General features: G+C 36.6%; 1 protein-coding gene and 1 long non-coding RNA gene across 29 annotated transcripts; one reads left to right on the top strand and one right to left on the bottom strand.

Moving 5' to 3' along the window:
• Positions 1-2480: 2480 nt before the first annotated feature.
• LOC120607310 (uncharacterized) lies at positions 2481-6100 on the bottom strand. Its single transcript, XR_005654132.1, has 3 exons — positions 6003-6100; positions 2699-2954; positions 2481-2616 (listed from the first exon to the last, which is right to left on the bottom strand). It is a non-coding gene; the product is annotated as an uncharacterized LOC120607310 (long non-coding RNA).
• A 95-nt stretch (positions 6101-6195) lies between these two features.
• Positions 6196-52714, top strand: PARP11 (poly(ADP-ribose) polymerase family member 11). Of its 28 annotated transcripts, none has more exons than XM_039869095.1 (12): positions 6196-6411; positions 6922-6989; positions 30182-30250; positions 32548-32813; positions 34172-34300; positions 35133-35253; positions 37660-37735; positions 40780-40852; positions 40928-41058; positions 41200-41241; positions 48121-48272; positions 49773-52714. In XM_039869095.1, the coding sequence occupies exons 5-12, from the start codon at positions 34175-34177 to the stop codon at positions 50087-50089; spliced, it is 1038 nt and encodes a 345-aa protein (XP_039725029.1). In that variant the 5' UTR covers positions 6196-6411; positions 6922-6989; positions 30182-30250; positions 32548-32813; positions 34172-34174; the 3' UTR covers positions 50090-52714. The 28 variants fall into 28 exon arrangements, 27 of the variants coding, with proteins under 27 accessions (XP_039725029.1, XP_039725037.1, XP_039725024.1 ...); XM_039869110.1 differs by lacking the exons at positions 6196-6411; positions 49773-52714 and adding exons at positions 48696-48705; positions 49627-49705 and having other exon boundaries at positions 6486-6989; XM_039869114.1 differs by lacking the exon at positions 6196-6411 and adding an exon at positions 48696-48705 and having other exon boundaries at positions 6487-6989; positions 49773-49937.
• The last annotated feature ends 19375 nt before the right edge of the window (positions 52715-72089 follow it).

Here is a 72089-nt window from a genome sequence, read left to right on the forward strand (position 1 = left end):
ATATTGCCTTCTCATGCATGTGAATATTGCTTTCTACTCCATAATATATATGTATGTTTTAACATTAAAACATTAGTGTTGTTTTTTTTCTAATAAGGAAAATTGGTACTGAGGTATAATGGGAAAGAGTCATTTATTTTCCTTGGCATAATGCTGTAAGCCTCGGAGTCAAAACAAAGTTGTCGCTTTGGGTGGAGACCTTGGAGTCTAGGAACAGTGAACATCTTTCTGCGTGTGTTCCTGGGCTCCCTGAAGCTACGTGAAGGAGGAAAGAGATCAGAAGGAAAGTAGGCAGGAGTGGTAAAAGCCAAGGTCCTATCTATTTAAAAAATTAATTGTTTTAAGAGCTCTATTAAAATAAAATTCACATACCATACAATTCCTCCATTTAAAGTGTGTAATTCAACGGCTTTTAGTATAAGGGTTCTGTGTCGTGAGAGAACAGGACACAGAAGGCATGAGAAGAGCTAGTGACCATTGTGTTACAAATGTACCTCACACAGTGATTTTTGGAATAGAAGGAATGGCAACATCTAGTTCTTAAACACAAGTTATGCTCTGTCTTTCCTCCTAGTGATCTATAGGGCATTATTAATCCACGGACGCACCCTTCCATTGCCCCCCAACTTCCCCTCACAAGCTGAACCAAAGCTCCATCCATGGACATTTCCTTGGTTTTCTGGGCAGAAACAACTGACCCCAGTGATGAACTTGCAGAAAAGAGCAATTCTTGAATTGGTGGGAGAAGAAAGCAAAGGGCCATGGAAGGGTCATATGTAATAAAGCAGTGAGCAACACTTCCATTTTAAAAAGAACATGAATTTATCCTAGGAGAGTACTTGAATTCCAATTGCAGCTGGGTGACCAGGGCTGGTAATCAGAAGTAGACAGGTTGAAAGCACACTGAGAGACGGCATAGAGTAGTGATTAGGGGCTCGGGCTCCGAAGCCAGGCACCTAGGTTTGGATCTTTGGTCTTTGGCCAAGTTAATTGCTGAGCCTTAGTTTCCTTACATATAAAAGGGAGTAATAAGAGTACTTACTTTATAGGGTTGCTGTGAGAATTATATTTGTTTATATATATGTATACAAAGAGCTTATTACACTATCAGGCACATATTTAGTGCCATGTAAGTATTTGCCGATTGTTGTACCAGGCCCTGTTCAACCTACACATCTCCCCTGCTTCCCCCTCTCCAAATACACACACCCAAACACACAGACACTCCTTAAGAACTTTGCACCAGCTGTTCACTCTGCATGGAGTACTCTTTACCCAGATATCCATTAAGCTTGCTCCCTTACCTCCTCCACATTTTTCCTCATATGTTACCTTCTCAATGAGGATATTCTGACTACTCTCAGCATCCCTTACCCTGATCTATGTTTTTTTCTATAGTTCTTATTACTTTATACCATATTATACAATGCACTTAATTTGTTACATTACATTATCTGTTTTCCCCACTCCCAGCCCAAGGTCTGCCCACCTACCCGCCCCATCCCCAGCTTGTAAATTTCACAAGGGCAGGGATTTTTCTCTATTTTGTTCACTGATGTATCCTAAAAGGCTAGAGACAGTACCTGGAACATGGAGGGCACTTACTAAATATTTGCTGCAATGAAAAATGGAAGAATAATTCATGTTGGATAATCTGTTGTCATTTCTTGACCTCGTCGGATGTGCTCCAAAGGAAGAGGTGAAAGCCCCCAACATGCCTGTAAAGGCCTAAGTGCAGACAGTACACCTTCAGCCTGCCCTTACCATCATCTTAGGCTTTTACTTGCTTCTCTCTCTCTTAATTTTGAAAATGATTTCTTTTAGAAGTGTTTTCCTACTTTCTGCTTTTAACTTCAAAGCTTCTCACACTCTTTTCCAAGTCATTTCTGTTGTCCCTTTCCGGATCATTCCTATTAAGTCCTTTTTTTACAATGTGATGACCAAAACCCTAATATGGCATTCCTAGAAGGAAAACCTCAGCCAGGAATGTCACAGCTCCAGAGCCTTTTCAGAATTCTCCATCCTCTAATTAGGATGGCCACACATCTCAGCTGCTGCTTTTGACTGCTGCTGTGAGCTGAATGTTGATGCCCATCATTGTGCCTAGATAATTTCCCTGAGCAGCTAAAACTAATAATCAGTGGTATTTTCAATAGAGCCTTTCCATTTAGCGTGGGTGAGTTATTTAGCACTTCGTTTTTTTCGGTTGAATTTAATTTTTTGTCATATTTCCTGATTAGGAAAATTTACGGATTCATGTTGATTTTTTGAAAAATTCCTTCCCAGGAATGCTTATCTCGGCTTCATCAATTGTTTCATCTGCTGATTTCACCTCTTAATTCCCGCTGGGTTGTTAACGTGTCAGACTTCAGCAGTAGGGCTGATTCTGGGGCTGCCTCGTTGCTGGCTCTTTTTCAGAACTGAGGCTGGGTCTTTATATTCAAGGCTAATGGGCACAAATGCAGCTTTTTCTCCCTTACTCCAGTACCCTCTTGTGGCCCCTCATCTCTTATTTTGCGCCTTCTTCCAGTCTTCTACTCCTCTTTTCTGTCAAACCCAGCCTGTGTCTTCCATATGAATTCCCAGTGCTCCCCATTTCTGGCTGGGAAACGTGGCCTTTAAAAATTAAAAAAATATATATGAAAATAATATTAAAATAATAGGTAATGTGTACTCTATCCTGCATCTCACCACTTACTTGGTTCTCCTTTCTCCTTCTAATGTCTTTACAGGAGATTGATTTTGTTCCCTCACAAATTTACCTCGCAGCTCAACTACCTATTTACTGATCATTTCCATGCTTTCCAGTGATAGGTCTCCTCTGCTCCTCTTCTTCACCATCCTTTCTCCTGGGGCATTTCCTCCCGCCCCTTCTGGCATTCAAAGAGCTAATGAAATCCACCAGGTGGGAGGGGGGCTGCAATCACTCAGGGCTGGGTTTAAGACACGTCCCTCTGGAACACAAATAGAAAACATTAAAGATAAAGTAAAATGTCTTGCATTTGTTTGGTCTTCCTGTGAAAACTGCCACCGTGGTTCATATGCATAGTTTCTACTCTGTGGCACTTTGCCTGGGACTACGATGCAGAAGGAAGCATTCCTAGTGCCAGACTGTCACATTTCAGTCATTACATGCAGAGAGTAATCCGTTGAAAGACTGAGAGATTGAACCCCAATGATTGAGCCCGTACCCTTGAGAAAGGTATGGGAGAGTATAGTGAAGGTGTTCTCTATAAGGATATTTTAGAAGTTCCATATCCATTATATTTCCTTAGCAAAATACGAGGTGGTTTATACTTAGTACAAATGCAAATACCTCCAGGGCCCAGGTAGATCATTTAAATAAGGATGAGAGATATTGGTCAGGTAACTCAGGTAAACCTGAGAGCCCATTCTCAGTCTAAATGGGTCAGCAGGGTTTGGCCACTTGTTGGCATACGAGAATACAGTGTTGAAGGAAAGCTGAAGATCCACATTATTTAATGGAAAATGCCCCAGTTTTAAAATGTCATCCATTTATAAAAACTTTTAAAAACTCTGTGTGTGCTAAAGTTCATCAGTTTGTAACTCCAGGCCTAAATGAACATTAAGGCCCTTTCCCACACTTGCTTTCTAAGTAGTTATACATCAAGAATAATAATAATAATAAATTACTAAAACATGCACAACTATTTTCAGTTTATAAAATACATTTCCTCCATATTAGTTTGGGATATAGCAGTATATTTTAAAAATTTATCTACCTCATACATATATTCAAACTGGTTCTCCCTAACCCCTCCTCTGACCACCAGCTCAGGCAAACAAAAAGCTTCAAAGAAATGACCTATAGGCCCAACTCCACAAAAGGTTGAGGACTTGGTCCTAATCTTCCCAGTTAACTTGCTTTGTAAAATCCATTCCACCTTTGATGAAGAGCTTATTCCTAAATTACTTAAACTGCTACTGTCCACTTAACAAAACTTGCTAAAGATAATCACAATAAAACACCATTAAAATGGACCAATTTCATTAATTATAGTAAATTTTAATCCTAAATGAAAGATTAACAAATTGAACTCAGAAGTGTTTTCGAAAAACAATGAATACACGATGAAGCAGAGTTGCTTCAAAAATGTAAGTATGGGTGGAATATTAGGAAACTTACTAGTTTCATTATACTCATAAGTCAGGGTTAAAAAATGAATATAGTAATAGAGTTTAAGAGACAGTTCATAAAATTTAACATCTTCTCCCAGTTAGAAGTTTATAGTAAACTAGGAATAGAAGAAATTTTTTAAAAGACGATAGTGTATTTAAAGAATATCTAGCACCAACTAGGGGCAAATGCGTGTCTTACTGCATTAAAGACTAAACTCCCTTTATCTTGTCCTGTATTCTTCAAAAATTTTCTGAGGTTTGGCCAATGCAACGAGAAGATAGAAAACTGCATTCTCTGTGTGTGATATGATTGTCGACATAAAAATCCAGAGATATCAGCTGAAAAGGTATTAGAACTAATAAGACATCCTCACAGTGTAGTAGGATATAATAAAAATATGCAAAAATCAATAGTTTTGCTAACTTAGAGCAATAAAAAATACAACAAAAACTATAAACTAGGAACAAACATCACAAGAATTGTGCAAATCTATGTGAATTTATTTGTGTGTATTTAAAGATATAAAGGACATGAAGAGATGTGTTTCTAAATAAGACTCAATGATTTAGAAAATTTTAAAAGAATTAGGACTTGCTTTATGAGAGAGCAAATATATTACAAAGTTATAATATTTATAAGTGTGGCATAGCGTAGGAATAAGCAGATAGATAATAGAATAGACAAGAGTATTCAAAAACAGATACACACAAATTTAGTTTTTGATTAATGGTAGCACTTTAACGTAGTGGGGAAAGAATGAATTATTCAGTAAGTGGCAACTGGTTAACCACTGGCAAAAAGTAAAGTGAAAAAAAGTGAGGATCCCTACTTCAAACCTTTTGTCAAGATAAATTTTAGAGATTGCAAATTTACACCCTGTTTTTGAGTGTAGTTTGGCAATATGTATCAAAATTTGAAATTTCCATAATCTCTTATTGAAAAATTCCATTTCTTAGAACTAATTCCAAAGAGGTAAATGGGCAAATATACAGAAATGTCAGTACAAGAATGTTTATTGCTGTAATTTTTGGAATAGTAAAAACTGAAAATGACTTAAATGTCTATCACAATGGATTTTTTCAAATGTATGTGTAACATACAAACCAAGAAATGTTGAGTCTGTAAAATGATGACTTTAAAATGATGAAATAAATTTATATTTGAAATAAAGAACGACCACATCATATTAAGTGAAAATATCAGGTTTTAAACATGTAGGTATTCTTTCGTCAATTTTTCTTTTAATGTGTGAAGGTATAGAAAATCCCAGAAGGATCTATAGCAAACTATTTCTTTTTTGTTTCCCATGGGTAGCTTCTACTTCTCTTCGTCGAAGATTCTTCCCCTCTCTTAGCTCTCTTTACCCAGGTAACTTCATTAGAAGAATATCCTTGTGGTCTTAGCTTAGACTTCTTGTGGGAGAAGGGAAGCAGCAGAAACCTGTCCCGGGTAAGCGTGCTTTCATAGAACCCTGTACTTGCTGTAATACCTATAAGCCATTCTGCACTTTTTTAGTTATCTACTCACTTTTCGCTTTTTTCTTTAGACTCTAACCTCCACGGGGGCATGGACTGCATGTGGATCAATCTTGTTCACTTCAGAACCTAGCAGTGTCTGGCAAGTAACTGTTATTTATTAGCTCTTATTGTATGCCAAATACTATGCTAGGTGCTTTAAATGATGTCACTACACCCTTACGTAGATATTATTATCATCTCCATTTTAAAGATGAGGAACCAGTCAGATTGTGAAGCTTGTCCCAAATGCCACTGGTTGTGCTGGGATCAACTCCCAGGCCTGTCTCCTGGCCACTACACAAACGATATGGTGATCAATAAATATTGAAGGAAATACAACTAACCGTGGCTTGAGGATCACTTGGTGGGGATGTTACAGTGGGGTTTAGCACTGGAAGGGTCGTTTGAACTAGAAGTCGTTTAAAGTCCATTACAATCCAGATACTCCCAAGCCCCGCCCACTACAACCCACCCGCAGAGCCTGGGAGAGGCAGGGGCGGGGCGCGTTTCCGGGGGCGGGGCGGGGCCAGCGCTGGTTGGCTGGCTTCGGGCGGAAGTCGGGAGGTTCGGTGGTCCGAAGACGCTGGCTTGTGACTGGGAGGGGGAGAAGGAAGGCCTGAGTAAAGGTTGCCTCTCCATCCTTTCCTTCTCAGGCAGCCTTGGAAAAAACCCAACACCCCGGCCCCGCGGCTAGCCCTTTCCCCCAGGCTCTCTCCGCTCGATTTCGCCACCGTTATGTGGGAAGCGAATCCGGTGAGTTGCCGGGCGGGATGGGGCGGACCCAATGGGCGGGGTTGATGGGAGAGGGGCGGGAGTGGGTTCCCGGGAACTGCTCCCCGTCACCCGCTTCAGGCTGGTTGTTGAGTTCCGGGACCTCAGGATCCCGGCCCTTGCGACTTTTCCAGTCCCCTACCTTTTAGAGTGGTGGAGATGGTTCGATGAATTCTCCGACGTTGTATTGCTTTCCTCTTATTTTCTTTTGCTTGCTGTGGTTTCTCCGCCTTCTTTCCCTCACCTTTTAAAACTTAGTGTTTTGCTTTCTAACTGGAGTTACTGGGCTTCGTACCTGTTACTCCTTTGCCTTAAGTGTACCTGCCAGTCCCACTCATCTAAAGCTATTCGACCCCTTTGCCTTGAATGGACCTAAGAAGAACCGTCAGTACTCCTTTTCCCTTCCTGGTGGACAGCCATTTAAAAAACTTGGGGAATAAGTCTATGTTCTAAGCCTCTAGATGGTGAAGTTCTTAGATGTTTCTTTTTCAGTGGACAGAACTGATGACCTGGAACATTCCAACAACTGCAAGTCTTGTCTCTCTCCTTGTCTGATTCTGGTATAAGCATTGTGTTTGCATGTATTTTTGTCTGTTTTGCTTTTATACATTTATTTAATGTGCAGCCCTCAACGAGTGGAATGTATTTGTCAAGCGTTTTTCATTAATCTCTTGTTGGAGTTGAAATCGGTTAGTAACAGAAAATGTACACTGTTTATACCTTATGAGTTGACTGAGAAAATGGCAGAGTCACATTTCAGCAAATTGTTGGACTAAATATGTGAAACTACCCCATCTGCTGAGATATCTGCCTGAATGTACTTTTTTTAACGCTGTTTGCATACTTGTAAAAACTCCTTTGATGTAATCAATACTTATTCCATTTCTGGAATATATTTCCAGATAAATTAGAGTTTATCGGTTAACTCCGTTAATTTTTAAAGTTTTTATCCAGTAGAAACTAGTCCGTTGGTATACATTTGTTGGTTGCACATGGTTCCATCCAGTTTATCATGTAACAGTGGTTATTATCTAAGATTTTTGGGGGTTCGTACCTATAATCTAATATTAGGCCACATCAGAGGAAAGTAATTACTGGTATTTGATTTTAGCAAAAATAATTTAGAATTATGAGAATGTGCTTTCTGCTTACATGTTCACTTTCACAGTTTATCAACAGCGTTCATTTTGTATTGTGTGTGTGTTCATTCAATTTTATTGGCAGTCTTTCTTGTCTCGATTTTCCCGTAACAAACCTTCTAGTCACACAAGTGCATGTCTTGGTCCAAGTCACATGTTTTAAATCCAATCCTTCACTATATTCTAAGCTCTATATGGGCGGAGATTCTTGTCTGCTTTGTTTACTATGGTGTCCTCAGACTACTGGTACACATAGTAGGCACTCAGTAAATGTTCGTTGAATTAACAAAAGTGGATTAGTCCTAGAGAGAGTCTTTTGCTCTCACTGTTTATTCTCCTTCCTCCATCACATATACATCAGCATTTGCTATTGGATCATTTGTATGTTTGTGAGGATTATAAAGGATTAATGAATGTCTCATAAATTTGGTTTGTTATATCATTATCTCATTTCTTCGTAAGAAATGCTGTTTTCCCTGAAATCACCCTAATGATTCTGCTTGATTTCAGTAGACTAACTTTCATTAATAGTAGTGAACCTTCCGCTTATAATCTCACTTCTCCTTTCAACCCTTATCATACCACCTTAATATGTCTTAATGCTACTGTTTTTACTTACTTACCAATACTGTTTTTCTTCCTATGAGCATATGACAGCTGTCAATGAAGACAGTTCAGTCTTTAAAAAGACAGCCAACATTTTGCATGTCGATTTCTCTAGTAATTTGTAGTTTCTTTTATTACAAAAGGCATGTGGATAGTCTGTCCAGCTGTGCTCATGGAATGAAAATTAATTTTAGTGTTACCCTAAGCCAAATACAATTGGGAAGATTTAAAAAACCCACAATGATCCTAAAGATAAATGCTGATGACTTTTACATTACCAATCAATTTAAATCACTATTTATCATTTCTTTTCATTGAATGAGAGAATAAATTCTGCTGTGTCAAGAAAGGTCACTGTAAACTGCTTTAATTAAAGACTTTTGCCTAGTTTCTCCCTGTATCTTTTTGTTGGCCTTAATATGCCACCTATGATCTGCAAAGATACCTTCTCTTGCAAATATACCTTCTGTGTGATACTATATTCCACTCACAAGTGTTTTGAGGAAATATTACACTGGGTTCTGGGTAGTTTCACCATAAACATTTTTGCCACAAGCATTTTTGTTGTGAGCATTTTCGCAGCAAATGTTTTCACCGCACAACTAAGCGGCAGTAAGACAATTTCGCCATGAAAGAAAATAACTGGTTGACAGTTTGGTTTCATTTCTCCATTGATGAGTCAAGTGCCTTCAGCAGACTTAGTATATTTAAGCTAGTTGTTAGTTTGGTTTCACTTCTTCATTGTTGACAGTTTGGTTTCATTTCTCCATTGATGAGTCACGTGCCTTCAGCAGACTTAATATATTTAAGCTAGTTGTTAGTTTGGTTTCATTTCTTCATTGACAGTTCTTGCAGTACTCTCATTTTTATATCGTATAAATCTTAGCCATATTGCCTACTATACTCGAATATGATAATGTAACAGTTTTGCAAATCTTTCAATGAGCACAGTCATTCCCTCCCTTCAAAACCAAGTTTACCAAGCTATGGCAAACATAAAAGAGGCAGCTACTATTGCACGACAGTCTTAGCATTAATTACCGATTTGTTAATTAGAAACTGATGCTTCTGTTAATGAAGGAAGGAATGGTAGTGCAAAAGAAAAGTGCAAGGCTGAACAAGGAGACAAATCAAGTAATTAAAATGTATACTATGAATGAAAAACTTTGAAGACAATGTGTTTTCATTTTTTGCAATAAAATCTTTGATTTTGTTATTTTTCATGTTTCATTATGCCCTTTTTAATACCCCTCTTTTATTTTTCTTTTATCTTTTACGGTGAAATTGCCTTACGGTCAATTCATTGTGTGGCAAAAATGCTTGTGGCAAAGATGTTTACAACAAAACTATCGAATGTGTTTATACTGACCCTGGCCATGGTAACATTCAGGGACAGCCACCCCTTCCAGGTGAAAAGTCTGCATGACATGATTTGAGTGGTAAATCACCACTGCGCTTGCAGCATTTTCTTAGGCATAAAAACCCAAAACACAATAACTAAGGAGCTACAAAAACTTTATTTAAGTACACAGTTTTCTTTTTTCAAGATAATCGTGAGGTCAGTGATGATTTTGCTGAAGCCTATTCACTGGCTAGGAACCTCGAAGTTAGCATAATGTCCCTGCCAAGACAGACCAGATTGACAGAAACAGCAGGCACACTCAGTTCTGGTATGAGCTCTTGGAAGTTCTCCATCCACCTGGGAGAGGTAGCCCTTGATTAATGTCCCCCAGTTTAGGAAAGTGACAGATTATATGTTAAAAGGAGTTGGAGAGGTTGCCATCACTGCTTTGACTCCATATACCCTGACTTTATCCTGCCTTCCTCTGTCTCTTTGTCATTGTCTTATCCTTTTTTGCTGGGATTGGAATAAGTAGATCAGTATTACATATGAGGGAGTTTCAGCTTCTCTCTGTCACACTGATGAGGGGAATTGAAAAATGACAAATATCAGTTCAAGATTACAAACCATCTATTACAATGATAAGACCTTTATAGAAAATGATAAGTTCCTCAAATTCCTCTGCACTTATTAACTCATACTATTAGAATAATCTGATAAGTTAGCCAAAGGAGGGAAAAATGATTTTCCCAAGACCATGCAGGTGAATAGACATCAGAATTAGATCAGTACTAACGTCCTTCTTCACCCATTCTGTTGCTTTGTGGTAACAACAGTGACAGTTGAGTGCTGGTGCCATGCTTTACCCACTGAGCCACCTTTTTCTCTGTTATTTTATATTCACAGCTTCTTCCAGACTCCCTTAGCATTATGATTCTATCTCCGTTTTCTTTCAAACTTCTTAAAAGAATAGTCTTATACTTTTGGTCATTGTTACTCGTAACTCAGCTTCTCCAGCCCTACTTCTGCCCCTAACATCTTACTTGCTAGGAGGGCACCAAAACCTTTCGAATCACCACATAGAGTGGCAGCCTTTGCATCTTCAACCTCTTCTGTCTTTTTGCAACAGCAATGCCTTTAGAGTGTTTCTCAGAGCTCTCTTTTTTGGTTTTCCTGAGACTACTCCTTTGGATTTGTTCTTTCTATGATTTATCATTGAATTATAATCTTGACTTAGCTGCATTGTCATCTTTTACCTCTGAAATGTTCTGACGTAGCTTTTTTTTTTTCTCTCAGCACATTTTGTTTTTGTGAGCTTCATAGCTTCAGATATCACTCTAGTGAATATTGCTGCCAAATGTACATCTTTAGTCCTGATCCCATTCTTGAGCTGGGTGATGGACAGCTCTACTGGTTGTCCCTCTGACAGTTCAAAGTTAGTATGTTTAAACCAGACTCACTGAGTCATTGATTTACCATTTCACTCAGTCAACAAATATTTAATAAAGTACTACATATAAAACACCATTCTAGACACTATGGAGTGGGTTACACACATGGATCAAATCAAAGCCTGCCCCTCAGGTGTCTTGCAATATACTTTGGGGGGAGAAAGTGATATCAGAGAGTACCTGGGGGACTAGGAAGGTTTATCGAAGTAAGTTAGAGTTGAGCTAGGTGTTCAAATTATAGAAGTGGTCTTACGGGAAGGTCAAAGGAAGCAAAATGACCATGGTCCACAAAAGTAAAAAAGAATGGCAAGTACAGTTTGGACAAAGTGGAGCGAAATGGAGAAGGTGCGTATCTGATGAGTAAAGTCTCAGTATGGGTATCCTCAGAGAATGAGGATGGAAGTGTTGTAGGCAGGGGGAGGATGGACGTAAGATGCATTTCTTGAAATGAAAGATCTATAGAGAACATAATATTCATGAAGACATGTTCCTAGGATCAACATAGAATCAGGGGCTCTTATACTATCTTTATCTTTTTGCCATTCTTTATAATTGTTCTAACCTTGGAGTTAGCTAAGCTTAGGGAATAGTGTGACATTTCAGTGTTTGGTGACTGGGGGCAGTACTAAACAAAGTATGCTACACTTAGGTTATATCTAATACTTCTGTGAGGTATGAATGAGTAAATTATTATCCTCATTCTTTTACTGATAATATTCAAAGACTCAACTTTTGCTGAACTTTCTTATTTATTTTATGGTGACATTGGTTAATGAAATCCAATAAATTTCAGCTGTACACTTTAACAGTAAGGCATATATATATTTACACTGTGTGTTCACCTACCATAGTTAGATGTCTTTCTGTCACCACATATTTGACCCTCTTAACCCTGTCTTCCTCCACTGAACTTTCTGAATAAAGACAGAGCCAGGTTTTAAGTTTAGAACTTTCTGGCTCCAGAACACATACTCTTTCCAGTCTTAACTTAGGATATAGGATTTAAAATGTCTAGAAAGGACCCATGAGGAAAGTCACAGGGAGTCAGAGATAAAGGAAGGATTCCCAAGCTGCAGAAAATCATAACCTTTTTGTGACACCAATTTCCATATTTTTAAAATTGTTTTCTAGTGGTGTAAAACCTGAGCAGGAGTAGAGAAATAATGTGGCCTTCCCGTGATTAGCATGGTGGATACAGCAGAAGGCCAAGGAAATTAGTCTAATAGTTTTTGGTTTCAGGGATAAGGCTAGAGGCACATGTTTGTAATGGAGATGAGATGGAGTGAGACAATATGTTGCATATGACCAACCTGGCCTAAAACTCTCAAGCAGAATGTTGAGGTCTTTGGCTTATGCAGCTCACCCTCTAAGAATTAGACCTGCTTCTGAAATAATGTATGATGGTCCTCATTTATTCATTGAGCACCTACTATAAGCCAGTCAATTCTAAGTCCCAGAGTTTACAGTGGTGAACAGAACAGACTAGACTCCAGCCCTCCTGGGTTTGCAGTGTGGTGCAGGGAGGCCGACTTTAAGCCAATAATTACACAAATAACATTTAAGTCCAATTGTAGTGAAAGCTCTAAGAGAAAGAGTTCACTGACAATGTATAATGGGAGGAGCTAGTACAAGACTTGGAGATCAGGTCAGGCCACCCTGTGCAAGTCACTTTTACAGAGATCTGAAGGGTTGAGCAAGAGTTAGCCAGGTAAAAGTTGGATGAGAGGCCAGGAGAGCTATTCAGACAACAGAAATAGTGGGAGCAAACACCCTGAGGCAGAAAGGAGCTAGATGTTTCAGGAACAGAGAGAAGCTGTGTGTGGCTGGAACACTGACCCAGGAGACAAGGACAATAGGTAGTAGGAACTAGGCCATGCATGGCTTTGTGGCACATATTTAAGATTTTGAACTTTATTCTTAGAGGAGTTGGAAGCCATTGAAGGATTTTAAATAGGAAGTAACATGAACATATTTGTGTTTTTAAACACAAATTATGTGGAAACAAAAGTAGTGTGGAAACACACAAGTTGTGTGGAAAATGAGTTGTGTTAGAGAGTGTGGTAGGGCAAATAATGACCTCCCAAAGATATCCATATCCTAATCCCCAGAAACTGTGAATATGTTATATTCACAGCAAAGGGAAATTAAGATTGCTAATCAACTGACTTATGATAGAATGATTAGTTTGGATTATCCAGGTAGGCCCAATGTAATCACAAGGGTCCTTAAAAGTGGAAGATAGAGACAGAAGAAATGAGTCAGAGGGAGATGTGACTATAGAAGAATAGTCAAAGGGATACAGTGTTGCTGGCTTCGGAGATAGTTAAGGGGGCACAAGGCAAGGAACATAGGTAGCTTGTGGAAGCTGGAAGAGCCAAGGAAATAGATTCCCCCATACATCCTCCAGAAAGGAATCAAGTCCTCGATTTTAGCCCAGTGGGTTCCATGGAAACTTGTACAGAACCATAAGATAATAAATTTGCGTTGTTTAAGTTTGTGGTAATTTGTTCCAGCAACGACTGAAAACATACAGAGGGACATCAGAAAGTGGTTAGAAAACCACGTTAGAAGGTATAGTGTAGTCCAGGGTAGAGATGAAGGTGATTTGAACTAAGTGGATGGTAGTGGAGAAAGAATGCTGAATGCTAGGTTTCTGGCACAGGCAGCCAGGAAAGAAATGTTTTCACTGAGATAGGGAGATTGGAAAAGGAGAGAGATGGTGGAGACCGAGAGTTTGGGGTCTTTTTTAGGTTTAATGGGCCAATGAGGCATTCAAGTAATAAAGTCAAATAGGCAATTGGATAGGGGAGTCTGGAGCTCAGGAGAAGGCTGGGCTAGAAATTGCAGTTTGGGCCTCAGCCCATAATAGATGGCTTTTAAATCATGAGAGTAGGTGAGATCCCTAGGACAGTGTTTCTCAAACTTCTATCATCCATTCAGACCATCAGTTTTAAAGAATAAAAATTAATGTTTGTATTTTCATTGAAAAGGATGAAATTTTTGCAGCCTCTTATAAAGTATGTAACTGGATGTAACTTGAGGATGTAGGTTAGATGTGCACTTTGATTTTTTTACCCTACAGTTCTACTAAATTAGGAAACCTGATGCTATAATTATAGATTGTCAAGATTTGCATCTGGTATTTGCTGGCTGTCAGATGTTATGAAATACCAAGATCAAATGCAAACTGAGAAATTATGGGAAGGTTTATCCCTGAAGACTATGCCTAGTGCTCTATCAGTTGCCAAATTGCACACTTATAATATTAAATAACTATAGGTATGAATCTTTCAACCAGCCTGAATGTTTGAAAGATAGGAGCAAATGGATTCTTAGTCATCGTTTGATTACTTCAGTCTCTGGAAAGTATCTGTTCGTGTTTTGTTGTAACACGTGGGTGTATTCTTTGTATATCCACAATAATAAAATTAGTTTCATTCTCTGATGAGTAAGAAAACCATCAGATTCTAGGAAGGAATCATACTCAGCCGTTGAACAATTTACAGAATAGTTTGATGACTGAAAAATCTGGTATCTTATAATCAGCTCGAGTATTTTGACTTTGAACTAGTAGATTCAGGTTATTTTGAGATGCTAATATATTTCAGCTATACACTTAAGCAGGCTTCTGGAAATCAAGAGTGACTTTTCTTGTGTTATTAGCATCATGAAGAAGTTTTTTTGTTGTTTTTTTGTTTTGTTTTTTATGGTGACATTGGTTAATGAAATCCAGTAAGTTTCAAGTGTACAATTCAACAGTAAGTCATATATATTTTGCATTGCATGTTCTGTCACCACATATTTGACCGCTTTTACCCCATCTACCTTCCCCCATCCCAACCTCTGGTAACCACTAGTCCATTGTCTATGTCAACGAGTCTCCGTTTGACATGCTTGTTTGTTGCTTTTAGGTTTATATCCCTCATATAAGTAATATCATGTGGTTTTCCACTTTTTCTGTTTGGTTTATTTCGCTTAACATGGTTATCTCAAGGTCCATCCATGTTGTTGCAAATGGCAGTATTTCATCTCTTCTTATAGTCAAGTAATATTCTATTGTATATATGTATTGCATCTTCTTTATCCAATCATCTATTGTAGGACACTTCAGTTGCTTCCATGTCCTGGCCACTGTGAATAATGCTGCTATGAACATCATTGTGCAAATATACTTTCAGATATGAGTTTTCAAGTCTTTGGGGTAAATACCCAGTAGAGGGATTATTGGATCGTATGGTAGAGCAATTCTTAGTTTTTTGAGGACCCTCCATACTGTTTTCCATAGTGGCTGTACCAATTTGCAGTCCCACCAACAGTGTATGAGGGTTCCCTTTTCTCCGCATCCTCTCCAACATTTGTTATTACTTGTCCTTTTGATAATAGCTATTCTAACAGGTGTGAAATGGTATCTCATTGTGGTTTTGATTTGCATTTTCCTAATAGCTCATGATATTTAGCATTCTTTCATATATTTGTTGGCCATTCGTATGTATAAATAAATGTTTTTCTCTTATCCCTCCTTTCAGAAACTTTTGTCAGCACATTTTTCCTTGACAGCCAATAAACTTGAGTGGGAAGAGTAATCTTAAAAAATACTGCCATTTTTTCCACAACATCTGCCAGCATATACTCTTGAGTAGTCAAGATTGCTGATATTCAATTTTAATTATTTCCTTCAACACTTAATTACATTTAGGAGGCATATTGTTGATTTATAATTCTTCCACATTTATAACAGTTTTTAGTTATAAGAGCAATACCTTTTTTACTATTTGTATAGCTTGTGTTCTGTCAGTTTTGAATGTATTTTACCTTTTCAGCCTCTGTCACAGCTCACAAAAGTATTATTGCTAAATGAAAACTATCATTCCCTACAATGAAAACTACTCTGAGTTTTCATTAATAAGCAGAAAAAAACATTATTGAGTACTTCTGTCTCATTACATATTATGTATATTACAAGAACTGATTCATATTTTCTCCATAAGTAGTTCAATTTTAAAACAATATATACTAAAACACTCATGTAATAATAATTATCCTTCCATATCATGTGCCATTGATATTATGTGAGTTCCAACAGAGTCATTTAATAAAGAAATTTTGTCAAGAGCTTGTTTTTTCTCAATTGGGCATTAAATTTGGATTGATAAGCTTCTTGGCAATATGAAGACTTATACCTGTTTTAGTTGAGGAATGCCTCTTTAGTTATAGTCTCTTCTCTATCCTTAGCAACAAAGCAAATTGATTGGGCTTTGTTTGAAACTGATGTGAAAGTTTACTTGGTTTTACTGAAGATACTAGCAGATATGAACTGATTAATACAGACTGAATATAATGAGATAGTATAGTGAGTTGTTAACTTCAAGGAAAATAACAATATTCATGAAAGTCATAATTTTATATTTCAACTTTGCAAATATATGTGAACCAAATTCTTTCACTAATTTTTCCTCTGAAAATGTCTATGAACTACTTCATAATTCTTGAGGACTGTGTTTTGAAGATGCTAGGAAAGACTAGAAGAGGGCCTATGACTGAGCCCAGGGAGTTCTAAAAATTACAGGCCGAATAAAAGTCAAGGTTCAAAGGAGATTGAGAATTCATGGCCAGATATCTAAGATGATCTGGAGAGTATGATTTTATGAAATCCAAGAAAAGAGTAATTCATGGCAGAAGGTAAATTATGTGGAGGAGAGGTTAAGTAAAATGAGGGCTGATAAAAAGTGCATAAAATTTAGCAATGTGAAGTTCACTGGAGATCCTAGCAAGTGCCTTTTTCTTTATTTTCCTCCTCCCTCCCTCCCTCCCTCCCTTCCCTCCCTCCTCCTCCCTCCTCCCTCCTTTCCTTCCCCCATCCCCCAGTGTGTGTGTGTGTGTGGAGAGAGAGAGAGAGAGAGAGAGAGAGAGAGAGAGAGAGAAAGAGAGAGCGCACGCGTGAGAACAAGAGCAAGAAGAATTAAGTATGGAGATGAGAGATATTAGGCCAGAAGTTAGAAAAGGTAAATTAGAGTGGATTTTAGAGTGCATGGAAAGTGGAGAGATAAACATAGTATATATAGACAGTTATAGTTAATAAGACACCAAAGAAGAGAAAATGGAATCCTAAAGGTATTCAATCCAAAAGAAGATAGAAAAAGATAAAAAAGGGAACAAAGAACAGGTGGGGCAAATAAAAAGCCAATAGTAAGATGATAAACCTAAGTATATCAATAATTAGGCCACAATATATACTCTAAACACTCCAGTTAGAAGGCAGATTGTCAAATTGTATTGAAAAGCAAAACTCAACTATAAGTTGTCTCCAAGAAACATACTTTGACTATAAAGACAAAATAGTATAAAAATAAATGGAAGGAGATATACAGTGCTAACACTAGTCAAGAGAAGGCTTGAATTGGTATATTCATGTTAAAGTAGATTTCAGAGATAATGGTATTATCGGGGTTAAAGAACATCATTTCCTAGTGATAAAGAGGTCAGTTAATCAGTAACATTCCTAAACATTTACACACCTAATCATAGAGCTTCAAAATACATGACTTAAAACTAACAGAACTGTAAGGAGCAATAGACAAATCCCATTACACTTGGATATTTTATTATCTCAATAATTGATAGAATAAGTAGTTAGAAATGAGCAATGATATAGTAGACTAGTAGACTAAAAACAACAGTATCGGCTAACTTGACTCAATTGACATTTATAGACCATTCCATCCAACAGCAACTTAAATACCCCTTTTTTTCAACTACACAGAGAAACTTTAACAAGATAGACCATATTTTGGGCCATAAAAGAAGTCTCAATAAATTTAAAAGAAACCAAGTCATATAAAGTGTACTATTTGATCAAAATGGAATTAAGTTAAAAATTAATAAAGGAAAGATCTGTAAAATTCCCAAGCACTTGGTAAATAAATAATATACTTTAAAATAACCCACTGGTCAAAGAGATAAAAAAGGGAAAATAGAAAATATGGAAACAACATGTCAAATTTGTGCTATGCTGCTGAGACAATACTTAAAGGGAAATTTATAAATAAATTAATGCCTGTATTGGAAAAGAAGAAATATCACAAATCATATCTTCCTCCTTAAGAATCCCCCCCAAAAAAAAAAAAAATTCAACAGGGGCAAGAAAATAAACTTTAGAGTGGAAATCACTGAAATGGAAAATTACAGAAAATCACTGAAACCAAAAGCTCTTTTGTGGGGGGAATATCAGTACAGTTAATAAACCTCTAGCTAGATAAATGAGGAGAAAAAGAATTACCAATTAAGAATGAGAGGTAACATCACTACATATTCTACAAACATTAAAGGATAATACGGGAATGTTTTGAACAACTTTATGTCAATATGACAACTTAGATGAAATGGACATACTGTATCTAAGACATAAACTACCAAGTTACCTCAAGAAGAAATGTTACATGAACAGCCCAATCTATTAAAGAATTTGAATTTGTAGAAAAAGCCTACCCCACAAAGAAAACTTTAGGCCAAGATGGTTTTACTGGTGAGTTGTAACAAACATTTAAGGGAGAAATAATACTAATTCTGCACAAACTTTCAGAAAATTGAAAAGAAGATAATAGTTCACAACTCATTCTATGAAGTTGTCTTTGCCCTGATGCCAAAACAAGTCAAAGACATTACAGGAAAAAACTACAGACTAATATCCCTATTGAACATAGATGCAAAAATTTTTTAAATTTTAGAATCAAGTATAACAATATATAAGAAGGTTAACGCATCATTATCAAATTGTGTTTATCCCCAAAATGCAAGGTTGCTTTAATGCTTGAACAGCAGTCAATGTAATTCACCATATAAACAAACTAAAATGAAAAACTGTATGATCATTCCAATGTATACAGAAAAACATTTGACAAAATCTGGTATCCATGATAAAAACTCTCGGCCATCTAGAAATGGAAGAGAACTTGCTCAACTCGATAAAGGATGTGTAGAAAAGGGTTAAACCCTGCACATTCTAAAGAAAGGCCTATTTCCATGACTGTTCTTTGCCTAGCTCCAGGGGACTGAGCTCTTAGAATCGATTGTCTAATGAGTGGATTTGCATGCCTGAGACCTTGAGCCATGCTATACCAGTTTGTCCAGATAGTTTATACTAACAGTGTGATTTATGGTGAATACCTGCTTTTTTCTCTGGAGGTCTAGAACTTTTGCAGCTGAGATTAGTCACACAGGTGCTATATGCTTCTCAGCAATATCATGACTAACTCCCAATACAAACCCTGCATACCTAGGTTCAGGTGAGCATCCCTGGTTGGCAACACTTTGCACTGGTTGTCATATATGGTTGCTGGAAGAATTAAGTATGTCTTGTGTAAATCTACTGGGAGGAGACACTTGGAAGCTTGTACATGTTTTCCTCCAACTTCACCCCATGTACTTTTTCTCTTTGCCTATTTCACTTCGTATGCTTTAATAAACTGTAACCATGAGTAGAACTTCTGAGTCCTGCGAGTCTTTCTCTTGTGAACCTGAGGGGTGATCTTGGGGACCTCTGACACAAGGGGCATCTACAAAAACCCTATATCTAACATCAAACTTAACAATGAAAGACTGAGTACTTTCTCCCTAATACTAGGAGCAAGGAAATGATGCCCATTCTTTAAGATTGTACTGGAGGTTATATCTAGTGCAATAGGAAGTAAAGTATATCTAGATCTAGATCTAGATATAGATGATCTAGATATAGATATATAGATTTCTATATAGAAAATCAGATGGAATGTCCAAAAATCTCATAGCACTCATAAGTGAGATTAGTAAGGTTGCTGGATACAGGATCCATATACAAAAATCAGTATATCTCTATGTACTACCAACATTCAGTCAGAAATTGAAATTTAAAATTAATTTTATTTACAATAGTACAAGGAATATGAAATATTTAGGCATGAATGATGTGTAAAATCACTAAGATTTTTAAAACATTACTGAAAAAACTTAAAGAAGACCTCTGTAAGTCAAGAGATATACCTCATTCATGGGTTGGAATACTCAATATTGTTAAGATGCCTCGAGACAGATCATTATGCAATCCCAATTAAAATTGAAAGGGCATAGAATAGCCAAAGCAATTCTGAGAACAAAGAACAAATTTGGAGTGCTAGTGCTACCTGATTTATTAGCTTCAAGGTAGAGAAAATGATTATTAGAACAGAATAGAGAGTCCAAAACTAGACCCACAAATGTATAGACAACTGATTTTTTATAAAAGTAAGATTCAGTGGAGAATAAACACTTGTTTCAACAAATGGTGGAATAATTGAATGTTCATAGGCAAGAAGAAAAAAAACAACTTTGATATATACTTTGTACCACATATATATGCAAATTAAAAAGGGATCATAGACCTAAATACAGCTATAAATTCTGTAAATTGCTGAAGAAAGCATAGGAGAAAACTATAAATTTTTAGACAAAAACAGGAGAAAAATCTTTGTAACATTGATTAGGCAATGATTTCTTAGATATGACCACAATCATGATCCATAAAAGAAACTGATAAATTGGACTTTATCAAAATTAAAAACTTTTGCTGTGTAAAACAGTGAGGAGAATGAAAAGCTAAGGCAAACTGGAGAAAATTTTTGTAAAGCATATATCTGAAAAAGGACTTGTACCTAGATATAATAAGAAACAGATCTTTTACCTCCTTAGTTAATTTCATTCCCAGGTCTTGTATTGTTTTCGATATAATTGTAAATGGGATTGTTTTCTTAATTTCTCTTTCTGAAAGTTCATCATTGGTGTATAAAAATGCAACTGACTTCTCAATATTAATTTTGTATCCTGCTACTTTACTGAATTCATTGATCAGTTCTAACAGCTATTTTTGGTGGAATCTTTAGGGTTCTCTTTATATAGTATCATGTCATTGGCAAATAATGAGAGTTTTACTTCCTTTCCAATTCGGATACCTTTTATTTCTCTTTCTTGTCTTATTACTATGGCTAAGACTTCCAATACAATGTTGAAGAGGAGTGGTGAAAGTGGGCATCCTTGCTTGTTCCTGATCTTAAGGAAAACACTTTTAGCCTTTCCCCATTGAGTATGTTAGCTGTAGGTTTGTTATATGTAGCTTTTATTATGTTGAGGTATTTTCCCTCTATTCCTACTTTGCTGAGAGTTTTTTATCATAAATGGGTGCTGGATTTTGTCGAACACTTTTTCTGCATCTGTTGATATGATCATATGGTTTTTGTCTTTCGATTTGTTAATGTAGTGTATCACATTAATTGATTTGTGGATATTGTACCAACCTTGCATCCCAGGAATAAATCCAACTTGGTCATGGTGTATGAAATTTTTAATATATTGCTGAATTTGATTTGCTTATATTTTGTTGAGAATTTCTGCATCAATGTTCATAAGAGATATCAACCTATAGTTTTCTTTTTTGTAATGTCTTTGTCTGGTTTTGGAATCAAGGTAATGGTGGCCTCATAAAAGGACTTAAGGAGACTTCCCTCTTCTTGAATTTTTTGAATAGTTTGAGATTAAGTATTAATTCTTCTTCAAATGTTTGGTAAATTTGCCTGTGAAGCCATCTGATCCAGAACTTTTGTTTTTTGGGAGGAGGAATTAGTTCTTAATAAATGGAATAGCATGGATGAATCTCAGAATAATCATGCTGACTGAAAGAAGCCAGACCGAAAAGGAAACATACTGTATGACTCCATGTATGTAAATCTTTAGAAAAGGCAAGTTAATCTGTAGTGACGTAAGGCAGTTTAGTGGTTGCCTGGATGTAGGGGCGGGGGCATGAAGAAACTTTTGGGAGTTATAGATATGTTCATCATCTTGATTATGGTGATGGTTTCATGAGTGTATACATTTGTCAAAACATCAAGTCATTTTTAAGTATGTGCAGTTTACTGTTTGTCAGTAATACCTCTATAAAGCTTTTTAAAAAGATACATATTGTTTTCTAATACAAAGTCTAGAAAGTAAAACTTTGCAAAATCCTTCACGGTGTTTGATACTAAGTAAAAGATACTGTGGTCCCAAGTGGAGGCACATTCTTGGCAGAATAGGAGTAGATGAGGGAACTTATGAGACTTGACCCTTGTGCTTTCCTAGAGATTTTACCTATCATTCTTATTTTTAATATATAAAGAAAGCCTTTCAAGTAATTTATCCATAATTTCTTATGAATTTTCTTTTTGTCCACTATCTCTGTTCAGTCGTCTCACCTCTTCTAGAGTCTCTTTATTGTTTCCTTTAGAATCTTTGCCCTTGAAGCTTCTTTTCAGATTGGTTATCGTTTTTTACCTGGCTGTAAGGGTCCAATCCTTTGTTTCTTAGCTTTTAAAAGGAATAGTTTTATTTAGATGTAATGCATACCACGCAGTTCGCCCACTTAAAGTGTGTGATTCAATATTTCTTTTAGTAGATTCACAGGGTTTTGCAGCCATTACCACAATTTAATGTGAGAACATTTTCATTACCCAAAACGCAACTCCTACTCATTAACAGTCATTCCGCCTCCTTGCCAGCCCTAAACAATCACTAATGTACTTTCTGTTTTTATGGATTTGCCTGGTTTGTGCATTTCAATGGAATCATCTAGTATGTGGTCTTTTGCATCTTGCACCTTTCACTTAGCAAAATGTTTTTAAGGTTGATGCATGTAGTATTAATGCTTCATTCATTTTTAAGGCTGAATAACATTCCATTATATATAAGTACCATATTTTTTCCCCCACTTTTTGGATATTGTGAATAATTCTATGAATATTTATATACATGTTTTAGTGTGAATGTATATTTTTTCTCTTCTTGGGTATATACCTAAGGTAGTATATATTAACTCTATGTTTAACTTTTTGAAGAACTGCAAACTTCTCTAAAGTAGCTGCACCATTTTACATTCCCATCAGTAGATATCTTACAGTGTGTGAAGGTTCCAATTTCTCCACATTCTCAAGTACACTCGTTATTTTCTGTCTTTTTGATTATGGACATCCTAGTAAGTGTGAAATGGTATCTCATTGTGATTTTGATGTGCATTCCCTGATGACTGATAGTACTGAGCATTTTTTCATGTACTTATTGGTAATTTGTATGTCTTCTTTGGAGAAATGTCTATTTAAATATTTTGTTCATTTTTAAATTGTATTATTTGCCTATTTTTTAATTGAGTTGTAAATGTTCTTTATTCTGGGAACAAGTCTTTTATCATATATGTGATTTGCAAATATTCTCTCCCTTTTGTGGATTGTCTTTTCACTTTCTTCAAGATATCATTTGTAGTACTAAAGATTTTAATTTTGATATAGTCCACTTTACTTGTTTTTTCTTTTGTTGCTTGTGTTTTTGGGGTCATGTCTAAGAAACCACTGCCTAACCAAAGCTCACAAAGACTTTTTATGTATGATATAAGTTAAGTAGGGTCCATTCTTTTGCATGGGCATATTTAGTTGCCCGAAAACTATTTGTTGAAAAGACTGTTCTTTCCTCCATTGAATCGACTTAGAACCTTTGTTGAAAATCCATTGACCATAGATGGAAGGGTGTATTTCTAGACCCTCAGTATTGTTTCCTTGATCCATATGACTGTCCTCAGGCCAGTCCTACACTTTCTTGTTTTCTGCAGCTTTGTATTAAGTTAGAAATCAGAAAGTATAAATCTCCCAAATGTGTTCTTTTTCAAGATTGCTTGGCTATTCTGGGGCCTTTGCATTTCCATATAAAATTTAGGATCGGCTTGTCAATTTTAGCAGAAGGTCAGAAGGAATTTTGTTAGGTATTGCGCTGAATTCATAGATCAATTTGAGAAGTCTTGTCATCTTAATATTATGTCTTCTGATCTATGGGATGTCTTCTTATTTACTTGGATTTTCTCTAATTTCTTTCAACAGTGTTATGAAGTTTTCAGTGTATACATCTTATACATATTTTGTTAAACTTACACCTAAGTATTCTATTCTTTTTAATAATTAATTAATTTTTTATGCTGACATTGGTAAATGAAATCCAATGAGTTTCAGCTATACATTTTAACAGTAAGGCATATATGTATTTACACTGTGTGTTCACCTCCCATAGTTAGATTTCTTTCTGTCACCATATATTTGACACCCCTTACCCCATTTACCTCCCCGCTGCCCCTCTCCCCTATGCTCTGGTAACCACTAGTCTATTGTCCATGCCCGTGAGTCTCTGTTTGTCCTGTACATTTGTTGCTTTTAGGTTTATATCCCACATATAAGCAATATCATGTGATTTTCAACTTTTTCTGTCTGGCTCATTTCGCTTAGCATGATTATCTCAAGGTCCATCCACGTTGTTGCAAGTGGCAGTATTTTATCTCTTCTTATGCCTAGTAATATTCCATTGTATATATGTACCACAGCTTCTTTAGCCAATCATCTATCGCAGGACACTTTGGTTGCTTCCATGTCCTAGCCACTGTGAATAATGCTGCTGTGAACATCGGTGTGCAAATATCTTTTCGGATATGAGTTTTCAAGTCTTTGGGGTAAATACCCAGTAGAGAGATTGCTGGATCATATGGTAGATCAATTCTTAGTTTTTCGAGAAACCTCCATACTGTTTTTCATAGTAGCTGTACCAATTTGCAGTCCCACCAGCAGTGTATTAGGGTTCCTTTTTCTCCACATCCCCTCCAACACTTTTTATTACTTGTCCCATTGATAATAGATATTCTAACAGGTGTGAGATGGTATCTCATTGTGGTTTTGATTTGCATTTCCCGAATAGCTAGTGATGATGTTGAGCATCTTTTCATATATTTGTTGGCCATTTGTATGTCCTCTAGGGAGAAGTGTCTGTTCAGGTCCTCTGCCCATTTTTTGATTGGATCATTTGTTTTTTGTTATTGAGTTGTATAAGTTCTTTGTGTATTTTGGATATTAGGCCCTTATTGGAGGCATTGCTTACAAATATATTTTCCCATTCAGATGGTTGTCTTTTTACCTTGTTGATAATTTGTTTTCCTGAGCAGAAGCCTTTTAATTTGTTGTAGTCCCATTCATTTATTTTTGCTTTTACTTCCCTTGCCTTTGAGTTCAAATTCATTCTTTAAGTCCAAGGTCCTTGAGTTTAGTTCCTATGTTTTCTTCTATGCATTTTACTGATTCCAGTTTTATATTCAGGTCCTTAATCCATTTTGAGTTAATTTTGGTGTGTGGTGATAGACAACAGTCTAGTTTCATTGTTTTGCAGGTGGCTTTCCAGTTTTCCCACCAATATTTTATTGAAGAGGCTTTCCTTTCTCCACTGTATGTTTTTGGCTTTTTTGTCAAAAATTATTTGCCCATATAAATATGGGTTTACTTCTGGACTCTCAGTTCTATTCCACTGTTCCGTGTGTCTGTATTGCTGCCAATACCATGCTGTTTTGATTACTGTCTTTTTGTGGTATAATTTGAAGTCAGACAGAGTGATGCCTTTAGCTTTGTTCTTTTTTCCTCAGGATGGCTTTGGCAATTCTGGGTCTTTTGTGCTTCCATACAAATCTGATGATTTTTTGTTCTATTTCTTTAAAAAATGCTGACAGGATTTTGATGGGGATTGTGTTAAATCTGTATAATGCTTTAGGTAATAAGGTCATTTTAATTGATTCTTCCAATCCAAGAACATGGAATGTCTTTCCATTTCTTTGTATTTTCTTCAATTTCTTTTAATAAGGTCTTATAGATTTCATTATATAGGGCCTTCACATGTTTCATTACATTTATTCCTAGGTATTTTATTCTTTTTGTTAAAGTTGCAAAAGGAATTATTTTTTCCACTTCTTTTTCTGACACTTCATTATTAGAGTATAGGAACACTATAGATTTTTGAACATTGATTTTGTATCCAGAAACTTTATTTGCTTATTGTTTCTAGTAGTGTTCTTGTGGAGTCTTTAGAGTTTTCTATATAGAGAATCATGCCATCCGTAATTAGTGACAGTTTGACTTCTTTGTTTCCTATTTGGATGCCTTTTATATCTTTCTCTTGCCTGATTGCATTCGCTAGGACTTCCAATGTTATATTGAATAACAGTGGCGATATTGCCAGCCTTGCCTTGTTCCTGATCTTAGAGGAAAAGTTTTTAGTTTTTCACCATTAAGTATAATGTTGACTGAGGGTTTGTCATATATGGCCTTTATTATGTTAAGTTACTTCTATACCGATTTTGTTACGTGTTTTGATCATAAAATGGATGCTGTATCTTGTCGAAGGCTTTTCTGCATCTGTTGATATGATCACATAATTCTTATTTTTTAATTTGTTTATGTGGTTTATCACATTAATCGATTTGCATATGTTGAACCATCCTTGTGCCTCTGGAATGAAGCCCACTCGATCGTGGTGTATAATCTTTTTAATATGTTACTGTATTCGGTTTGCTAGTATCTTATTTAGGATTTTCGCATCTGTGTTCATGAGAGATATTAGTCTGTAGTTTTCTTTTTTTGTGTTATCTTTACCAGGTTTTGGTATCAGGGTAATATTGGCCTCATAAAATGAGTTAGGAGATATTGCCTCCTCTTCGATATTTTGGAAGAGTTTGAGGAGAATAGGTGCTATTCTTTGAATGTTTGGTAGAATTCACTGGTGAAGCCATCTGGTCCTAGACTTTTACTTTTAGGTAGGTTTTTGATGATTGTCTCAATTTCCATACTGCTGATCGGTCTATTTAGATTTTCCAGCTCTTCTTGATTCAGTCTAGGAAGATTGTATTTTTCTAAGTACTGGTCCATTTCTTCTAGGTTATTAAATTTGTTATTATATACTTTTTCATAGTATTCTTGCATGATCCTTTTTATTTCTGTGATGTCAGTAGTAATTTCCCCTCTTTCATCCCTGATTTTGTTTATTTGTGTCCTTTCTCTTTTTTCTTTAGTGAGTCTAGCCAGGGTTTTATCAATTTTATTAAACTTCTCAAAGAACCAGCTCCTCGTATTTATTTTTTCTATTATTTTGTTTTGTTTTATCTTCAATTTCATTTATTTCTGCTCTAATTTTGATGATTTCTTTCCTTCTACTGACTTTAGACCTCATTTGTTCTTCCTTTTCTAGTTTTTTTAACATGAAGCATTAGTTGTTTTGGGGGCTCATTCTTGTTTTTGGAGATAGGCCTGTAATGACATGAACTTTCCTCTTATGACCACTTTTGCCATATCTCAAAAGTTTTGATACGTTGTATTGTCATTATCATTCGTTTCTATGTATCTCTTGATCTCCTTTTTTATTTCTTCTCTGACCCAGTTATTCTTCAGTAGCATGTTGTTTAATCTCCATGTATTTGTGGTTCTTCCTGATTTCTTTTTGCAGTTGATCTCTAGTTTCAAAGCATTATGTTCAGAGAGTATGGTTGTTATGGTTTCAACCCTCTTATATTTGTTGAGGCTATTTCTGTATCCCAATATGTGGTTGATTCTTGATAATGTTCCATGTGCACTAGAGAAGAATACATAACCAGCTGTTTGGGGATGGAAAGCTCTATATATGTCATTTATGTCCAGTTGGTCTAATGTGTCATTTAAAGATGTTATTTCCTTTATTGACTTTCTGTTTGGATGATCTGTCCATATCCGACAGGGAGGTATTTAGGTCCCCTACTACAATAGTGTTTTGGTCTGTTTCTCCCTTTAGGTCTGTTAGTAATTGCCTTATATATATTTGGGGCTCCCTTATTGGGAGCATAGATGTTAGTAAGTGTTATATCTTCTTGGTGCATGATTCCCTTTATCATTATGAAGTATCCCTCAGTATCTTGCTTTACCATTTTATTTTGAAGTCTATTTCATCCAATATTAGTACCACTGCTCCTGCTTTTCTCTGAATGCTATTTGCTTGAAATATCATTTTCCACCCTTTCTCTTTGAGTCTATATTTGTCTTTGGAACTGAGATGTGTCTCCTGGAGGCAGCATATGGTTGGGCTTTGTTTTTCAATCCATTCTGCAACTCTGTGCCTTTTTATTGGTGAGTTCAGTCCATTTACATTTAGGGTGATTATCGAAATATGAGGTCTTCTTATAGCCATTTTATCTTTTGCTTTCTGGTAGCTCGGTGTTTCCATTGCTTCCTTGTCCTTGTGTTTCTGTTTGTTTTTTTTTTGTTGTTGTTGTTGTTTTTGGTTGGCTTTTGTGGGTTTTCCCTTTGGTCCTTTTTGTTTTATGTTATATACTTCAGTTCTAAACCTTTGGCAAGTGGTTACCATTATGAGTATGTAAAGGATAGTTATATATATATTCATCCATTTTCTTCTACGTGTGCCTTATCTCTGTTCTCCTTTGTGTATTTGGATCTTTTGATCCTCCCCGTTTTCAGTCATTGTTGTCTCAATTTATCCCTATGTATGCTGAATGTTCATTACTATCTTGCTATAGCAACTCTCTTATTGTTTAAGCTTATAATGCCCTATTCTCAGTAAGGATTGCACTCCTCTGCTTCTATTAGCCTGCTAGTCACCTTACTCCTAATGTATTTTTTTTGTCATTTTGTTTTAGATAAGCTGACCCCTTTCAGTATTTCCTGTAATGCAGGCCTCATAGTGGAGAATTCCCTCAATTTCTGTATGTCTGGAAAGGTCTTTATTTCTCCTTCATATCTAAAAAAGAACTTAGTTGGATACATTATTCTTGGCTGGTAGTTCCTTTCATTTAATAGTTTGAATATTTAATTCCACTCCTTTCTGGATTGTAAGGTTTGTGCCGAGTAGTTCGATGATAATCTAATGGATTTTCCTTTATAGGTTACCGTCTTCTTTTCCTGGCTGCCCTGAGAATTCTTTGTTGTTGATTTTTGATAATTTTAATACAATGTGTTAAGGCTTTGGTGAAGGCCTTTTTGGATTGTGATAATTGAGTGTTCTGTTGACTTCTTGAATTCCAAGCTCCAGCTCATTCCTTAGATTTAGGAAATTCTCGTCCACTGTTTGTCTGAAAATGCTTTCCAGTCTCTACTCCTTTTCCTCGCCTTCGGTAATGCCCATTATTCTTATGTTTCCTCTCCTGATGATATCAACTAGTTGTTGTATTTCTTTCATTATTTTTCATTCTTCAGTTTCTCTCTTCATCCAATTTATTTCTAGATTTCTGTCTTCGATATCACTGATCCTTTCCTCCATTTGTTCGACTCTATTTCCCAAGCTTGCTATTTCATTTTTCAACTCTTGCAGTGTGTTCTTTAACTCCAGAAGTTCTGTTCGGTTCTTTTTGAGAGTTTCAGTCTCCTTGCTAAAGAACTCATTCTGCTCATCTAGTGGTTTTTTCGATTCCTGAAATCGTCGATATGATTCATTTCGGATCTCATTGAGGTTTTCAAAAGTACCAACCTGAATTCTCTGTCATTTAAGTCACATATTTCTATGTCTGTAAGCTTATTTTCTGGAGATTTTTCTCTTTCTTTCTGAAATGCTTTGTCACCTCAGTTGTTCATGGTGTTTAATGGACTATTTCTGCACCTGGGCATTAATGGAAGTATATTTTACATTTTTTCCAGAAAGAAGATTTCTATTTATATAAAGGTCTCTCTAGCCTATTGCAAAGAAGGCGTTTTTCTTTTGGTTTCCAGTAGGTGGCATCTAAGCCTCTTGGATCCCTGCTTTATATAAAGCCTTATTAATGCCTTTTATTTTCTTACAGATATTTAATCATGCCTGCTACCCTCATTCTCAGTCCCTGTCATTGTTAGCGACAGTGTTGGTAGCGTTTGCTCAGATTCCCCTGGAGCTCTGTGGTGTTTGGTCAGAAAATATGGGAGGAGGAGCCCTCTGGGTTGGGGGTTGGGAGCTGCGGCTCAGCCTCAGTGTTGCAACCGCGGCTGATAAAAATCAACTGTTGTTTTTCTGCTATCCCACTTCTCTGCTTTCTGCCCTGATGACTGGGCCTTGCCGCTGGCTTTGGGGAGCTCACAGCTTTCTCAGGCAGGGCTGATCAGGGAACTCATCGCTCCTTCTCCCCTCCCCCTCTTCCTACAGGTAGCTCCGGTGGCTGTGCAAGGCAGCTTCTTTGTTTCTCCCAGCCCACCGCCCAACACCCAGGGTTCTGACTTGTGGTAGTTCTTATGTGCGGATCCCACATTCAGACCTGCTGGTGTGCAGTTTGGATGTTTTTTGTTGAGTTTTAGATGTTCAGCTTATTTTTTTTTCAAGGGGAGAGATCTGGGGACGTCTTTTACTCTGCCATGTTTCTGACTTCAACCTTGTTTTAGTTTGGGCGACGACACGGGACCAAAGACAGCTGCTGCGTATTCCAAGACGAGCCCTAAAAGCAGGGGAAGGTATCCCACTTTCTAAGTATTGTATTCTCTTTGGCACTATTGTAAATGGAATTGTTTTCTTAATTTATTTTTGGAATGTTCATTATTAATGTATAAGAATATAATCGAGTTTCACATATTCATCTTTTATCTTCAAACTTGCAGAACTCTTTAGTTATAATAGTTCTTTAGCAGATTTTTTTAGAATTTTCTTTTTTTTTTTTAAAGAATTTTATACAAAATTATGTCATCTGCAAATAGAGAGTCCTACTCTCTTCTATCCAACCTGGATGCATTTTTATTTCTTTTTCTTGGATAGTTGCCCTGGCTAGAACCTCCAGTACAGAGTTAAATAGACGTAGTGAGGGCAGACATCTTCATCTTGTTTCCATAAAGTATTCAGTCTTTCAACAGTAGGAATGATATTAGCTGTGCGGTTTTTGTAGATGTTCTTCATCAAATTGAGAAAGTTCCCTTCAGTTCTAGTTTGTTGACCATTTTTGTCATGAAAAGGTATTGGATTTTGTCAAATTTTTTGTGTACTTAAATGATTGTTTTTTTTTTTTAATTTTATTAATGTGGTGCATTACATTAATTAATGATTTGTATGCTAAGCCAACCTTTCATTTCTAGGAAAAGTATCATTTGGTTATGGTGTATACAAGTTTTTATGTTTCTGCATTCAGTTTGCCAGTATTTTGATGAAGACTTTTTTTCTTCTATATTCATAGAGGACACTGCCCTCTTGTTTTCTCTTCTTGTGATGTCTTTTTCTGTATTTTTTTTTAAAAATTCTTAGTTTGTTTTAATCAGAATTCATATTGTCAGCCTCAAAGCATGTGTTGAGAAGTATTCCTTCTTTCATTTTCTACAAGAATTTGTGAAGCATTGGTATTTGTTTCTCATTAAATAATTGGTAGATTTTTACCAATGAAGCTTTTTACCTGGGACTAGACTTTTCTTTGTGGAAAGTTTTAAACTACTAACTTGATCTTGTTATTTATTATAGGATTGTTCAGATTTTCTCTTTATTCTTGAGTCAGTTTAATCATTTGTGTTTATCTGGAAATTTGCTCATTTTATCTAAGTTATTTAAATTCTTGGGATACAGTTGTTTATACTATTCCCTTATAATCCTTTTTATTTTCTTTAGATCAGTACTGATGTTTCCTCTTTGATTTCTTGTTATAATTTGAGTCTTCTCTTTTTTTTTTCCTTGTCAGCCTTCTTAAAAGTTTGTCAATTTTATTTTTCTTTCTAAACCAACTTTTGGTCTTGTTGATTTTTTTCTATTTTCTAGTCTCTACTTCTTTTTTTCCTTTCCCTTCCCTTTTTTATTTTCTTTCTGCTTGTTTTGAGTATAGTTGCTCTCCTCTTTCTAGTTATTTAAGGTAGATTGTTAGTTTTTGATTTAGAGATTTTTTTTTTAAATATAGGCATTTATAACTATAAATTTTCTTCTGAGCACTGCTTTAGCTGCATCTCATAAGTTTTGATATGTTGTGTTTTAATTTTGATTGACCTCAGCATACTTTTTAATTTCCCTTGGGATTTAATTTTTAACCCATTGGTTATTTAGTAATGTGTTTAATTTCACATATTTATGAATTTCTCAAATTTTCTATTATTGATTTGCAATTCCATTTTGGTTAGAAAACATACTTTGTATGGTTTCATTCTTTTTCAATGTATTGAAACTTATTTTATGGCATAACATATCGTAATGTTTCATAGTTGACTACAATCGCAGGAGAGTTGTTGGCTCTCCCTGGTTCTCTATGTTAAATTTCTGGGTTCTCTGCCATTCTGCATATATCAGAGCTTTAGGCTGCTCATTAATTGTTTTCCATCCTTTTTTTTTTTGTAAAGCCCTTAGGCATGAGATTCTCTACTTTCTGTTTCAAATAAAGTCAACCCCCTCAGGTGAAGATGTAGAGCTCTTTGTCCTTATAGCATGCATGCCTTTCCCCTGCAGTAGAATCCCTGGAGCTGGGGCTGGGGACCAACTTTTCCCAGAATGACACCCCAAATATTTATCTTAATGATTGCCTTAAAACTTATCCTTCCATTTTTTCTGGTTATTTTCAAAAGAAAAACTGAATTTAGGTCACTCTTGCTTTCTTTCTCTCATACCAAAATGGCCACATGACATAAACAACAATAGAAGGAAGAAGCAGGAGTTGTGAATAGTTAACCTGTATAATCGATTTTAAATTTTAAATTATTGACTTTAGTATCTAGTTGACATATGTAAAGAATATAATGGATCCTAAAACTGAAGCTCTTGATCATACGGTGTTCTATTTTTTATTTCCTAGCCAGTCAACTTTAAAATATGAAGGAAAAATTCAGAAAATAATCATAAAGCAACTTTAAAACATGAAGGAAAAATCCAGAAAATAATCATAAAGCATTCCTTGGAGAGAGTTTCAAAACATGAACATAAAATAACAAGCCCCCTTCATTGTGCTCAGGTGCTGTACTTGGTACTTTACTGCATTGTCTCATTCACTCCTAACTGCAAACCAATGAAGAAGGAGCCTTTACACTTCGATTTTGAAGAGGAAACTCTAGCCTAGGCAAGGTAATAGAATCTTATTCAAGGTTACACAGCTTCTGGAAACAGGATAGACATTTTCAATAATGAAATTAAAAGTAAATATTTTCTAAATGACCCAAGTAGTATATATTCTTTGTACCAAAAAAAAAAAATCAACTGTACAGTAAGTCAAATTTTCAATGGTTAACCCAGGAGAAGGAAGGTGAGAACATACCAGGAATGAAAGTGATGGTCAAAAAGCTCTTTAGCTTTATCTTGAATGTTTTGATTTTTTGCAAAGACCACGTTTTCATATATTAGTTGTATAAATTAAATTAGTAATTAGAAATCTTTTTTTCTGTCCTCATTAAAGAGTGAGGACAGAAAGCCACATTCCAGATAAAGTTTTATCTTCTTTGACTAACCTCTTTGCCCCTTTTCTGATAACCTCCTCTTCATCATAGTTTTCACCCAAGAATGTTTAAAACGTTTCAAAGATGATGCGTCCATGAGTTACTTGATATGGTTAAGATGATAAAAATCATTGATAATGAACGATAAGGTGGTACACCCTGGTGGTTAAGTACACAGACCCTGGATCCAGACTGCAGAGGTTTGAATCATGGCTTCCTCACTATATGACCTCTCTCTGTGCCTCAGTTTCCTCATTTATAAATTTGGTATAATTGCACCTATTTTATAGGGTTATTGTGAGACCTAAATGAGTTATTATCTGAATAGTACATAGAGCAGTGTTTGGCACATAGTAAGAGCCATATAAGGTTATTATTATGATCCTAATGCTCAGAAAAAACTATGAAAAAATTTTATATATCTATCCAGACTTTTTTATGTATATGCCCATATGTATATACATATACAAGTACATTCATGTGGGTAAATAGAGATGTATTTTAATTAAAATTAGATTATACTATTGCTATTTATTGTAACCTTCTTTATACTCAACACTATATATTATAAACATCTTTCCATGCCATTAAATGAAATAATGAATGTTTAAAACACAAAATATGTATTTGGTCATAATTAATTTGATAACATGGATCCTTTTAACCAAAAACATGAACAAACATGCAAGACAGGAATTATACTGAGAGTCTGGAGTGCTTATAGATTTTGATACAGCTTACTTAAATGGTTGAATGGGCATTGGTGTATATTGCCTAAGTGTATCAATTTTTGTCTTGTTAAGCAATGATAGTCAACATTTTAAAATGTTTATCTTAAGAACTAATATGCACGACAGAATGCTATTTTTAAAGTGTCATTGGGGGTAAGACATTTGGAACGTAGTGCTTTGTAAGAAGAAAAATTATTTGTAAAACGTATATTGGTTATTAAGAAAAATATTTCTTCCTCCAATCTTTTCGCCTTTTCAGGAGATGTTTCACAAAGCAGAAGAATTTTTATCCAAAACAACTGATAGTGAGATGGATGAGATGGACACGTCAGATACTCAGTGGGGCTGGTTTTATTTGGCAGAATGTGGCAAGTGGCACATGTTTCAGGTATCACTTTTCATTGAATATATAGCAGATGGGATTTAGATTCACTTAGATCTTGTTGATGGATAAAATGAGAACGTGAAAAAAATCAAACCTTTAGGAAATCAGATCATTTAACTAAAAGAAAAACTAGAAATCCTACTAGTCCTTTTCTTTTCTCCAGCTTTTCACAATAGTTTATTTAGAAGAAACAGTATACGTTTACCGTGTGTACAGAGGGCAATTGTCACTGAGAGTTGCATGGTATCAGTACATCTGAGCAACTCCAAGTTTGATTTTGTGGACAAAGAGAAAGGGAAAAGAACAAGCCCAAATCAAACTCCTTCTGTACAACAGGTATTATGTTAGGTGTTGTACATATGTCTTCTCCTTTATCTTCACAACAACTCTGAAGCAGATGGTAACACTCATTCTTATAGTCAAAGAAAATGAAACCCAGAAGTTCATATAATTTGTCCAGGGTCACACAGCTAACTAATGGTTAAGATGAGATTTGAACTCATACTCAAAAGCTTTTTTTTACTTACAAGGCTACTTAAAGGAGTTTAATTTGAGCCACTTAAGATGTGTAATTATTATAATAATTTGTAAAATTTGTAATAATTTGGAAAATGGCATTGTAACCAGTTGTTGAAGTTTCTTTGCTGGAAATCCTTGACCTATGTTTTACATGCTGGCTTAGCTGTGATTCTCCCAGTGTGTTGGGATCTAAAACAGGAGATTAGTTAATTTCCCTTGTCCCTCCATCTCTGTCTCTATGACCACAGTACTACCTCTGTGGCCAAGCCATTAATGTGAACAGCTGATAAATGAAACTTTCTGATTTGTCTTAAAGCCGGATACCAACATTCAGTGTTCAGTTAGCAGTGAAGATATCGAAAAAAGCTTCAAAACAAATCCTTGTGGCTCCATTTCTTTTACTACTTCCAAATTCAGCTACAAGATAGACTTTGCAGGTATGTTTTTTTCCCTAATAGTTGTGTGTTTTTTGTATATCAGTGTGGTAAAATCTATAGTTCTGAAGATCAGGATTAGTTGATACATTTGTAAACAGTAAATTATTTTTGTAATACATAAAAATACCTCTATAAAAAGTCAGGATTTAAAATCTTGAGCAACATTGTTTTTTATAAAAGAGTACTACTTATATGCTTCTAGATACTGATGTATATGAAGATTGTCATATATTCTGAGTTCATGTAATGCTTCTCTTTTAAGGAACACAAGCACTTTTAAGCTATTGTTTTATTCATCATCCCATCAATCTTTTGAAATAGATAGGAACCTTTTTACTTTAAGGATCAATCCAGGAGGTTAAGTGACAAAATCATAGGTAGTTGGTGAGTTCGAAGAACAAAGTTCAGATGAATGGCCCACCTTTTGGTTTCCTGGTGTCTTTGCCAGAAAATTATTTCTTTAATAGACATTGCCTTCTGCCCATTTCTGATTTCATTGGCCCTTTCACAGATTAGCCAGCTAATCTGGAAATCAGCCACACTTTGGATTTCATCCATGACATATGGGCATGTTTTTAGGTATCCCATAAGAAAACCGTCAGAATCAACCCCTTCACTTTCAAGCTGCTATAGTCCCAGCTGTTTGCTGCTTAGAAGAAAACAAGACCTGGATAGAGAAGCTTTCTTAATAAAAGTATATTTTAGTTGCTACACAGCTCTGTCCTCTAGCAGTTCTTTCCCACTTTCTGTGAGTGGTGACTTTATGACAGAGTTAGTAGTATGTTGTGGTAGGATAGGGTGGTGAAACCTTAGGAAATTTCCTGGACGAGCCAAGGCCCAGAAATGGTGAAGGTGATTTGTCTAGTGAGAGGTTGATGCAACAAAATCTCTAAGATTATTATCCCCTCAAAGTTTTTTTTTTAATCAAGAATTGAAACTGTTAGATTCTTATTATTGACTAACCATAACTTTTTTTTTTTTTAATGACATTAGGCAAATAGGCTGCCTGTTCTTAAGGGGGCCCTGACATTTGTCTTTCTGTAACAGTCTAGACAGAAGGTAACTGGAAGACATTTTAGACTTATGTACAAGTGCCAGTTTTGAAGCAATACTGAAACAATTATATGCACAGACATCAGTCTCATATAGAGGATTAAGTTTATTAAAGCATTTGATAGATAATTCAGCAAGCAACATGTTTCTGAAAGAATATTTTCTAGTAAATTGTAATTTTTGGAAGCTTTCTCTCCAACAATGCAGTTTATTAAAATATTTTTTTAATCAAAGAATAGGAGTCATATATAATAACTCAAGTTCTCCAACTCTCTATATAATGATGCTGTTTCAAAGATATATGTATTAATTAGCATTTTATATGTACATTTGGAAAATTAACCCCAACCATTCTACCACAAGCATTTTATAGAGAGCTCAGGTTCTCTCTATACTCTATAAGAATGGTGAAAAGTAAACTCAAAATGCTGCGATATAAGAAGACACCACAGGTTTCACTCCATGTAATGAGATGACCTCTCTTTATCCCTGCACAGTGGTAATGCCATTATGTGCAGAGTCTAGGAGAACACAGAAAAGGGCAGAATATACAACATACTTTATACAGCATTTGCCCGGATGGATAAATCCCTTTATTTTGGAATGGAATGATGCCAGTTAGATAAGATAAACTGACTAGAATCTCACATTAAAACTTAGTACTTAATTTTGTGGGAATGGAGAAATGGGCCTGGTAAATATTGCCACCACTGAGGCATAGATGAAAGAAGGGAATGATACCTTTTGTTAATTAGTCCTTTATCACTAGAATCTCTTATATAAAGTATGTATGAATTGAGTCTAGCTAGGTTTTCCATTTTTTGGTTTAGGTATACAATTTAAAGAGAAGGCAAGAATTGTACAAATTTTTGAAATTCTGTGAATTGTGCAAGTTTTATAATGGTAATGTGGTGGGTTTTTTTCAGTAATTTCTAAAATTTGGGGAGAAACCAAAATATATTTTCTACTTACTAAGCCAACCAGAAGATTCAGTACTATAATTTCTCTTTCCAGTACTCTTAATATTCCTAAGTTTAGAACTCTTCTAGTTTAATGTCAGTTTAACCTAAGTATTATATAGAAAGAAATTGACCCTTCTTACTAAGCAGTGTATAAAATGAGCATTCTTAGGTGTGAGCTTCGATCAAGTAATGAAGCTTTGCTCCCTAAATAGCACTTTTATGACATCATCAATAGGTAAATGGTAAAGTATCTTTAATATACTACATTTGTCATCTACTCCCAAAGCTCCATGATTCCTGATCATAGTGTAGGGTGGCTACAAATCTTCATGACAGTTTATAGCACAATATATTTCTATGACTTACCTAATATCTTTGTCTTTGTATACAGAAATGAAGCAAATGAATCTCACCACTGGAAAAGAGCGCTTAATAAAAAGAGCCCCTTTTTCTATCAGTGCTTTCAGGTACCGTAAGAGAATGGGAGTAGGAGTGGGCTTTTTCTCTCTCTTTTCTTTCTTAATATTTGACAGAGGAACAAATAGACTGAAAATATTTTGGTAGGTTATTTAATGATCTTATTGATCCTTTCATTACTGTATTTTACGTTAGTCGATGAAATAGCAATATTATTTTCTGCCCATGTTTCCTTTCCTGTTATCCTTTTAATATCCCTTTATATATTTATATTTTTCAATTCTTTAGAACAATTTGCATGGTTGTTAAAAATGCCTTATGGTCTCTGCTATAAATCCTTAAAATAACCTACTGAAGTAAGTTTGAATTAACTTGGAAATACTCTCACAGAACCATCCAGTCATTTGGGTCATAAATCATAAGTAATTTCCAACTTTGTTTCCATCTCTACTGATCTGCACTGGGCAACTCTTAGAAGTAATTTTAAGTCTGTAGTGACTAACAGAGACCTAAGGAAGGTGGGAATAAGAGGAGACAACAGCACAGCTACCTCTTCCCTGGGTCAGGATTGCAAGTTTGCCTTTATCTGTCTCTCACTTTATATTTCGTAAAAAGAGAAGTATAAATGCCATGAATAGAATTGAAGGGAAAACTTAAGCATGTCTCTCCTATTTTCTGGAATGATTCTTCAAGCAAATGTTGAAATTCTTGCTTTTCAAAGAATTTAAAATGAAACAAACAAAAAAACACTAACATGTGAATTGTAAGGGATACCCATTTGCTCCTTCCAAGGAGATATTTTGAAACAGAGTAAAGAAATAAAATTTTTAAGTTTCTGTCATTTGTTCTGTGAGGCTTTTGGCTTATATTTTATTTTATTTTTACTTATTTTTAAATTAAACTTATTGGGGCGACATTGATTAATAAAATTATGTATGTTTCAAGTGACTTGTATTTTAGCATCATGATTTTAAAGATATTCAAGTACTTATCTAATGAATGCTCTAGTACTTCTATGGAATGTAGAGAATATTATTTACTTACCATACACATCATATCCTCATTCTTGAGTGCAAGGAATATAATAAAGGAATTATTCATCTTAAAAGAGTGTGCAATGTGGGGGGAAAATGAGACATAATAATGGAAAATGTTATTATTACTGCATATTATTGTATCTGGTATACTTCAGTGGGGAGAAGCAGCACATGAAGGGGTCAAGCACTTTGTTCTCTCACAGACTATATGAACCATAGAACGAAAACAGGAGAGGGAGAGAATTAACCAGAATGGAGGGTAGTAAGAAAAGATAGTAAAAGAGGAAGAACAGTTAGGTAGGATATTGTAAGAACATTGAACATTAATTACACGCAAGGTACATAGTACATATTTCCCATTGGCAAGGAATTTACAGTTAACCAAGTCTGTGGGCTACAAAAATTTTTAAAAAAAACGGACTTTTCCATAGCTAAAAGATACTTCAGGCAAAATTTTTTAAAAATTGGGTAAACTATTGTTCCTCATTGTCACAGTCAAAGGGTTCATCTCTGTGGTTATATGAAGTACTTGTGTGAATTTCTAAGTAGAAGACCAACAACCCATTAGAAAAATGAGCAAAGAATTTGAATAGTTCATACAATCTCACTCATAATAAGAGAAATACAAATTAAATCAGACTATTTTTTACTATTAGATTGATAAAAATTCAAACGTCTGATTATACACCTTTTTGGAGAGATTGGAAAATAGGCATTCTCTCCATTTCTGATGGGAATGTCAATACAGCCTTTAAGGAGGTTTGAGTGGTATCTGTCAAAATCATGAATAAACATATTCTTTGACATAGAAGTTTCATTTCAAAGATATCATGCTACAGATTGACTAATGGGCATGTACAGTGACAAGTGGACAAGCTAGTTCTTAGTAGCATTCTTAATGGTAGCAAAAAGTTGAAAAAGCTGAATATTATCAATAGGGGACTTGTTAAATAAATTATGGTGTATCCATACATGGAATTCTGTGCATCTGTAGAATAGAATGTATTCATTCATTCAGCCAATATTTATGGAGTGTCTACCATGTGCCAGGTTCTGGTAGGGACTGGGAATGACGGTACCTTCTATCTACTGATATGGAAAGACCTCTAAGAATATCGTAAGTGAAAAAAAAAAGCTGCAAAAGACATATGTTTTATGCTACCATTTGTTTGGTGGGAAAAATGGCTTCTGTTAACCTAAAGAAGTCTGGAAGAATACCCAAGACTGAAAAGAACTTTTACTTGTAGTTGAGGCAGGAGGTAAGAATTGGACAGACCAAGGACTGGAGTGCGGGAAACTATTAATTGTTTACTTTTTTATGCTTAACTCATTTTTAAATTATATGATTCTATGATCATTTCAAAGTTGAAATGAGTTTGTAAAAATTAAGCTAAAGATAGGCTTGAAATGTATGAATTTCTTCCGATAACTTCCAGGCACCAGAAAGGATTAGTATGCCAGTTTCAGCCTTTTGCCATCGAGCTCCCCAAGATCACTATTTTTTTTCTGTGTTCTGGCTTCCATATATGGTAGATAGTTTTCTAAAAGTTTTACTGACTGGCTCCACGGAGTTCATGTGAACCGTGTAGGGGAATAGTGGGCAATAAACAGAAAGGTTTAGGTTTGAGTTAGATCTTGAAGGACATTGAACATATGGTGGAGGGGTTGGATTTTATTTAATGGGCAGAATAACTTTGTTACAGTTTTAAATCAAGGATTTTATTTTCCCCTGGAAATTTATTTACCTAAAACCTTACTTATTTTAAAGAAATTTTGGAAAATTCAGAAAAACAAGACAGATTAAACAACTGTTTTTGAAATTTTCATGTTATGTAGGATTGAATGTTTTCCATCAAAATTCTCAATTCAGCACCTAAAATGTAGTACACAAGTAGACATTCAGTAAATATTATAAAATAAAGAAACCAAGGGTCATACTTAACTGCATTTGTCGCAGTACCCCAAGCATGAAAATTCGGCTTCAAAGATAAGTCTGAATTACTGATAGTAATTATAATCAGCTTCTAATATTTTGTTTTGTCTTTTGCTATTTAAAGTTACATCTGTGAAAATGAGGCTATCCCCATGCCACCACACTGGGAGAATGTGAATACTGAAGTACCTTATCAGGTAAGAGCAGAACTGACTATACTGTGGAAGAGATGAAAAAGAGACTCCAATAAAACTATCAAACTTCTTTTCCAGCTTATTCCTTTGCACAGTCAAACACATGAATATAATGAAGTCGCTAGTCTCTTTGGGAAAACAATGGATCGCAACAGAATTAAAAGAATTCAGAGAATTCAAAACCTAGACTTGTGGGAGTTCTTTTGCAGGTGAGACAGTTTCTAATCTGAACCCTCTCCTTGGCCTCTAAGACTTTTGTAGTCTTAGAGATAGTGAAGCACAAATGTTTAATGGTATTAATTTTCACTGGTGCTGTGTTTTTCTCTTGCTGTTTTGACCTGTTCTCTCAGCTGTCTACTTCAGCCTTCTCAGGGAGTGAAGAGAACTGCTCTGTAAGTAAATGCCAGGCATTGCTTACAACACTGTACTGTGATGTTAGTGGTCAAAGTCTCCTGGTACTCCTAGAAGCTCTCACTCCTTTCCAGGTTTGGAGCTGTGCATCTTGTCTTAATCAGCATTGCAAAGGAATCTGGGAAGCTGTTTAAAGTTTGTGGATATGAGTTTGTTGCCTCAGACTTTTGTGTTGAATTAGAACTCTCTGGAAATAATGTTGAATTTCTTTTTAAACAATTACACTATCTTGCCTGTAATCATTTGCTTGTTTAGTAAAGCACATAGTAAAACATACCTGCAAATTTCCTGTTTCGTCCATAATTTATGTTGTAGATTTAAAACCTCAATTCACTACTCACTTTAGGTTGGAAATGACCCATTGGATTGCTCAGTGTGTGCTTAACCTAAAAATAAAGCCCATTACAGAAAACTTAAAGGTATTGTCCAAATTAATCTATTTTAACAACTATTACCTAAAATAAGTGGTTTTCTGAATAATTTTTTATTAAATTTGTGTATGAGGTCTAGTTTCTAATATTTTTGATATAAGCAGACCACAAATATTTATTCAGGAAAATTTCAAATAATAGAGTTTACTATAATGAACCCCCACATAGTCATCATCCTGATTTCACATTTATCAAGATTTACTGCATATAACTTACCTCCTTTTTTGCTATTATTGTTGTTGCTGAGGTATTTTAAAGCAAGTCCCAGACTTTAACTCATTTCATTCTCATATATTTGAAAATCAGGCTGACTTTTGTTTGTTAGTGATACATGGAATTCTTTAATGCTTCTGGTAAGTCAATTAATATGGCCTGAGTAAATTGTAGGTTTTATTCTCTCATAGTAAAGGGTTTTGGGATTGCATTCTTTATAGTCTTGCGTCTTTGGACAAAGCCGAGTTTAACTGAGTTGAGATAGTTTTATTCAGTTCTTATTTAGGTGATTCTTTTTTTAGAGGAAGATGGAAGCCTCTCCTTTTTATTTTATTCTCTCAGGAATAAAGTAAGTTTTTCTCAAATAGTCTGATGAAAACGTCATTATTTTTAATGGAGTAGAGTTTATATTAGTCTCCTTTATAATTTGAGTCCTCAGTTAAATCCTAGGGGTAAAATTTATCAGTGGATCCTCAAAACATTTTTTGTTAAGAATTTCACTGAAAACAGTTTTTCTCTGTCGATGCCCTTCATGATTTTATGTATATTGGTGTATAGAAATCTATGATAGTAAGTGAACCTGCCACCTGCTATGACAATAAAAAATACTAAGTCTCATTATAAAGACAGCCTGTCATTTTGACATCTCCCTGAAGAGCTAAAATAACCAAGTCAATCTCATTGTCATATAACCTATGGCTCACTATATAGGCGGTGAGGCCCATGTGAGTCCATCAGGCATCAGTTTACGTGTTATCCAGGTCCTTCTTACTTCTTCTCTTCTTTCAACAATACGTTCTAGCACCTCCTTTGTGACAGGCACTATTCTAGATACTTGGGATATAACAGTATACAGGACCATAGCTTAGGAGCGAGGCCATTGAACCACCAAATGTAAGGAAGAGCACAGGGAGGGCATCATGGAGCACACAGAGAGGGTATCCACCCTTGCTGCCAAAACTAGATATGTGCTGTGGAGCAGGGAGAAGCATTTCCTAAAGCAAGTGTCATTTAAGCTAGATGTAGGTAGGAGAAGGGAGGGCATCCCAGGCATCGGGAACAGCATGGGCCAAAGTTTGATTATACTCATAAAGCATTAAGAGAAAACTTTAAATAGAGCAGAAAATAGGATGAATGGTTATAGAGAAGAGCCTAGAAAGGTACTCGAGAGGTAGAGCTTGCAAGAGTTTGTAGAAGAACCACTAGGGTAGTCATGTGATTTTCTTCAGTAATCTTACTTATGTTGGACTGATCCAGATGGAGATAGAGAGTTAGCAGGGGCCAGGCTGTGCAAGGTCCAACAAGCCAGACTAAGGGATTTGGAGTTTTTTCCTGGGACAGTGGAAAGCAAAGAGACTTTAAGCAAGAGAACGATGTATCACATTTTCATTTTGGAAAAATAATTCATCTGTGTATATTGTGGAGAAGGGGTTTAAAGCAGTTCCCAATTAGAAGTGATTTTACCCACCAGAGGATATTTGGCAATGACTGGAGACGTTTTTTTTATGTAGTAAGATGGGGAGATACCACTGGCTTCTACTGGGTAGAGCCAAAGATGCTAAATATCTTAAAATGCACAACAAAGAAATATCCAGCCCAAAATGTTAGTAGTGTAGAGGTTGAGAGACTCTGGTTCAAAAGGAAGACTGTTAGAAGCAGGAAGACCTGCTTCTAGGAAATTGTTTCAGCACTTAAATTTTGACACATCGAGTGGCTTGAACCAAACTGGTAACTGATGTGTTGGCGTGAAGAGGACTGTTTTGAGATATTAAAGGATCTAGAATGGTATTGCTTGGTCCTTGGTTTCATGAGTGCAGTGGGGTGGATAAGGGACGTGAGAAAGATAACTTCGAAGTTTCTGATTTGTTTCAATTCACTAAGGGAAAATGGATAGGAACAGGTTTTGGTCTGCAGGGGATGTAGAAGGAGTAGTAGTTGATATATTGGTTGGGAACTTTGCCAAGTGGTGTAGTCTAGAGGTAATGTGGATAATAAAAGCCATAGGAACTGATAAGATGACTAAGGAGTTTATGTAGATTAAGAAAAGAAGAGGGCAAAAGATCAAACTCTAGAATGGATAGAGGAAGAGAAAACCCAAGAAAATGAGAAGTAACAACCAGAAAGGGTAGAAGAAAACCAATAGAATGTGGTCACAGAAGCAAAAGGAAGAAAGTGGTTTACACAAGTAGGCGTCATCTCAGTCACATAATGGAAGAGATGCCAGGTAGGGTAAATATTGGAAATATACTTAGGATTTTGCAACAGAAAGGCTATTGGTACCCTTGATGAGAGCAGTGTTGGTAGACACTATACTGTATTTACAGCAATTGTTGACACTCTTTCAAGAAGCTTGGCAGTGAAGAGAATGAGAAGTGTGAGAAGATAGATAATGTGGAGTTGGGAAGGTGTTTTTGTTTTGTTTTACGTCTTTTGAATTTAAAGATGGGAGAGACCTGAGCATGTTCAAATGATAATAGGAAAGAACCTATGGAGAGGGAGATTTAAAAGACAGGAGAGAAAGGGGAAATGTAGTTGATGGATTAAGCCTCCTAAAAAGGTGTGGTTGGGTGGAATTCAGAGAACATGTCAGAAGGAGACAGACATTCAATTATGTGATAGATAAGTAGAGGTAGGGGATGAGGACATGAGCTAGGTTGGGATTTCCTTCCTGATACATTCAATTTCCTTGGTGAAATTAGAAGTGAGGTCACCTGCAGAGAACGAGATGTTAAGGAGTTGTGGACAAGAGGGAGAGATAGGGGAAAGGGGGAGATTTGAAGTAGCCACTGGGGTAAATGGGGGAGAAAGAGCTAACATGGGAACAATAAGGTTTCCATGAGTGCTAAGGGCTTAGCTAAAGCTGGAATTCGTGAATTAGTAGTGGAAACTATGGAGATGATTTATTTCAGCCATCCAAATTTAAGAGCAGAGAGGGGAAGTGGTTGGGTTGATTCAGGGTTGGAAAGGATAAGGCAGCAACGAAGTAAGAGCAGTGAAAGCTGCTATCTCATTAAGAATGTGGAAGAATGTAGCTTTAGATCAGAGATTCTCCGCACTGACTGCATATCAGAATCACCTGTGGAGTACTTTAACAAGGAGCGACATTTATTACCCATCCCTGATGCACTGAACCAGAACCTCGGCATTCCGACGTAGTTTATCTTTTAAAAGTTCTGCAGGTGATTCTGATGTTCAGCCAGGATGGAGAACCACTGGTCTAACCCTATGCAAACTTATTTCAAACCAGAGCATGAGGATATTCCTGCTGCATGTCCAATGTAGCCCTTTTTGCTACATAGTCCCTGAGAGGGTGGGTAATTTTAAGACATCTTTGAGAAGTGCTATAGCATTTGCAGTAAGTTCAGCAATAAATGTGGGATTGGGCAAAAGTGGACAGGGTTGTGAAGAGAACTTACTGTATTTTGATTCCTATGACTTTTCCCAAAGGTTTAACTGAAATCCAGGAGGCCTTAGAACTAACATTAGCCCTTCTGGAACACCAAGAGCGCAGTGTGAGAGTCTCCACACTTCTTGGGTACCTTAGTGCTGTGGGCTGCAGAGTTTTGACCACCGCATTCCACCCTGACGTCAGCTGGTGTATGTGTTACATCCAGCCCAGTAACCCTATGGGTTTTTAATGCCCACACCACACTCCTGGCTCTTTAACCAGCACTTCATTTATAACATCTAAGAGAGACTCGAGTGGATTTTCAAACCAGAATTCATTCTGATCTGTGCCTGAAAACTAGTGATGAGTGAATATTCTAATTTTAGAGTGGATTCTAGTCATTACAGACATGAAGCTTGACATTAGAGGGATGTATATAAACAATGTTTACTTAAGGAAAACTTGTATAGATTTATTAATGCCCAAATAACTAAGAGGATTGCCATAGTAGTAGATGGGTAAGCCTCTTAGTATAATTTGAGTTCTATGAAGTAGTTGAAAAAGGGTCTTATGACAAAATAGAGAAATGTGTGCCAGGTGGTTAAGTATAAAGAGAAAAATTAATACCCAGTTAAAAGTCTTATGTAAAGAATAACTTGAATGACATGAATGCTTTCTTCCTGAGACTTCCAGCATTGTAATCAGGAATTTGGATAAAAATGTAGAAGGCTTGCTTATCACACTTGTGAAAGATTCAAAACCAGAAGGGGTATCTTATTTGTTGTGTGAATGAATCAGGAGGGAGAAAGACCTTGGAAGATTTGAAACAGTGAGTCAAAACAAATATGATTATCTTTTTTGAAAAAAAATTTTTTTTTCTTAGAAAAGCAACAAATATGCATTGTTAAAAAAAGTCAGTATATAAAGTTCTCAAAAAGAAAGTTGTCATAATTTGTTCCTTGTGAAAACGTTCTGGCTTTTCTGAAGTAAATGTTTGTTTAATACACATCCTTCTAATGTCATACTCAATGATTTGAAAAGACTATCACCAATAAATCAAAGCATAAACATTTAAATTTTGATACATATTGCCAAATGATTCTTGAGAAAGACCATATACATTTCTATTTCCGTCATTTAAATGCAAGTATCCAGTAATCCACATAATCATTAAGCTCTATGTTTTTTATAAATACCGTGATTTTTAAATGACTGTATCAAGATAAAACTTAATTGAAATAAATCTACTGCATTAGGTTTGTAAGACAGTTGTGTAAATATAACAAGCCAAGAGAAGTCTGGTTTGAGAAAGCCCTGGGAGTTTTTATTGACTACAAACTTAGGTAAGTCAGCAGTATGATGCCCCTGCCACAGAATGAATTCAGTGGTGTGCCAATAGAGTGCTTGACTGATGATATCTGGACTCTTTCTTACCAACATTTATAAACTAGAAGGTATCAACCAGATTCTTGTCAACTAAGGACTGTCCAGGATGAGGAAAGAAAGGCTATGTTATGTGAGGAATACCTGAGGGAATGGTGTATATTTAACCTAGAAAAGAAAGCCTAGGTCAGTGTTCATAGTTATTTGGGAATATTTGCAGAGTAGTTTTGTATAAGAGTATTTAAACTTTTCTGTGTTCACAAGAGAAGAACTCAGACCACAGTAGAAGTGATAGGGAGGCAAATTTTGGTTCATTGTTAGAGTGGGTGTACTTTCTACCAATTATAGCTAATCACAAATAGATTGCACTGTCTTGCAAAACAGTGAACACTTGACACTGGAATGAATTGAAGCAGGCATTAAATAGCTATTAGAAATATAACAAGGAATATTCTTTTTATTTTTTAAAACATCTTTTTAATGAAATATTTAAAAATGAAAATTCAGCAAATAGTTTACAGACATCCATGTACCTACCAATTAGATATAGCATTATATTTGTCACATTTTATATGTTGTTGTTGTTGTTGTTGTTTTTAAGATACAAAACATTACAGATATAAGTGAAGTGTTTATCCCATCCCCATCCTGTTCTCCTCCTTTCCTCCTAAGTCTGGCGTGATGCCTTCTCCATGTTTTTATGTTTTTTACTCCCTATGTATATATACCTATACAATGTACAGTATTGTTTTGAGTTATATGTCTTTTTTTGCAACATTTTTACATTCATTATTTTTCAAGTGTTATCTATGTTAATACATGTCTAATTCGTTACCATTAACTTTCATGTATAAATATATAGTTATTTATTTCTTTTTCTATGGAAGAATTTTAGACTGTTTTAAGTTTGTTTGTTTTCCACTGTTATAATTGGTCCTACATTGTTTAAAGAGACTTGTCCTTTGGGAAGGGGTTGAACTGGATGGCTTAAAGTCCCTTCCAGCCCTAAAATTCAAAATTAAGTTCAGTTCAGCCAACATTTTCTAATCTCTGGGGATAAAAAGATTAAGGCATGGTCCCTGCTTATTTCAAGACACTGTGATCTTCGTATTATTTAATTGTTTATAGTGTCATTTTTAGACATCTGTAAAACTTGGCTGGTTTAGGCAATCACCTCTATTATAATGGGGCATCATCTGGATATCTATAATTTTTGGTACAATTTTCAATCTTAAATCTCAATGTTAACTAGTGATTTTTGATGAAATGATTTATGCATCCAAGAGCATTTGAGAGTCTTCTTCAGAGCTGCTTTATCCGTTTATGATTTATGTTGAAGTGTTTTCTGTTTCACATTTTCTATTGAATTTTGCTCTGTGGAAAATTAACAAATGCCACTTATGGTATATTTCTGTGTTTTGTGTCTGTGTTTATTATGTTGTTAGGAAAAAGGCCCAGCTTAAGAAGAAAAGAGGTGTGCCTCAGATTAATGAACAAATGCTATTTCATGGTACCAGCAGTGAATTTGTGGAAGCAATTTGTATTCATAACTTTGATTGGAGAATTAATGGTATACATGGTGCTCTCTTTGGAAAAGGTAATTATCAGAATTCCAGGTCCAGTTCGAGTCCCAGGAACAAATATCTGTTTAGAGATAATGGATTGTTTTATAGTTCAGGGGTTTGATCGTCATTAAGTCAAAAGTTACTATACTAGGTTCCTGGCACACCCTCAGAGTTTCTGAGCCACAGAAAAGCCACTTCTTGCATGTACAAGGTAGAAATAGGATCTTTACACCTCTTCTGGATTAGATAGCTCCCCAACTTCCAGTCATTCAGCTGGAGCATTATGTCCTTATTAGCTGATTTTTGCATTACATTTAATTTTCTGTATAAGTTTTTTCCATAGGGAAAACCACATTGTTTTATGTCACATATTTAGAGAACTATAAAATAAATTAATTATATTGTGCACAGGTCTAGGTACTAGTATTTTTTGTTTGTTTTGTTTTGTTTTTTAGAAAATGATAGGTAAGAATATTAATGAGCAATAAGGAATAATGGGGGAAATCCTCACCTTTTTTCTAATGTTGTGAAAGTCCAAGTTCTCCAATTTATGCCCACTACTCAAGCAAATTAAGGAGAGAGATGAGGGGAAAAGGTAAGGGATGGACATTTATTTTTCTGGTACTTACCTCGTACCTTACCTCCGTCACCAGAACTGACTGCCACTTAGGATCAGGATGTGCTACATTTTTAAAAAGTAAATTAGTTTTTAAAATAACTACCAACAAGGCCATTCCATTTATTTAACTGTAAGAGGATCAAAAAGTGTTACATAAATCCATTCAGTATTGGGTAATATGAGACTTTGCCCTTCTTTTCCAAAATTTTTTAAAATAAGTGTCCCTATAATGATGTCAGTCTCCTGGGCCTACCTTTTGGGATGCTTTATTGAGTTTTCATATTTAGGCAATGAACCAATGAAATTGTTTTTGGGGGATAATTGTGAACAGTATTGCACTCTCTTCAGAAATCTTTTCCTGGACATAGAGTTCTATTATTTCCAGAAATATTATTGAACTATTACCCGCTATCATAGAAATGTGGTTTCTTGGGGTTTGTTATAATCTCTGTAGGCCAGTAGTTTTCATTGTGCTCTCCGGAGCTTTAGTGGATGCTGGACAGGGTAGCTGGGTGAGGAAAGTGGTAGAAGGAAATAGAAATGGAGAGAGGTCCTGCCACACTTTTAATCACAAAAATAGTTTGTATCTGTCTTACATATTGGATTTCTTTGTAAGATTCCTTTTAAAAACAGAAGTCTGGCAGCTCCATTTTGGTGAGGGTGGAATGGTTTGGTGGTGGGGACTGGTCTATACTAGCAAATCTATCCCTGTGACAGTCTGAATCACAGTTGTCTATAACAGATGGATTTCTGTTCTTTCCTTTAAGATCTACAGATGAAGAAATTCCACATCTATTTTTGTTATACAATTCCATGTGTCTCTTCCCCTAACAGTTAGAATGTTTTTGTTGGTGTTTCATGTATTCTTCGGAGTAATTTTGGCTTTTTTTTTTTTTGGTCCTCTTTATTTAAGGAACCTATTTTGCTAGAGATGCTGCCTACTCCAGTCGCTTCTGCAAAGATGACATAAAACATGGAAACACATTCCAAATTCATGGTGTAAGCTTGCAACAGCGGCATCTATTTAGAACATATAAATCTATGTTTCTTGCTCGAGTGTTAATTGGAGATTACATAAACGGAGACTCCAAATACATGCGACCTCCTTCTAAAGACGGTAGCTATGTGAATTTATATGACAGCTGTGTGGATGACACCTGGAATCCAAAGATCTTTGTTGTGTTTGATGCCAACCAGATCTATCCGGAGTACTTAATAGACTTTCATTGATTTTACTTCTAAATCTCAGTGGTCACAGAAGTTCTATTAATTTTTTTGCAGGAAGATTTGCTCTCTTGTCATCTAGCCACTAAATGTTAATTATCTGGTACCTTTGAAACAGATATGAAAAAAAGTGGCCTCCATATAAAAAGACATACTGACTTTAAGGTTGGTTTTTTGCTGTTTTGTTTTTGTTCGTTATTCACAGTCTTGTTTGTTAAAGATCAATACCATTGCCATTTAACACCTAGGGGGAAAAGATAACCGCTCAAATTGAATCAGCTGAGTCTCAGTGAACATGAACATTTAGAATTTTTAAAGTTTATATGGGTGTTATCAGGATAAATGTTTTCAACTCAAATGGACTTATTCATATACATGTTCAAAAAATAAAAATGTAGACACAAATGTATCCCTTCAGAGAAACGGATCCTTTGTAAACTGAATTCTGATATTGTTCACCAATCAATATGTTGCCTTGTTGGTATTCTGAAGAGAGGATCTAAAACCTTGAAGCTGTGTGAGTACCTTAAGAGAAGTAAGAAATAAGAAAATTATTTGCAGTGCTGCCAAACAAGCAAGAAAGAGACAATCAAGGTAGAGTGCCCCACTTTCAGTGGCCTTAGGATAGCAAGCCACAGTCTCAGACTTGCTCGTGCTCTCTTGTCGCCGACATCCGAATTGAGAAATGCTGCAGACTGGAATTAGCCCACCGGTTCGTCCACCAGGGCCCTTGAATTCTTATACCAGGACTTGTTGCACAAGGTGTTTATTGCATCTTTATTTATTATTCAAAACATTTTATTTTCCCATTGTTTTGGGGTCCCTATAATGACTACTTCTAAGATGTTTTTTTATCTGCTTCCCCACCACCACACACAGTTATAACAATGATTTATAAAATTCACATTTCTAAGTTGTATCTCCCCATTTTGAATCATTGCAGAAAGCATGGGAGGCATGGAGCAAATCTGGTTTATTCCTTTGAGTAGCAATCGACAATCTGCTAACTCTCTTGAAAAGTTGGACACACTTCATAATTACATTTAATGGAAGTTTGTTTACCTGTTCCATCTGTTTTGCTATTGTATTCTAAGGAGAAATAAGTAATGTTGCAACCACTTCCTGCCCTGAAAGGTGTTCTAGCAGATGCTGGACAACAACTTGGCAGAGATATTACATAGGCGTCCAGGTATCGCATGGGGGAATTGGCCATATGATTAAGAGTTTTTCCAACCTTGATTATCCATGAGTCTATGTGGAAAAAAAAAAAAAAAAAGAACACTTGTATCAAGCCTTTCCAAGAAAACCTTTTTCTGTTCAGTCTAATACTGAATTCTCTCTCCATTATCCTCACCCAGTATTGGCCGAGAATAGTGAATATAATTTAAGTTCTCAAGAAAAATCCAGTAAATGTCCATGTCTGTGTTCTTTACTTCAGTCATTTGAATTGGCAAGGCATCTAGAAATAATAAAAATAAAGAGTATGGAACAAAATTATGTATGGTAATTCTTCAACTGCCGTATATCCCCACGTGTTTATTATAGCTCAGAATACTGGTAACCATGCAGTTGAAAGTAAGTAGTACACAGGAAGTTGCATGTATAATACTTTGAAACCAAGCGACAATTTCCTGACTCAGATATGCAGACTAACAGCCGGTTTTGATGAAGTGCTGTGAATATTTAGAAAGAACACATTTTAGAAACACGCCAAGGTCATCATGGAAATAACTGGAGGAAACGTCCCTAGGCTGCCTTGTGAGAGGTAGCACACCATTGCTGTAGCCTCATTCACCAAATACATTGTTAGAGACGTTAAGAATTCAGATTTTGAAAATCTTCTTGTACTATTTATTTGTTATCTACATACCAAAAATATTAAAATAATCCCCACTTCCACATGGCTGTCTTTTTTTCCAATTTAACACAGTCTCCTCTCCCATCACTTGAATGGAATAACTATTGTAGCATTTGGGGTTTATTTTTCTATTAGACATGTGCCGATCTTATCTCAATGTGAGTAAGATTTACAAGGCAATCTGTGTGGACTCTGAACTTAACTGGTTGGCCTATGTAGTTAAATAGAATGCACTGCAATAGACAGTGTAAGAAAGAACAGTTATTCTTATCTGAGAATTTACTGCCAACTTCTCTCTTATAAGAAAGAGTCAATTTTGATAAATTTTATAATGTGATAGTGTTGAGTTAATTGATGTTAAAATTTAATTTCTTTGTTTTGATCAGTAGATCGAGAATCATAAAATCAGTATATTATATATACTGGACTGGATACAACCATCTGTCATCTTTTCCTCTTGTCATCACATAGTATGGGTGGGAGAGTCAAGAGAAGACATTCCAGATTAAAGAATAAATGATTTTAGACATGCTACATTGAATAAATTCCAGTTGATAGTGACTTTTTCACTTTGGTGATATCAGCCTTAGGGTAAAATAAAATGCGTTTATAAGAAACAGTTTCATTAATCTTGTAGTTATGAACAAGAAGGTTTTGTATTAGTGCAGCTTTCATTTCTAGACTGTTATGGTGATGACGATAAAGAATTTGGACTCATTTTTGATATTTGAAAATACTATTTTTACATGTGGTGATTAAAGCTTTCCATAGCAGGTCTTGGTTGTCTGTGTATACCATATATTTATTTCTGTGATTTCTGTGTCTTATCTCCACCTTGCATTATTTAAACCTAAGTTTTCAGCTCAAGCTTAATGGACTCTTAAGGAGTTCTGTGTTTTTGTTTTTTGGGGTTTTTGTTTTTGTTTTTGTTTTTGGTCGTAGCTCTTATGTAACCCTCTTGCAGATGGAGAAGGAAAGTCTCTCGTTCTCAGTTTGAATTATCCTGAACAGCTGCTAATCAGAGAACCAGTGAAGAAAATTATTTACTCTGTGCTGTGGAAAATTCTAAAACAGATCAAGGCCTAGTGCCTGTGGACAGCATCCTTTACTCTCAGTGTGCTCCGCTGGCTGGGAGGAGCAGTTCTGGAGGGTGAACATGCTCCCTGCAGTCCAGCCAGCCTCTAGTCAGCCCCTCCTAGTATGACTACAGTAATTCCTTTTGAAGCAAGTTAGACATTTCATTTAATCTTTAAGATTCTATTGGCAAAAAAAGGAAGGTATCAAAAGACATCTTAATTTTAGAGCTGAGAGGAATGAGAGACAGATGATTAAGGCTTACCTGTGGAAGCAAATCAAGTTTTCCATCCACTCGCATCATGCCCCAGTCTATCTAAATGTTGGAAAGTTGTGATGAAAATTCAACTGAACTTTGACCGATGATGTAGAAATGTGACATTTTTACAGATTTTGTTCCTAGGCTGTTTAGGTATTTGAGGTCACCTCCCAGGCCACAAGAGTAACACTAGAAGCAATCATACAGTGGTCCTGGCTGCGCTTTAGCTCTAGATTGTCTTCTTCCCATAGGAAAGGAAGTTTGTTTTTCAATAAACATTTTATTTTCCTTAAAGCAAGGATAGTTTATTTCTAGATGAAATTATACATTCTGTACTTGTACAAGAGAAAAATAAACGGGAATGAAAAAATAGCAGGGAAAAGAGAAACAAATCTTAATAAAATTCTTTTTCATTAGAAACTTTAGCAAAGTGATTTTACTTATTTTTACCCATTTGTACTAATATGCAGGGAGAGGTTTGGTGAGACAAGCTGTTCTGCCTCACTTCCTATAATTTTATGATGGCAACTCTGATGAAAAAAAATGAACATTTCAAAGAAGTATGAAGTATACAATTATTTGGAGGCTGCCTAGTTAGTGTGAGTAATAAATAAAGGAGAGATGAGCCCTAAATATTTAGAAAAGATGTTCAAAATTTATTCATTAACCTTCACTTTTTTACAGAGGTCATTCTCATGTTTTCAGAGACTCCAGGCTAGAAGGCACTTTGGGAGTTTATGTGATCTCTTCTTCTGCCCAATCCCCCTGCCCCCTTCTTGTAATTGATCTATCCCAGGTTAAAAGATGTCTTGGTTATTCCGAGCACCCTCACAATAACCTTCTTCTAAGTCTCCCACTGTAAGATTATGTAATCCATTTTCTCAACTCTAATTGCTTGGCTTTCATTCTTCAGCTCTGCAGGCTAAGAACTAGGCTTTTATTTGAGCTTCCTCACTGCATGGCTATGTGTCTAAGAATTTAGCATTGGTCTTATTTATTTTTAAGTGGTTCCTCATGAGATTGGAACATAGGGTTATGCCAAAGACATTTGCGTTTTCTACAGCTAAAAAGCCTTGCTGTACCCTATCCAAGAGGTTATACAGTAAGCTGATTCTGACTCTGGCTAATGCTAACTTCACAATGGTAAGCCAGTTTAGGAGAGTCAAAATCTAGAATTTAATTCAAATCATTTTTGCAATATTAATTATAAATCCAGATTATATTTCCTTTAGTTCTTTTGTATTCTGTTTTTATTGAAATATAATAGACAGTTAGTTGCTTGTATTTACATTGTACAATGAGTTTATTTTTCAATTATAGTTGGCATATAATACTATACTAGTTTCAGTTGTATAGCATAGTGATCAGAGATCCACATAACTCGCAAAGTGATCACTCCACTAAATCTAGTACTCCTCTTCCCCCTTACATGTTTATTACATTATTAACCATCTTCCCCATGCTACACTCTACATATCCATATCTATTCTGCAACTATCCATTTGTAACTCTTAATCTCTTTGTCTTTTTTTGTCCCCCCAACCTCCCTCCAATCTAGTATCCCTGAAAATATTCTCTGTATCTATGAGTTTATTTCCACTTTTGTTGCTGCTGCTGTTGATTTTGTTCTTTAGATTCTACATGTACGTGAAATGAAGCAATATTTGTCTTTCTCTATCTGACCCATTTCATTCAACACAATACCCTCTACGTCCATCAAGGCAATATCTTTTTCCATCCCCTTCCTTTTAGTCTGTGTGTGTCTTTTAATCTGAAGTGAGTCTTTTGTAGGCAGCACATGTAGGGGTCTTGTTTTCTTATCCATTCAGCCACTCTGTCTTTTGGTTGCAGCACTTAATTCTTTTCTGTTTGAGGTACTTATTGATAGGAATGTAGTTGTTACCATTCTTTATTCCTGTTTTAGATACATGTTGTTTCTTCTTAAAGAAGTCCCTCCAACATTTCCTGTAATACTGGCTTGGTGATGATAAATTCCTTTAGCTTATTTTTTGTCTAGGAAGCTCTTTATCTGTCCTTCAACTTTAAATGATAGCTTTGCTGGATAAAGTATTCTTGGATGTAGATCCTGGATTTTCATCATTTTGAACATTTTGTGTCAAGCCCTTCTGTCCTACATAGTTTCTTTTGAGAAATCAGCTGCCAGTCTTATGGGTGCTCCCTTGTAGGTAACTAACTGCTTTTCTCTTGCTGCTTTTAAGAGTCTCTCTTTGTCTTTAACCTTTGGCATTTTAATTATATAATGTGTCTTGGTGTGGGCCTCTTTGGGTTTCTGGTTTTGGGGACTCTCTGAGCTTCCTGGGATTTTTTGTCTATTTCCTTCACCAGGTTAGGGAAGTTTTCCATCATTATTTCTTCAAATAGCCTTCGACATCTTTTTTTTCCTTCCAGTACCCCTGCGACATGGATATTTTTACCTTTAATAGTGTCCTATAGGCTCCTTAAATGATTATTACAGTTTTGGCTTCTTTTTCTTGCCATTCTGATTGAGTGTCCTTGGCTTTCCATCCTCTATATAGGTCATTTGATCCTCTTTAGTCACCTTGTTTATTCCATTTAATATACTTCTCATTTCAGATGTGCTCTTCATTTCTAGTTCCATTTTATAATTTCTATTTCCATTTTTATGTTTTTTTTCTTTTCGTTGAAGTTCTCACTGAATTCATCTAAACTTCCCATAAGTTCATTAAAGATATAAAGAGCATCTTTATAACCATTGTTTTGAACTCTGCATCTGTTAGATTGCTTGACTCCATTATTTCTGGATCTCTGTTCTGTTCTCTCATATGGTTTCTGCTTCTTTGTCTTCTCATTTTGGCTGTCTTTCCATGCCTGTTTCTATGTACTAAGCAAAGCTCCTAAGTCTCCCGGTCTTATTAGTGTGAATTCGTGTGGTAGGTGTCCAATGGCACAGTCCTGAGAGGGATTCAGCTGCGGGCCAAATTTAGCCCCAGCCTGTGGCCCTTCAGGTCCACTTGTCAAGATTCAGCAAGCAATCCACAGATGCTATGCTTATAGTTGCTTCAAAAGGCCACACCAGAAACTGACACCAGCTGTCTCCAGTTTGAGTCTAGGCACTGCTCAGCAAGGGGCACCTGACTAAGTGAGGACACACCTGGATGTGGCTTGGGTGGGGCCACAAGTTGGGAGGGGTAGAGTGTCAGGGAGTCCTCTGGGTGGAGCGACCTCTGTTATCCGGTTTGATGACCTCTTGGCTATGGTGGAGCTGAGTCCACACACTGGGATGGGGGAGGGCTCAACAGAAGAACAATGGATATCACCAGCATGTCTGCCTGGGAGAGACCCCAGCCTCTGGCCCTCACTCGGAGAACTCAGGGTACCTCTGTAAGTCCCTGGTGCCTCCCATGTAACCGATGCAGTGCTGGTCCTCACAGCGAGCAGGTCCGTCACCACGGAAGTCCACTTGCAGACATAGCCCCTTTAAGAGGTGTCTGCCGCTGCCACAGCCTCTGTCCCACTCAGCCACTCCTGACTGGGCAGCCTTGCGTCCTCACCCTGTCCTACATTCTGCCGTTGCAGGGTGATTTCTTAGAATTCTCCCTAGTTGTATGACTTGTTCAGCTAAATCCCAGGTGATTTTCCTTGCTGTTTGCTCCTTGTTTCTGTCACAACTTCGATTTGGTCACTAGAGGGACCAAAATCATCTTTGCCATTTTTTTTCTACCTCCCAGATTGTATTTCTTGTGTTTTCCTATTCCTTTTTTAAAATTACCTTTTCCTGAAGGGCTCATTTTGCTTTAATGTCCCCTAGATAACATGGGATAGCCGCAGGCATTATAAGTCCACATTCGATTAATGTTTGTAAGGAATCTGTTCGAGCCCATTTCCTCTTCTTTAGTACTTTAAGAGGAAGATCAGAGACCATCTTGGGAGCTGCTGAATCTGAGCTTTATTTGTGACTTTGCTGTTTGATTCAGTGTGACCTTGGATAACTCACCAGAGGGGTAAGGTTCACATTTCAGAAGGTGAAGTTTATGAAGGACTGATCAGACTCTTGTTAAAAAGACATGATAGAGCATGGCTAGATTTCTCTAAGCAACATCTGACCTGTCTGAGGACAGTTTTTGAGTTTGGGTCAAGAAATACAGTAGCAGGAATCATGATGCATTATGAAGAAAGAGTTTGGAATAGAAAGGGAAAGGAATTGAGCTGGTTCTAAATCTCCACTGCCATTCACACCCCATTTCCCCTTCAAGTTCACAACTCAGTTTCTCCAGTGTCCAGGCAGTGAACAGGTCAGACATGGCCTCTGCCCTCACAGAACTTAAAGTCTAGCAAGGAGGACATATACTGAACTGTGCAAGAGTGGTAGGCTTTACCAAAGGAGAAGTTCAGGCTACTGTAAGCACCTGTGATGAAGGGATCTAACCTAGGCCTCCCTCAGAAGTGACTCGTGAACATGGAGATCCGAAAGATGAGTGAGTGTTAATCAGGTGAAGGATTGATTTTAGTTCCCCTGGCCACACCTGACTATGCCACATCAGGTTTTGGGGAGATGAGAAAAAGTAGATGTATGGTGGAGTCAGATTGGAACATTTTTTTATCAGTAAAATTAAGGTGACAGAATCAAAGCCCCTTAACCAGAATGTGTTACCCACAACTCTTGCACCTGGCTCTGGAGGTCAGCCTTGGAGGAACCAGGACTGGCAGGCACTAAGGCATAAGTGGAGAGAGGAGCATGGATTGTGTAGATTTTTATAGACCTTCCTAAGAGATAAAATCATGATACTTGTTACATAGAGGTATTCATTCTTGCCCTTGTGCCTCACTGCCTGCTCTCAGAACACATACTCACATACCTCCCTTGTGCCTTCAAAGTCTGAAGACATTTAGGAAGGCTTAGGAGTCAGATGACCAAGTTGAATCTTAGCACCATCACTTACCAGCTGGCTGAACTTCGGGAGGTTACTTAACCTCTCTACTTCAGTTTTGTCATCAGTAAATAGGGATAATGATAATTTTTACTTCGTGTGATGAAATATGCCTGTAAAAGACACAGATTAAGTCTCAGTAAATGTTAGTGGTATTAATATGTAAGACCCCCCTGGTCAAAAGTGTTCTGTAACTAATAAAACCCTCACAGATCCAGGGTTCTTGCAGGATTCGTATTGCACTTGGAGTTCAGGGCATCCTTTTTCTTTTCTTAGCATTTACTTGGTCAGTGCCTTTTTGCCAGAGACCACCAGAAGCGGCCCTGTAGTTAAACAAACTGGATTATAGCGAGGAAGAGAACTGACCATGGGGAACTATAGAGTGTCTTAGTAATAGGGTGTTAGAAAGAACTTATTATAGGATTTGGGCTTTGATTTGGTGATTTGGGGTAGTGTGTAGGGAAATGGGGTTTTGCCCTAGATTGGATCCTATTAGAAAGCAGGGCTTTCTAATTGATTGGTTATCCCAATAAATCTTATCTACAGGAAGAAAAGACTATCTAGATGATAGGCTGTAATTTGCAAAGAAGCAGCAGTCACTCATTTTGGCTGAGAGCTGAAGTGTTTGGTATTCTGTGGATGGCACAGGAAGCTTATTTTTGTCTGTACTTAGACAAAATTATGAAGTGGTCTTGTTTTGACTTATTTTATCGTAACCGCTAAGTAACTTTGTCTGAGGTTGGTATTCTGTGAGTTTATGTTCAACAGGAGAATAACATGAGTGCCAAGCCAGTTTCTAAATTTCAGGGGTTGCTTTTTTTTCTTTCTTAACTTGTTAAGTAATGTTTATTTGGGCTAGTTTTCTTCCTCCAGGGCAATGTTAAGTGAATATATTCATTCATTCAACAAAACACCAAGTATCTATATCTACATTCCAGGCACTATACTAAACACAGCATATAATAGTAAAAACCCTGCCTATAGGAAGCTCGAAGTCTAGCATAAGGAGAGATTTAAAGATTGTCTGCTTCAGTCGACCGTTCTTCTGGTTTAAATGCCTTCTTCAATTTTCCCACAAACTCTGCCTATGTCTGGACACTCCTGATGACAATAAACACCTGCCCCCACTAGGTAATATTAGAGATTCATTGTTAGAAAATCAATCCTTACCTTCATCTTTAATTTCCTCCCCATATATTCTATCACTTGGACCTATGTCTACCAATTAAAGGCACACACAAGTTTTCTGCATGTTCCCTGTAGCACCTCTATGTAGTCAACACTATGAAAATGAACTCTGGATTCTCACATCTCATTGCTGTACTGACTACTTATATTCAAAAGAATGTTTTAATTTCAACAAATAATGTTGATTCTATTTTCTGTATGGCTCTGCTATTTAGGTCTATTTTGTCTAATTAGATGACAGAGACCATGTTATTGGGGGTTTCATAAATAAGATCAATATAAAGACAGTTAAATGCAGTTGAGGGTAAGAGCAGCAAACACTAGGTGGCAGCATCTTATTTCAGAACTGGAACAACAAAATCTGGGAGTTGAGTTCGTATCTCTAAATTTTAGAGAAAAGGTAAAAGGACAAAATTATCTATCTATTTTTTGACCAGGTGGGACAGCCCTGGTCAAATCTACCTGGGTATGTATTATTCCTATTTGTAATAATTTCTAGGAAAATTGTGCCCCTTCCCAATAGTAACCTCTTATAATGTTTTAGAATCTTGCCTGTCTGAAAGTCCTTTCTAAACAACCCTTTAATTTACTATCATTTAACATTATTTTCTTTCTTTTTCTCTTATGAGGTTTTATTTGAACTAGCAAATAATCATTGGGTATTTTCTGAATCCATAAACACAAAGATAGTTCCTCTTTAAACCTTATCTCTTCTGAGATAAAATAAAAATCCTTAATCTTTTAATATCTTTCTTACTTTACTTTCCAGCTCCTTATCTATCTCTAGTTCTTATCTCCTATGTCATTCTCAACTTATGAACACCCAGAGTTTTGCCATCCTCCTTGGCACAGATAAGATACTCAGTTTCTTAAAATTGTAAAGTTAATACCTTAGAACACAATATACATATTCTATGTTCCTTACAAAATATGTATCAGAAAAGATGGGCCAATAAACGTAGCTTAAAATTGGAATCTGTGACAGCAACACACATTTCTGAAATACTTCTCCGAGGAGCTGAACTTGGTACACTACAAAATTTTTAAAGGTATAATTTCATACTGTTGCTATGAATATGAGATGTAGTCAGATAGTAATGTGACGCTGTGGAGAACAGGAAGAATTGACTCCCTAAGATCTCGTTTCAGTGACAGAGCTGGCATAGACACCAAGCATTGTGATTTCCAGTCTAGCGATCTATCTTTTGATGTAACTTTGTTACAATTTGGCTCTATTTGCCTGATCTCAGCACCAATATCCTTCATTATAAAAATATATGTATTAGAAGGTCAACATTTAAAAAACATGGGTCATGGATTTAGCATTTTGTGTTTGAAAAGCAATGTGCTGTAATGAAAAACATAGGTTTTAGAGTTAGACCATCCTAGGTTACAGATTCAGCTTTGCTGCTTTCTAGCCATGTAGCCTTGGGGAAATTTCCCACCTTTTCTGAACTGCTATTTCCTTGTCTTCTAATGCCATTTTGAGAAATACCTGAGGCTGTGCAAGTATGAAAAACATTTGGCGCTGTGTCTGACATATGCTAGTTGCTCGATACTTAGATATAATTATTATTATTAATTGAATTGTTCCAAGACGAGGGTGTTTGTAAGGTCATGGCCCAGATGGTCTGGGAGAAGTTATACTAGAGTGATACAGTGTATGCTCTCAACAGGATTATTCACCTCTCAGGATGCAGGAGAGAAAAACCAAGGCGCACAAGGGCCAGGCAACATGATTAAGAAGAGATCTATGATTTAGATTCTTTACCATCTCCTGGCTTCCAGACCGATTTGTATTTTGTCCATTCCAGATAGCCCTAGCGGGCAGGGGCCAGAGAAGGTTTGGGATAAAGGTGACATGATTTTGAATATCCCATCCAATCTGATGACTTTCTATTGAGAATCCTTTACATTTTCATCATCAAAAATAGCAACAATAGCTCCTAATGCTTTGGTGATAGATTCTCATGGACTATAGTTAAGTAACTTGCTGTCAATGACGGTCACGTCCTCAGGGCTGGGTTTTAATTTGCTTTTTCTGGCAGCACCTAGCTCAGTGTCTTGAATATTCACATTGATAAATTTGTTGGCTTCATAATCAATTGCATTAACTTGAGTCTCATCTTAGCTCTTCCACCAATTGGCAAGTCAGTTCCTCCTTCTGGGCCTCAGCTTCACATCTATAAAATGAGAGGATGAGCTAAAGGCCCCTTCTAGCTCTCATTTTCTGTAATACACAGCTTTTACTCTCTCAGAGCTTCCATAAATGAAAATAAGAATTCTGAAGTCTTCCCATCTTAGAATAGACTTGGGCCATAAAATAGATGGTAGATAGAAAACCAAAGTATTAGTACAATATACCAAAATAAAAAAAGAATAAGGTAGCAGAGATTGACGGTAATTTCAGTGTCACCAGAGGTCTTTTAGAGAAAGTTGACCTCTGTCCAAATGACCTTTGAGAGTCTAGTCTATTTTAAAGAGGAATATGGGGCCTGCGAGATCTAGCATGTCACTTCTCAGGTGTTTCTCCTGCTGTCACACAGGTTAGATGACATCCACAGACAGGAAACATCCTCATAAGTTTTGAGGAATTCCCTCAAATGTATGGGACAATACAATATAAGTTATAATTGACACAACTCTGAGTGGTAGATTGCCACCTATAGTAGAGAAAATTCTGAATTTTGAATTGGCACTGAAGGAAAGAGGCCTTTTCTGGTGGTGAATCTGCAAAGTTGCAAATGTAGAGATGCTAGTGGTTATGTCTTGTACACGTAGAAGCAGCTGGTCTTCAGTAGAGGAAAATTGAAACTAACACAGGGAGAGAAACAGATATGAAAAATATAAGGGAAAGTGAGTTCTGGTTGCCTTTCAGTCCTTGGTTCCAGGCATCCCTGAAGCTAATTTAATCCCTGCCTATCCTATGGTTTGGTGAACATGAATCAGTAAATTACCTCTTCTGCCTATGGTAGTTACTGTTGGGTTTCTGACACATGCAACCAAGAGCCCTGAAGACAGGAAAATAATTAATTAACTGTGATCTCGATACATTGCAGTTTAAAAGATTCTTCTCTAGATGGTAATGCAGCTCAAGATAAAGGTCAGGGCTAGAGATACAGATTTGAAAGTCGTATTTGGATAAGTGGTGAAAGCCATGGAAGTAGGTGAGCTTGCCTAAAGTGAGTGTAGAAAGTGATTAAAGGCCAAGGATGGAAACTTGAAGAATGCCAACATCTAAGAATATATACAGGAGGAGGAACCAGCTGTTTCACACTCAGGTCATTTCTGATTTTACCCAGCTCTTCCAATCTCATGGTCCTCAGTGGGGGAAAGGCAATTTGTTAAAATCCATAAAGGCTCACTAGCTATCTTTTTCTTTTTTCTTTTTTCTTTTTTAGCAGCTGTAGGGTCCATCTTCTGAAATCTGCCTCCTATAGCTTCAGTCATGGGAGCAACTCCAGTTCATCTTCCCCAAAACACTCTTTCCTGTATTCGAAATCTGATCTCGAAACCTTAGTGTTTCTCTTATTCAGAGTTAAATCTTTCACTTCTTTCAGCCATTACTCATCTGATAATTATCAGATTTTATTGAATTCTTCTAAATATTTGTCCATGTTGTGGAAGGGTAAAGGGTGATATCTGGGACAGACACATCATTTGAGATATAATGTGCCTAGCACAAAGTGGAGTGGAACAATTGCCTCCCTGATCCGAATACCATACTGGTTGCACTGTTGGGAAATATTGCTCTTGTGAATAACGAAAACATCCTAGGTCTTTTTTCCCCATAGAAATTGCTGGGAAACTAGGAAAATAGAATCTATAATTATGTGATTGTGTGTTTGAGCCTAAATAAAGGCTTTTACATTTGTCTCTGTTAAATTATTTTTAATATGAAAGGATGATCATTACAACATTACTTATATGATAAAATAATTGGAAACAATATACCTTGTCAAAAATAGGAGAATGTTAAATATAGTACATATATAAGATGGAATACATGTGTCTGTGAAAATAATCTTTCTGAAGCATCTTTAATGGCAGGAAGGTGCATATGGCATGTGTTAAGGAAAACACAGGGTTTAAACCACATATAATAAGAAATTGTTAAAAGGGACTGGGTCTCAGGGAAAGGGGGAGTGTCCCTGTTCAATTTGATCTTATTGGTATTAATCTACTTTCCAACTTCAAGAAATATTTTTGATCCCAATTCTGTTGCCCAGCAATGTTTGTCATCCAAAAATTGATCTGTCAGATAGGAGATAAAAGTGTTTATACTATTGGTCAACAGTAAATGGCTACAGTAAATATCCAGGAATTAACTGAATTTTAGAATGTCAGTAACCTAGATCTACCTGGATATATGACTTAATCACCATGTTAATCTCTAACAATATATTATTAGAAAATACATTCAGACTGAAAGGCTTCTTAAAACAACATTTTATCCATCTTTCCATCTCGAGTCGGACTTGGGATTATACCTTTTAGGAAGAACGTGACAACCCGGGATTCCCACTGGTTGCCTGGAAATCAAAAGTCCTGAATTTAGTTTGTGACTCGGTATATGATTTTGATAAAAAGACTTCACCAAGACTCTTGCTTTGCCTGTCTGCAAAATGGGATTTGCTTTTTGTGAAGGTCTTCATGTTAGTCTAGTCTCAGGAGACAAGATGTAATTTAAACAAGGGACTGTTGGATTCAGTGCAGCAAAAGGAAAGTAGATTAGAATAAAGGTGTTTTTATCTTAAAGAACCTCAGATTGAAGTTGAGGAACACTGACAGCACAATATGGAAAGTAAGAAAAAAAAATCAAAATAGGAAAAGATGGAAATTCTGACAAATCACAATGCATGTCTATGGATGTTTTTTGTTTTGATGATACCAAAAGATGATATATTTGCATACCGTGTAAATACTGTGTATACTTAAAAGTCCAATTTCCTCTCAAAGTTCTTGAGGGACAAAAGAGACTCATTTATCTGAACACTGTTAGACAGGGAAATGATTAATGAGCTACTTTATAAATAACTCTTTAAATCCGATGCCTATAAAATAGTTGAACTACTGCGAGAGAAGAATAAGAAAACACAAGGAAGCTTAATGATCAGTTGTAGGGGAGGAAAATTAATTTATTCCCTACCTTCTGAGTTCTTGGCAGAGACTTCTGTAATAAAAGACAGACTAACAAGAGGGAAACAAACATGTTTATTAACATGTATATCTTATGTATTCATGAAAGTTGCCCAGGGAAAAATAACTCCCTAAAGTGGCTTGAAATTCAGACTTAAATTCCATCTTAATTGAGAAAGGTGGTTGGGATGGGGACGTGGAAGAAATGCAGGTCTTTTAGCAAAGGTTAAGCAATTTTTAGGAAGGAAGAATGGGCCCCTGAGAAGAATGATGAAAGGTAAGATAGTTTGTGACAAAGTTTGTCTGGGTATGGTGTTGACTTCTAGTCTACTCTCACATGATGAGAGTCAGTTCTCCCTGGTCATTGAAACTCCTGTGGAGGGAATTTATGATAATTGAGTTCCTTTTGGAGGATCTCTTTAGGCAGATAAAGGAGTTTAGGGAAAGTGTCTATACTGGCTGTTTTTTAAGTGCTTACAGCTCTAAATGATCAATATAGCAAAGCGACATACTTGGGGGTAGCCTCTTGAACTCCTACAGCCATATTCTGCAGTGGCATGTTCTGCTACCCTTTATTAACACAGGCATACCTAGCAGATACTGCAGGTTTGGTTCCAGACCACTGCAATAAAGCAAATATTGTAATAAAGCAAGTCACATGAGTTTTCTGGTTTCCCAGTGCTTAAAAAAGTATGTTTATATTATACTGTAGTTTATTAAGTGTGCAATAGCATTATTTCTTTACATATATACATTCCTTACTTGAAAAATATTGAATTGATAATGCTAACCATTATCTGAGCCTTCAGCAAGTCATAATTTTTTGTTGGTGGAAGATCTTGCCTTGATCATGATGGCTGCTGACTGATCAGGATGGTGGTTACTGAAGGTTGGGGTTACTGAGACAATTTTTTAAAATAAGACAGTGAAGTTTGCTGCATTAATCGACTCTTCCTTTCACAAGTGATTTCTCTGTAGCATGCAATGCTGCTTGATAGCATTTTATCCACAGTAGAATTTCTTTCAGAATTGGAGCCAGTCCTCTCAAATGCTGCTGCTGCTTTATCAACTAAGTTTATATAATATTCTCAATCCTTTATTGTCATTTCAACGATCTTCATAGCATTTTCACCAGGAGTAGATCATCCATAAGAACCAACTCCTCATCCATTAAAGTTTTATCATAAGATTGCAGCAATTCAGTCACATCTTCAGGCTCCACTTCTAATTCTAGTTATCTTGCTATTTCTACCACATCTGCAGCTACATCCTCCACTGAAATCTTAGTCTCTAAAAGTTATCCATGAGGGTTGGAATCAACTTCTTCCAAACTCCTGTTAATGTTGATATTTTTATCTCTTCCCATGAATCATAAATGTTATTAATGTGATCTAGAATGGTGAATCCTTTCCAGAAATTTTCAGCTTACTTTGCCCAGATCCATCAGAGGAATCACTATCTGTGGCAGCTAAAGTATTTCTTAAATGCTAAGACCTGAAAGTCAAAATTACTCCCTGACCCATGGGCTGTAGAATGGATGTTGTGTTAAGGCATGAAAACACTAATCTTATTAATCCCCATCAGAGCTCTTGGGTGACCAGTTGCATTGTCAATGAGCACTAATATTTTGAAAGGAATCTTTTTTTCTGAGCAGTAGGTCTCAACAATAGGCTTAAAATATTCAGTAAACTATGTTGTAAACAGATGTGCTGTCATCCAGCTTTGTTGTTCCATTTACAGAGCACAGTAACTTTAGCATAATTCTTAAGGGCCCTAGGATTTTCAGAATGATAGATGAGCACTGGCTTCGACTTAAAGTTACCAGCTACATTAGCCCTAACAATAGAGTCAAGAGAGTCAACCTGTTCCTTTTTTAAAATTTATTTTAATTAGTTTCAAGTATACAATACATTGCTTAGACATCTATATAGTTCGTAAAATGATCCCACAATTGCTCCCTCTCTCCCCTGACCCTCCACCTAGCCAACATATTAATGCTAATTGCACTTCCTATGCCATGCTCCTCATCCCCGTGACCATCCATCAGCTACTAATTTGTACTTCTTTAACCCTTCACCCTATTCTCCCAAACCCCAAAGCCCGCTTCCCTCTGTCCGTCACCAAATTATCCACTATATTTGTGAGTCTGTTTTTGATTAGTTTGTTCTTTTTATTCCTTAGATTCTGCATGTAAGTGAAATCATATAGTGTTTATCTTTCTCTGTCTGACTTAAATATCTTCTAGGTCCATCAAAGCAATATCTTTTTCCATCCCCTTCCTTTTAGTCTGTGTATGTCTTTTAATCTGAAGTGAGTCTTTTGTATTTTTTCTTCTTAAAGAAGTCCCTTCAACATTTCCTGTAATACTGTGGTGGTGATAAATTCCTTTAGCTTGTTTTTGTCTGAGAAGCTCTTTGTCTGTCCTTCAATTCTAAATGATAGCTTTGCTGGATAAAGTATCCTTGGTTGTAGATCCTGGATCTTCATCCTGTTGAATACTTTGTGCCAAGCCCTTCTGTCCTGCATAGTTACTTTTGAGAAATCAGCTGCCAGTCTTATGGGTTTTCCCTTAAGTAATTATCTGTTTTTCTCTTGCTGCTTTTAATATTCTTTCTTTGTATTTAACCTTTAGCATTTTAATTATGATATGTCTTGATGTGGGCCTCTTTAGATCCCTGATTTTCGGAATTCTCTGAGCTTCCTGGGGTTTTATGTCCACTTCCTTCACCAGGTTAGGGAAGTTTTCCATCATTATTTCTTCAAATAGCTGTTTAACATCTTGATTTTATTCAGTTATGCTGATCAGGTAGCTATTTGGACCCTTAACAGTGTCCCATATGCTCCTTAAATTATTTTTATAGTCTTGGCATTTTATCTCTTGCCATTCTGCTTGTGTGTCCTTGGCTTTCTTGTCCTCTAGATAGGGCATTTGATCTTTTTCTTTATTCACTTTGTTTATTCCTTTGTTTATTCCAATGTGTTCTTCATTTCAGACTGGTTTCCTTTTATAATTTCCATTTCTATTTTTATGTTTTTGTAATTTCTTTGTTGAAGTTCCCTACGCTTCCCAAAAGTTCATTGAGTATCTTTATAACCAGTGTTTTGAACTCTGCATCTCTTAGATTACTTGACTCCATTATATCTGGATCTCTGTTCTGTTCTCTCATATGGTTTCTACTTCTTTGTCTTCCCATTTTGGCTGTTTTTCTGTGTCTGCTTCTATGTACTAAGCAAAGCTCTTAAGTCTCCCGGTCTTATTAATGTGGATTTGTGAAGTAGTTGTCTGTCTAGTGGAATAGTCATGAGAGGGGTTCAGCTGCAGGCCAAATTTAGCCCAAGCCTCTACCCCTCCAGGGCCACTTATTAAGATTCAGCAAGCAATCCACAGATGCTGTGCTTATAGTTGCCTCAAAAGGCAACACCAGAAACTAAGGCCAGCTGCCTCCAGTGTGAGTCTAGGTACTGTTCAACAAGGAGTACTTGACTCGCTGAGGATATACCTGGATCTGGCTTGAGTGAAGCCGCAAGTTGCGAGAGATGGGGTTTCAGGGAATCCTCTGGGCGGAGCAACCTGTTATCCAGTTTGATGACGTCTCTGCTATGGTGGTGCTGTGTCCGTATTCTGGGATGGGGGAGGGCTCAACAAGGAACAATGGATACTGCCGGCACTTTTGTACAGAGCGAGTCTCACCTGGGCCCTTACTCCGACAATGTCTTCCGGTAAGTCCCTGGTGCCCCCTGAGCTCAGCCAAATGGGCACTGGTGCTCAGAGCAAGCAGATCCATTACCGCAAAAATCCCCTCCGAGATGCCGCCCCTTTAAGAGGTGTCTGCTGCTGTTTTGTCTGGCTCAGCTGCTCAGGACTGGGCAGCCTCGTGTCCTCACCTCGTCCTACCTTCTGCCATTGTAGGGTGATTTCCTGTATTTCTCCCTATTTGTATGGCTTGTTCATCTAGATCCCAGGTGATTTTTCCTTGCTGCTGCTTCTCATTTTCGTCACAAGTTTGATTTGGTTACGAGAGGGATGAACAGAGCCTCTATCACCTATGCCATTTTTTTCGGTCTCAACCTGTTCTTTGAAGCTCTGAAGCCAGGCATCGACTTCTCTTGTTGTTTAGTTGTTTAATGAAAATAGCCACCTCCATTAATTATCTCAGCTAGATTTCTAGATACCTTGCTGCAGCCTCTACATCAGCATTTGCTGCTTCGCCTTGCACTTTTATGTTATGGAGATGGCTTCTTTCTTAAATCTCATGAACCAACCTCTGTTAGCTTCAGACTTTTCATCTGCAGCTTCCTCATCTCTCTCAGCTTTCATAGAAGAGAGTTAGGGCCTTATTCTGAATTAAACTGTGGCTTAAGGAAATGTGGTTTGTTTGATCTTCTGTACAGACCACTGAAGCTTTCCCATATCAGCAATAAGGCTGTTTCACTTATCATTTGTGTGTTCACTGGAGTAGCATTTTTAATTTCCTTCAAGAACATTCCTTTTGCATTCACAACTTGGCTAACTGGCACAAGAGGCCTAGCTTTCAGCCTATCTCGGCTTTAGACATGCCTTCCTCACTAAGCTTAATCATCTCTTGTTTTTGATTTAGAGAGATGTGCAACTCTTCAAACATTTATAGGTCATTGTAAGATTATTAATTGGCCCAATTTTAATATCGTTGTGTCTCAGGGAATAAGGAGGCCTGAGGAGAAGGAGAGAAATGGGAATGGCCAGTCAGTGGAGCAGTCAGAACACACACAACATTTACAATAATTACATCAAAGATCACTGATCACAGATCACCATAATAAATGCAATAATAATGAAAAAAGTTTGAAATATTATTAGAATTACCAGAATGTAACACAGACACATAAAGTGAGCAAATGCGCTTGGAAAAATGATACCGCTAGACTTGCTCAACACAGAGTTGCCACAACCTTCAATTTGTAAAAAGAAAATGCAATATCTACAAAGCACAATTAAGTGAAATGCAATAAAACAAGATATGCTTACATTTGCAAATACAAAGTATTTCTTGGATTGGGAGTTACTACCTCAGCAATGGGTATTATTGCTCCAACAATATTCAGTTTTTAAACTATGTAGTTTAAAATTATTACCATTTGAGGCACGTTATCTGAGGATTTGAGAGATAATAAATGGATGTGTCTTTTTTAAAACAACTAATAGTACATCAAAGTCGTTAAGGTTAAACTGTAAAATACAATCTCAATTTCTCTCTTTACTCATTTTACCACCTGGTTCTCCCTAGGAGGGTGACTATCTGGATGGAGAGCAAACTTAACCTTCTCTTCTAAAACTGAAGTTTTAGAATGAATCTCTGTGGGTTTCATAGTGATGAAATGTTCTCCAGGATATATCATAATTTATTCATTGTCCTTGGGAGAAAATTACCAACCACCCTGCAGCTGCTCACCCCAACATCTTGTCCATGGCCAAAGGCAACTTGCACTGTCTTCCATGTCACTAAATTCCCACAGAAACTCATTTGCCTTGAAAATGAAGTACAATGTCTGCATCTTGTTTTCTCAGTCAATCCATGATGGGTAATCATGTCGAACTCAGAAGAAACTTAATAACAGTCTTCAGTCCCCTGAAGGGTGGTTATGCAGAAGATGGTGGCCAGCTGCTCTCCATCTTCTTTGAGAACAGACTGGAGGGGCTGGATTTAAACTACGGATGTTTTAGTTAGACATCAAGAAGAATTGCCTGTTACAGTTTTAACACACAGAATTGGTGACCAAGGGCAGCTATGAAATTGCTCGCCTTGAGAATCTTTAACAACAGAAAAGACAGGCAAATGGTATAGGCAACCTGCCAGGGTAGAGGTTATATAGAGGTCACATTTCACTGATCTCCCTCTAGGCAGACATGCACTTGAACTGCTCTCTCATGAGCCTTATGACAAGGTGGATTCATACCTTATCTACCCTACTAGACTAACAACATTTAGGGCAGTGAGAATGTTGGGCTTGGAACCTTGTACATAGTAGACACTCAAGAAGGATTTTGGAATGAATGGATTCAGTACAAGTGAAATGTATCTTTGGGGTTCCTCAATCCCTCACCTTCTTTTTTCACCCTCTTTCTCCTTTCAGCACCCTTCCCATATCAGGTGAACTCCAAAGACTCTTCCAGGTCAGAAGTTTTAGTATTAGTAGTATGGATTTACTTGTGTTGTTACTACACTATTTCATGTTTCTTTGGAAACACAGACTTTATAAGCCATCCCTGAATTCCTTAAGAACAAAACAAAACTTCCGTGTGTGTGTGTGTGTGTGTATTTATGTATGTATGTATTATTTCATAGTTCTGTGGCCTAAGCATCATCATCCCTCATTTTACAAATGAGCAAGCTAAAGCTTAGAAAGACTGAGACTTGTCCACAGTCAAATAGCTAAGAAGGATGTAAACTCACATCTCTCTGCCTCGGAAGCCCAGCACTAAACGCAAGACCATGAAAATTCTCTAACCCAGAAAGAGGAGAGCCCGAAGACACTGGTCTCCAGTGATGGAATAGCAAATCCTGGTCACCAGGACAAGGGAGACATAACTTGAACTGTATGAGGAACTAAATCCCCATGTACATTCAAGACCAGTCCTAGTATCTGGCTGTCCGAGTCTGCCTGGCCCTAGTCCAGCTACTGCTTTGTGCTTGCAAAACACGATTGGGTCCCTGTTGTCTGCTGGGATGGTGGGTGTCACCAGGTGCTATAGCAGTGCTTAGGGCCCTGATATTTGAGTATATGTCACTGCCGTTGAGCCTTGGAACTCTAGCATTTTATCCACCTGCAGAGCTAATATTCATCCCTCCCTTTCTGGCATCTGAACCACTGGAAACAGGATCTCTCTGTCGATAGTGCAATGTGATAGTTTATTTTTATTCCTTCAGTTGCTTTTTGTTGTCATCTTGGATCATTAATCCACTGCGGAAGAACTTTTGATCAGATTTGGATCACAGAGGACCAAGGATGTGATGTGTTTAGCTGCTGTATCAGAAATAGCAATTACTGAAACTGTGGTGCACACTGTCCACAGGCCTTGTGCTTTGAGTTCTCCCAGTAAATCTCTTGCTTTTTGACCAAATATGTTGATCTGTCCAGACTTTTTTTAAAAGAAAGTTATAAATTTCCTCCTTGCAATTATAGTGCGGTTCCCTGAGAAAGTGTGGTTTAATTTGTACATAATTTTCTTGGATTGAACAAATCACTAAAAGCAATTTCCCATTGAAATGTTGTTATTACATAGCCTGAGGATATTGTGCAATTATCATTTAGAGTAGGAATTGACCTGTTCTACAGTGGAAGGCTGAACAGGGAGTGCAAGCTTATTTTCAGTGGCACTTGTCTTAGTTACCAACAACTGCCATCCTCTGTGCTTAAGAAATGATAGGGCAGGAGGAGCTGGAACTTGGAGTCTCCATTTTGAAAGGATAACAAACTGGTAATACACCCACTAGACTTAAATTCTCTGAGGATAAGCCCTATGCTATACAATTGTATCCCCTATTCGTGGTATGGGGATTAGGAATATGGACTCTGAAGCCAGACAGCCTGGGTTTAAAT

The sequence above is a fragment of the Pteropus medius genome, unplaced genomic scaffold, assembly GCF_902729225.1.
Source record: "Pteropus medius unplaced genomic scaffold, Ma_sr-lr_union100, whole genome shotgun sequence".
Taxonomy (NCBI): domain Eukaryota; kingdom Metazoa; phylum Chordata; class Mammalia; order Chiroptera; family Pteropodidae; genus Pteropus; species Pteropus medius.

Coding starts and splice junctions, on each gene's coding strand:
- PARP11 (XM_039869095.1), top strand. CDS start 34,175: ATGTTTCACAAAGCAGAAGAATTTTTATCCAAAACAACTGATAGTGAG. Junction 40,853..40,927: donor ATACTGAAGTACCTTATCAG/GTAAGAGCAGAA, acceptor CTTCTTTTCCAG/CTTATTCCTTTGCACAGTCA. Junction 48,273..49,772: donor TGGTGCTCTCTTTGGAAAAG/GTAATTATCAGA, acceptor TCTTTATTTAAG/GAACCTATTTTGCTAGAGAT.